Source organism: Acyrthosiphon pisum, chromosome X (genome assembly GCF_005508785.2).
Source record: "Acyrthosiphon pisum isolate AL4f chromosome X, pea_aphid_22Mar2018_4r6ur, whole genome shotgun sequence".
NCBI classification, from domain to species: Eukaryota; Metazoa; Arthropoda; class Insecta; order Hemiptera; family Aphididae; genus Acyrthosiphon; species Acyrthosiphon pisum.
The window spans coordinates 44,965,479-45,026,497 of NC_042493.1; the positions used below are offsets into that span (position 1 = coordinate 44,965,479).

The following is a 61,019-nucleotide window of genomic DNA, read 5'->3' on the forward strand; positions in this document are numbered from 1 at the left end:
TCATACCGTTCAGATTGTAGATTTAAATGAGACTGTTTTATAATATACAATAAAATATATCATCCTGAAATTCTTTTTTTGCACTGCACAAAGTAAAAATTTTCACTGCACAAAATGTGTCTCACTGCACACTAAAAAAAACCCTGCCCAACCCCCCCCCCCCCTGGATATGCCACTGCCGGTACGAACCTATCACAGGATTATAAAAAGTCGGTATTTCAATTCGATCGAGCATTTTGACGAGAGTTCGATAAAAATAATATTATATTTGATCGTTCTTGTGAAATTGGTTTTCCGTCAAAAAATCGTATTAGGTATCTTAATGACTGGTAAGTGGTAGGTTATAATACATAGATTACAGATAGTCGTATACTATAACAATCAACTCTGTCATGATCGAGTATTTTTAGTAGTTTGAAAAAATATATAATATGTAGGTATACCTCCAAATATACGCGTAGGCCTTTAAAAACATGTATGATAATATATTTTGTTATTTTATATTTATATTATTATTTTAAAATAATCTGTAGGTGCCTATATATGTACACCTCTATATTGTAATTTAATCAATAAATAAAAATCCACGTAAAATTATTTTTTGTCTGGTACTCTTGGACAGGTATTTTGCAAATGACGAGTTGGCAACCCTAACTTACGACATTCATGTTAGTATAATATAGCGTATTACTTCATCTCATCCTAATAATAATGCACCGCTGTAAATGTACCAGTCACCCAGTTACCCACCGCCATTATTTTGATAGTGGTGTCGACACACGAAAACGTCCCGATTTCAATTTTGGTTATGCTGCAATAATTCGGTTTTCAGTCGAGCGTATTACACGAGTAAACTCGTTCTATAGCACTTCAGTCCGCTGTATATTTTATAATATATAAAGGTTTCCACTTTCCCCGCCAAGAGTCTATATAATATAGTATTATAAGACAAAGAAGCCAATTCAAAAGTGAATATTCAATATCGCGTAGCGCGCATAGAATAATGGGAGCTCATTTTATCGGGTCAATTTTTTCCGCACGGTTTAGAAAGCGTCGTGTGTTCCCGCCGGGTGTCTATATACAATATAATAGGCGTTGACAAAAAAAAAAATCTGTTTTCACCCTGCACATATTGTGACCTACCCGTGTGTATGTGTAGGTGGTAATGCATGGCAAATCGAAAGATGTTTTCGATGTAAACTGTCCGACCGAGCGTACAGCGATACCCCGCCGAGTCATTATATATAATATTATAGAGGAGGCTGAAAAAAAAAACCATAATAATATTATACATATATGCGTATATATACAGCAGAGAATCGGCGGGGGTCACTCGCCGCTCCTTTGGACAGTTTAAATCGAATACGTCCTTCGACCCGCTATATACCTATGCAATAATACCCATCGCGGGGATAGGTCACTGGGTAAAAAACCAATTTTTTTTATCATATACCTTTATATAATTATATTATATGGAGAAAGACCCGGCGGGATCACTCGCTCGCTAAACCTGCGGGGAGAAATGTAGGTACTTATACTCGATAAATTAATGATGGTCACGCGTATAACAGTAGAAATGCTCCGAATAATATGCGATAAATTATATACACAACAGCATGAACTCCTCGATAGTCGGTGGACTCGATGGCATATTATTCCTTATTATTATTATTATTATTTTTATCTGTAGAGCTGCAGGGACAAATCTATACAATGCACAGTAATTTGCTATTTAAGTCACTGTATTATATAGATTGATTTATATTTATAAAAGTATAAAACTATTTATTATTATATTTTAGCTTGTCGTATCTTATGGATTATTTAATTTAAACTGTATACCTTTTAATAATGTATAAGTATAACTCGTCTGTTCTATCTACATATACAAGCTTATAATTACTCATAGGAGGTGATTATTTATTCTAATTTTTTTAAATTATTTCTAGGTTTATATGTTTATTTTTATGGAAACCCTTGTTTACGTGGTATACTTTTGGCGATAATTTTGAATGAATGTGTACAAAAGTTGAACCCTACTCAAATTCATTCGTCGTTCAATGTGGATGATCACTTTTTATGTTTCGTGTGTCCATTGTGGATTCGTCCCTAAAATGATCATCAAAAATAAACAGTGTAAACGCTGTTTTACGTAATTACAGTAAAATAAAAAAAACAAACGAATAAAAATAAAATTATTATTTTTATAAAATCGAGACTAAAATGTATTATAATATTATTGTGTAATATCATAAATCCCCTTCTAAGAATTATTATACACTATACCCATATAATATAATATGCACCTACACACGTATTATAATAATAGCACGTCGCGCACACACTCGAAACACTTTTGCCGCTGCTGCAGTCACCGCCGCCGATAACATGTCAAGTGTCTACCCCCCCACAGGCGTAGGGTATAGTGGCTGTAAATAGGGGTGCGACGATTCTGGGAATAACCGTTCGTCTCCGTACAACCCCTCGCGAGATTATATTATTCGTATCGACGGCATATATGTGTGCATAATATAATATTTGCACGCGCGCGGGCGAGCTGCTGCACAATGTATAGGTAATAATAATAATAATAATATAATAATACATTATAATATATAGCTGCGGTGGTGTTCGAGCGGGGTGCTAGGGTGTTTTCACTCGTTGCTCGTACACAATATACGACTATGTATAATATGGTTTTATCGACCGAGATGTCTCTCTGTTGGAGTGTAACACACGTACCTACGTACAAATAAATAATGTACGTCATATTATTCCGTCGTGGTGAAACGATGTCTGATTTCGACAGCAGGCCCCGATGGACGGAGTTTTCGAGTTGGCTATAGTTTGGCTACAATATAGGATGGGCAAGATACATGAAAACAAAGTATATACCTATCAATTTTTACTTCTAGATATACGCAAGATGCATTTAACATTTTCCAAGACATACCAAATTCTTTTTACTGTTTTCATATACAACATACGCTATATAATATCTAAGATACGTTTTATTAAATAATACCATCATACCCTGGATGGGCAAAAACATATTTATGTTAATAAAATAATCATTGCTATAATAAAGTCAGAAGTTTACAGGATTATATAATATAATATTTATATGAGCAATATACTTAACAAGCTACTACTATAGGCATACCATAATAACCAAAAGAGCCAAAATCAGAAATCAGAGATATCGACCTCACTCATATAATATATAATAAAACTTGAAGAACAACCCTACTGCAGCTAATGTGACGAACCCTTCACAGCAATACACATCCCGCTTGGATGTCTAATAATGTTGCGGTACTGCACATTTATACGCCTTAAATACTATTTAATATAGATTTGGGTAAGATAGAACACAAATCTACATATTCCTAGATTGCCTACAATTCGCCTCCGCAAGAACCATCCTCAAACATCCTTCAACTATGGAAGAATCACTCGAGGAACACAACAATCATTTGATCTACAACTCTTTCAAAACTATCGGTATTTATAACATTATTTAAAATAAGACAAATTTAAATAAGTAAATAACATTAAATAAAATATAATCGCTGTAATATTTAACTAAGAAATAACCGTATTAATTAATGAAAATATAAATATAATTGTACCTATAGGCTAATGAGTAATGCCTTAGCTGTTGAAGCCTTTTTACCAAGAAAAAAATATTATATTAAAAAAGTGGGGTAAGTTAAGTCTGCCGTCTGGTGTAGGTACATTGGGTTTCCATTCACTGTAATGGATGTGTTACATTTGAATTCAATAATGGTATACGAAAAACGATTCTGAACTTAGACTGGTCAGTCTATAATATTACTAGGTAAGTACATTTTATAGTATATTATTGTGGTTAAAATAATATATTTTACATTTTTACTATTAGGCATTATACTACAGTATATTAAATATTAATTTTTGCACAAAAAATTGCAAAATGTTATTATGTGTATACTGTATAATATGTATACCTATTATAATGTACTCTAAAATCTCAAGTCTCCACGAATAATATTATTTTTAAAGTACAAAAAAATCACTAAAATCATTATTTTAGGTTTTTAACTGTGTATTTTTTAGATTTTTTGGTTACTGTATGAACTATTTATGAGAATCATTTTCAATTCTTAGCTATAAAAATTGAACATTTCATAATTGTTTAACTACAAAATAATTTGAACATTTTTGAGATTTTGATAAACATTTAAACTTTAAAATTGTTTAAATACTTACTTAAAAAAAAAAAAATCATGCCCATGAATTTGACGGTAATGACAGACGCACAAAAAACACACACGCACATAGGTAATGATTGTAAATCATTAATTGCTCCGTTCGGAGTTTAAAACTTATATCGAGAATGATCGATATTTACAAGTTGTAAACTACTAAAATAGGTATATAGCATATGGAGACAAGTGACGACCATATTTTGTCAGCAACTCAGATAACGAAAACAAAAGCTATTATAGATCTATTTATGAGTACTTATATTACTATATTACTTATATATCAGCTATTATAGTGATGAGTGGCTCAAATAACATCTCATTACACATATGACAATATAATATACACCATTATCTGCTTTCAGTGAAATTTTTTTTTTTTTTTGTAATTTCTTAAATGATTTGTATTATACATGTATACATTGCATAGTATGCACTCATACTCAAAAATATAAATGAAATAGAAATTATTTTTCTGTTTTTGTTTATTTAAAAATAATAATAAATGTTTATTTGTATCTATAGTCTATACTATTTAGTATCTTCAAATACACAACAAAAAGGAGATACAATACACACAACAAAAAGAGATACAATACTCACAAAAAAAAGCTTTTAAATATAATATATATATATAAAATATATATTATTATCTTAGATACTTCCTTGCTTAGAGTTATACTTAACCCAATTCGTTTTCAGGACAATTCATTATTATTATATTTGATGTACAATGGTATGTTAAACGAGATCCATATACATAATATATTATTATTCTGTCACACATAAAGGCGTACTCTGTAGCCTTGGGGAGGGGGACAGATGCCCCTCTGGCATTTTATAGTGGGGACAACAATATCGTTTGCCCCCCCCCTACAGTTTTAAGTTCTGATTCATTGAACATAACAACACATTATTTTTCTGTGTGATGCGTTTCATATGTAGGTAATTACTATAATGTGTCAAGGAAATATGTATACTGTAATAATAGGTACACTTAAAGTTATGATCATTAATACATAGATAGTATATAGGTACAAACTTGATATATTTTCATTAATTTAACAACTGTATATAAAATCTCAAGGACTTTTATATTATAACGTTTAAGATATTTTATATATCTGTTACTGGTAATTTTTTGTGGGGGTAGATGGATATACCTTCCTGAGCTTCCTCCCCATTGTTTACTCTTAGACATAGTGTGTAAAACAAATTTATTGCAAAAAAAAAAAAACAACTCAAAGTTACTGCATCACGGGCTGTCAATAACACTCGACGACGGGATTGACGATTGAAGATTGAGGACTTGCGTGTTTGTTTTACAATGTTGGTATTTTTTATGCCAGTGATTATTTTTTCCTGTTAGAAGGGGAGTGATCCGATCGCTTACTCACACTTACTCTATTTCCGGTAGCGAATCCACGGTATGTTGCACTTTGGAGAGACAAATTAAATATAAAATATGTAATATGTATGTTTGTAATAAATGCCAACCTATTTATAGTACCTTTACTACCTGCCTAAGTAATATTTGAGTAGGATTAAAATAAAGTTTTGTTAAATAATTTACTGCAAGGCTTGAGCTAACTTTCAATTCTAAATTAAAATGCATAAGTACCTACCTAGTTTTTACTTGTATTATGCAAGTTGTTCAGAACATAATAATATTACAAGCGTCAAATTGATATTTTTATATAAATATTAAAATATATTATGCGTTAATGCGAAATACCTACGACCTACCTACGTCATAAATACACTTATGAGTTATGATTTGGTTTAAGACTTTTATTATGCGATTACAACAATGCAAATTAAATGCAGTAACCAATATTCTCATCACTTTTCAGTGTTTATTTTATATTTGTATTGCTTCTTTGGGATTTACGTTTAAAAATTGAATAACTCAACATTTTAATAATTATTAAAACGATGAAACGATAAAAAAGGTTAAATTTAATAAAAAATAGGCTTTGTAAATTGTATTTATTCTTATTTTACTAAACTATTTTAAACTTTATATTTGAATGACTAATCCGGTAAAAACTGGAAAAATCCAATATCTACGTTCAATGTATTATAATTAAATTTGCATTTGTTTAATATTCATAGTGATGACATGTACGGATACATTAACGAAACGACCAGCAATTTTTTCACTCGAGCAAAATAATCAGGATGTGCAGTCCTAAAATGTCCTTAGTTCATCCTATAGGCTCAGTTAAGTGCACAATTGTTAAAGTATCTATTTGTACACCGATAACTGATAAATTAAAATATACGAATAGGACCAAGATAAATATTACTCAGATTGTAATTATATTAATTAGGACGTTATAGCCGCTCGTGATGTCTCGGGCATAACTAACGATCCATAGCATAGCTAATTTTACGTTCATGTCAATCCATTTTACTCAGTTATTTTTAAGAGCGAATAGTTTTATATTACTCAAATTTAAAATTATGAATATTATCTAGGACCATACGTTTTTTTTATATTTTAATTTTAACGCAAATTAATGAGCGTTTTAAAATAGTAAATCGTAAATAAATATAAAATCATATTATTTAACATATTACATAGGAAATATATTATTTTCTGTTAGACTAGAACAAGTGTGGCAAATTATTTTGACGCTACCTACGTGCCAAAAATGACCTTATTATTATTATTATTATTATTTTTTTTTTTTTTAGTGTGCCATGAAATTACGAATAAAAGTTATATAAAAACTGAGGTATATATTATGAGCATACGGCTATTTTATCGGTCAATAAAGATAATTCAATTTTATCTGAAGATATATTAATATATTATACATTGTGATATTATTTATATAATGTATAAGTATTTTATTTTTTCGCGTGCCCTCGAAATGTTTTTACGTGCCACCACGGGCCATGGATTTGCTATCCCTGGACTATCATATGTTGATGGTATGAAAATATTTTTAACGTTAAAATTTCAATGCGGGGGGGCTGCACACACACACGCATACCTATATGATCTACGTCGTCCAACAGTCCAAGTATAATATAAGTGTAAAAGCCTACATTTTGAAATTGTAAATATAATATTATATATAATTTTTCCTATTAGACTAATTAGTTCTAGAATAATATAAGTGTTCATATACCTATATTATTCATGTATATAGAACATATTATATTGATATTATAAACACTTTTTTAACGTTGTAATTGCAATGCGTGGCCCTGCACACACATACACCTATATATGACATACGTCGTTAAGCTGTCCAAGTATAGACCCTATATATAAGTGTAAAAGCCTACAATTTAAAATTGTAAATATATTATATATAATGTTTTCTATTAGACTAAATCTATAATCTAGAATATTTTGATGGCATGAACACTTTTTTAACATTATTGTAATTGCAATGCGTGGCTCTGCACACACGCATACACCTACATTTCCAACTGTCCAAGTATAGGTGCTAGAGAGGCCACGGGGACATCATCGTCACAATTTACATTATTATTATGTATGGTTATTGTATTTAGATGCACAAACATGCATGCATGGATAGTGGAGATACTTCTCGCAGTATACTTACCATAGTACTATTACTGTATTCCTGTATGCACATTGCACACGCTGCACGATCGCATCAATGTACGCGCGCGTAAGTGTACTCGTTTAGGTGCGTTCACACACGCACATAACATTATGTAATAATAATAAGAATATGGGATGAAATATATTATATTTACACTGAGACCGAGTATGGTGTGCGTGTGTGGCCACCGGTGCTCGATGATCAAAATGTATTATAACACATTATTTTATAAATAGGGACCGGAATTATTATGTTATGCACCAGAAACGTACGACCATCATAATATTATAATCATGCACGATGCACTTGTTATCGTCAAAAAATATGCACTAAATATATTATGCAGATATAAAAAAATTAATATGTTCTAGTTTATTTAATTGAAACAAGTTTAAAAGTGTTTAACATAATATTGTATTGAATAATTGAAATAATTGAACTAATTGGTTCATTTCATTGCACATTGTACTTTATTGTACACTTATCAAAATGAAAATGCATGCACGTTAGAAGCAATAAAAAAAATTAGTACTTGTTTGTGTATTGTCTGGAGACTTACAGTTGACTATTAAAAACTTGGATACATTTTCAAATAAAAATGCAGTATGCACGCTGGTTTCTAGAAAATATGTTATTGTCTTCTTGAATCGAGAAAAACTTCGTTTTATGTCCGTGCAAGAGTATATAAGATATACTAATCCGCTATAGTACATAAGTTTTTCTTTAAATACATTATCCTTGTGGTATATAATACACGGACAACTTAATCTTGTTATAGCGTGCTCTATCGATAAACAATTATTAATTGACTATACCTATCAAGTATTGTCAGTATTGACACGAAAGGTCAACGACTCCTATGGGTAAGAATAAATTTAAAAACAATGTAATTATAACTTAAGTTGGGTCAGTGGCGTGTTGAACTCATTTTTGGTGAGGAGCAAAAATATATACAAAGTACCACCCACCCACGCCCCTTGAGGTTTATAACGGAATTTCCAATTCAAAAAAAAGTTTAAATTAAAAATTTACAAAATATACGTACATTTGTAAAATCGAAAATGATATTTCTACGATATACCTAGTCACCTAAGTGGCTAGGTATTTTATGGCAGGGCGACCACCCAACTACCCACCAACAATTTTGAAGAAGACATTTCTCCAAAATAATACCTTCGACACGCCACTGAGTTGGGTAATAGTATTACTATTTTTATTCCCCAATATAATAGGTACATTATATTTTTGAAAAATATTAATAAAATATACAATAATTAAAAATGTTTCAAAAATGCAAAATCTTATTCTGCACACCAACACATTAGGCTAAGATTTACCTACATTAAATAAATAAATAAAAATATGCATACAATTATAATGAATTATCTATCAATTCCAATAACTAAAACTGAGAGAGCTGAAGTTTATATATTTTTATATATGTAATACCTATACCTACTATAGTACTATCTATGTTCTTTACATATTTTAATAAATGTTTTATGTTATGGACAATGAGGTTACTGTTTCAAAAACTGGGAATGTGAAACTGTGAAGTCCCTAATACTGTGGGGGTTTTGAGGGGTCCCTTGGTTAGTTCCCTTTATTTACGTAAATATTAAAAATTAATAAATTATTTATAGAAAATATTATAAAAGTATTTAAATATATAACAAAAGTAAAACATAAAAAAGCTCTGGCAGTCTTCTGCAAAAAGACGAAATCATTTTGTTGAACCATGGTATTAAATTCGGGGGAATTTACAAATGTACAATATATAATACATAATTATAATTTTTTGTATGTGAATTCCAACGGGGTCTACATTTTTTTTTATTTGAAGATAGTAGTAACTGATATTATTTTTCCGCCGATTTCATCTGTATGTATTATACTATTTGTAATATCTTTATTTTTAAATTTTCCGTTAAAACTAAATTTTATTGTATGTAGACATATTACAGTATGCGATTTTTTGATTATTAACGTGTAGATACTTTAATAATATGATATCAATATAATCAAGTTGATGTTTCGTTCAGATAGTATTGTACTAGATTTTCCCAACCATACCCAATGTCTCATATTCTCATAGCTATTTTAGTTTTAATTAGGTAATGGTTTTTTTAAAAAATATTTTCGGTTGAGCATTGGTTAATTTTTACCGGTGGAATTTATGTGGAATTGATGCTACCCTAAATTCGAACCCCGCTCACCACTCCACAGTTCGCGTTGAAGTCTTGTCGGAACCTCCGGTATTACGCCTGTAAATCGCATAAAACCGGAACGATAAATTGAATTATAATAATATTATATTATATATAGTCGTGCACAGCATGCGACGGAAGGATAGTGAAAGGAGCGGCGAAAATAAATAAAATAATCAAGCGAGAAAACCGCCGACGCCGATCGCGACCGTGCACGCCGTTGCCGCTTTGGAGGGGAGGCGCACAAGTCAAGCGCCGCCGTGCGTGAAGGCGCGCGAGCGCAAATTTCCGCGCACCATGCGCGGTCGCGACGCGTGCGAGCGAGAAAATGATGGGCGGCGGAGCGAGGAGAGCGAGAGAGAGAGAGTGAACCGCGGGAGACACTGCCTCGCGGTGTTCCTCAAACCGCGACCGTGTTTGAATCACGCGCGCGTCTCTTTTCGGCGGTTATTACCGTTTTGCTCTTTCGTCTATTTATTTACATTTTTTGTCTCTCCCAATGAGCTGTTAACATTTCCCCCGCCGACGGACGTTCCGAATTTTTAGCGATTCCCGGACGGGCCGTGCGTGTGCGTGCGCGGCGCCCCCCTCGCGCGGCGTGTGCGTCGTAGGTAAATACGCGTGGGAAAAAATTCGGGCACCCTCCCCGCCCCGCTGCCGCAGCATTTTTTTTCCCGATCGGCCGCCGCCGCGCCTCACCAGCACCGCCACCGCATACCGTCGCGCGGCGTATGTGCGTAGTCGGCCGTCGTTCGCATCAGTACCGCAGTACACGCACACGCACACGCACTCGACCCACTCGATGACCGCCGCCTGCTGCCGCCGCAGACACCTCCACCACCAAAACCACCGCCACTGCCCGCACTTCCATCGCCACCAGATACGGCACTACCGATATCCCCTCCACCCCCCACCGGAGTCCGCCGTGCCGACAACAACAACAACGACGACGACGCGGCGGCGGTACGTCATGTCCAGGCCGCACCGGCGCCCGTCTGCCGTGAGGGTTCGCGCGCAGTTTTTACGTCGGCCCGCGGCCGCCATGTGAGCGAAATATTTTCCTCCACGCACGCACACGCACACTCACACGCACACATTGTTGTCGCCGCCGCCGCCGCGCCGTCGTCGTCGTCGTCGTCGTTTTTCGGTCGTCGCATTTCGTATCGCCGGTGCACACGACCACCGCCGCGCCGCCGATATCGTCGTTCGCTGTTCGCTGTCGACGGGGCCGCTGTAGACCCGAGGTAGGTTGTTATTACTATTATTATTAATTATTATTAATTATTGTTGTTATTTATTTTTATTGTCGTCTTAATTAGTGCACTCGAAATTATGTATTATTTATTTTTTCAATTTGTATTTTTTACATTTTTTTTAATAATATCCCAAAAATAGTAATTTTATCAAAATTATCTTTTTTTTTAAAAAATATTTTTTTTGTTTTTCTTAAATTAAATACTTTTAAATATTTTTTTTCAATATTCGAATCGGATTTTCAATTTTTTCTTGGCCAAGCGTTATGCGAATTTTTTTTTTGCGATCTGCATTAATTTATTTTCGTCGTCGAGTGCTCTCGTTTTCACGCTGGTACAGGGCGCCGCCGTGCCGTGCGCATCCAGTATGTTGAAGTGCACCCAGGTCCCAGTGCACCTTATTCGTTGCATTAATAACAATAATTTGTTGTTATTGCCATCAGCTGCTGCTGTCGGGGCGATTATCGTTGTTATTATATCGCGTAAATTAAAATATCGCATCAACTTATATTATGCTGACCAATCGCACCGCGTAGGTATCGACCGCGCGGTTCCGTCAGGTCCCGCCAAACTTCGATGGAAACCAAATCGGTCAGTCTCGTTTCGCTTCAACCCCTAGCCCTGCCGCCAGCTATTATAGTATTGTAATATTTTCGATGTTTTAAATAATATTTTACTGTTCAATATCATCGTCGTCATCGTCGTCGGAAGGTTGTCGACGAACTGACGACGGTCCGTTTGTTTACAATAATAGTATTATTATTGTCGTTTTCACTTTTTTTTTCCTTTCGGGTGGGGGCGGCGTATTACAGTAGCCACACATTTTAGGTATAACAATAATACTATATACACGTCCTTTCACCCCTTGCCCGATGGAGGTCGTTTTTCTTATCAACAATCGCTTTTCGCGGATTTACTTCGTCGGCTGATCCGAAAATATACCAATATTAATATTATCTATTATTATACACTACGAGAGTGACCGGCTGACGAACGATGATTTTTATAATAATAAATTATTATTAACAATATTTTTTGTCGCAATAAAATACCTAAACCGCAATGATATCTCGAGGGCCGTTTTCGGCGATATCCGACGCAATAGTAGCGAACTCGTTCTTTTTATCTCCAGAAAAAAATAATAAAATTGATATTTACGTAAAACGTTGTAGGAGGTATGCGGGAGGTATCTACCTAGTACCTACGAGCTACTTCTCCGCACATCGAGTTTTGAGTGGAAAAATGTTTGAAAAAAAATACTTCTTTTGAAAATAGTATAAATAAAATGAATAATATTAAGTAGGTACTTAGGTATATGTATTTTATTTCGCGATTTGGAAAAGTGTTTAACAAACACATTTTTAATTTAAATTTGTGTAGGAATGTTATAATTAAGCATGCTAATGTATTTATAATTTATAATAATAATTTATATTTACTTATTCATAATTTATAAATTTGTTAGATGATAATTTAGGTAGGTATACATTCATTGTATACATTGATTGTATTTATTTTTTTTTTTATGCGCCTATTATTAGGATTACTACTAAAATATTTTATAAACCTTTTAATTTCACATTACCTATGATTTTAATAATTTAGAAATTGTATTTTAATTACATTTTGCACAATTTACTATCTTAACGTTTTTAGTTTTTATGGATAGATTAATGTGGTTTTCAGTACTTTAACAACTAAGGCTTTAAAAAATACATGTAAAATTTAAGCTTTGTCAGTCCCTTTAATTTTCAATGATTTTGACTTTTAAATTTGTGATCTTCAAATAAAGTAATTTAGATTTTAGATATACCAATAAATTAGTTTAATTAATCATTAATAACTAATTTGTTTTATTTTATAAAATTACTATTTATTTTCAGATGAACATAAGTCAATAATGGGCGGAATGGATACAGACCAATTATATTCCGTGCGCTGGAATGAATTCCACACAAGTATTATAACATCATTCAGACATTTACTCGATCAAGAAGACTTTATAGATGTTACTATCGCTTGTGATGGTCATTCATTTACTGCACATAAAGTTGTGCTCTCTGCATGTAGTCCTTACTTCAGATCTCTGCTCAAGGTATGACTTTTAAATTATATATATATAATATTTAAAGCAATTTATCTTAATGTATTCCTTATTATTTTAGGCAAATCCATGCCAACATCCCATTGTAATCCTTCGTGATGTCAAGAAACAAGAAATGGAAGCATTATTAAGTTTCATGTATAATGGAGAAGTTCGGATTAATCAAGAACATTTACCAGAGTTTTTAAAGACTGCTCGTAGCTTGCAAGTACGAGGTCTCGTTGATTTTACTAAAGAAAACCAACCGGTAAGTAATAAAATAGCCAGGGGGCATGCATGATTTTGTTAGTTGAAAATGTTTGACTGATATAGTTTTATTTGATTTATTAGTCCTCATGGGGAAGTTCAAGCGTAGTTCCAGTTGATGTTGTTGGAAAAAATAAAGCCAGTGATAATTTACCTAGCCCACCATATAAAAGACAACGCAATAACTCTGAACAGTTGACTACTCAACCATTGACTCCTAGTAGTAGTTATAATGCTGATAGAGATAAAGATACACCATCACTGCTCGTTCAAGCATTGGAATTGAATCAATCACAGTCAAGTCAGGTAATAAATAATACTTACTCAATCATACGTTAAAAATTAGTAGGTATATTTACTAATTATTGTGTGTGTTTGAATTTAAAGAACAAAAATACAGTAGACTCGTCAGTGACTGGTCATTCGTCTGACGAAGAAGATAGCAATTCTGGAGATTCAGACGGCAGTCATACAGTTAATGACACACGTTCAAATGTAAATCAACAAAACAATGACATAGTTATTCAACCTCAAATATCTCAGGCCCAACATTCAAAACTAGAACCTGTAGATTTTTTATCAAGTAGTGGTAATAATCATGACCTACACAATACATCAATCTCGATTGAGCAACAGTCCAGGCATTCTTTTCCTACATCAATTTCATCTGGAGTTTCAATTATAAGTAGCTTACAAGGTTTGTTTATTTTATGCAAAATCTTATCATTTTTTTAGTATTAAATAAATAATAAATATATTTATTATTTTAGGATTACCAGGTCTATTACCAGGTCCATCAGGCATCCACAACAACAGCCAAGAAAACAGCTACGGTGAGTGAATATTTATATTATGCTTACTAACAAAAATTGCAATATGCTTTAAAAATGTCAGTTAGATATACCTAATATTAGTTATTCCCAACCACTTTAAATAAATAATAGTACAATATATCTATTAGTTCACAAAAAAAGTTTGATTTAAAGTATAAAGCTTAATAATTATAAAAACAGAATATAGCATTTTTGTGTATGTCATGGAAAAAATATATACATTTACTGCCTGACATTCATGTTATTCATTTTATGATCTTCAATACCTACTTAACAACTTAAATTGTTGAATGGTATAGGTACATTTTATAATTGTTTAGTTTTTAATTAAATACACATTTGATAGTATCATAATATTTTATTTTATATTATTATTATATTATAGGTCATATAATATTAATAAGCTCTGGTTACCAATATATTATGTTTCTTTGCTGAATTTAAATTTAAATTGTATTCCATGTGTTACTTGAGAACTAGCTTAATGGTATATTGACTGCAATATTATTGAATTATTTATAAATAAAAAAGAAGAATTATCTGCCAACTAGAAATTTGATTAATTAGATTTTAGTTATTATGTTACAGAGAGAGTAACAAATAACTAACATACTAATTCTATACTTAAGGTAAATTTCAAATAGAAAAAAAAAATATCCATTTCGTATTATGAATTAATATTGAAACTTACTAACTTTTTTTGATCGTGCTACATATTTTTCATATGGAAACTATAACTATTAACTGTTAGCTCTATTTTTATTAGTTTGGTTTATTTTGCAATTGTTGTTTCCTAAGCAATGAGGTGTTTGAGTTTGACAACTAATTTGGTAGGAGTATTGAATAGTTGTAATATACTTGGAAAATACAAGTGGATTGTAAAACTCTGTCTGAAAGTAAATGCCGCGGCCTAACTAAAATTGATTCTTCAGCGCATCTTTGCTTGACACCGTGGTGTCCCATGGGGATCTATACGTTCTGTCATTAGATAAGTATAGTTTTTATTCAAAGGAAAAGAGTAGGTATTTATTTTAAAAATAATATAGATTTTGGATACATAAGAAATCGGAAGAATCAATGATTCAAATAAAATTGTTTTCTACTGATTACTGTTCCTCATAAGTTGTAACAATTTGTAGAGTTTGTATTGCTATATGTTTTATTTTAGTATTTTTTTGAGAATTCGCATTAAAATGTTGTACAAAATGTGAACATCCTCACAAAGACTACAATTACTTTAATCTTCATCCATCTAAAGTTTTTTTTTATACTTTTAAAAATTTAATTTAATAGTGATTAAATGTTAGTGTCTCATTTTTATTTGTTTTAAAAATATGATATATATAATATTTAGTTATTTATTTTAATCATGTGTATACATTTATATGAAAACAAAAATTTATTTATAAATCGAGATAATAGGTGTAAAAGTAAATCCCTGTTAGATGTTAAATTAATCAATTAAAATTTTTGAAATATTAAGATTCAAGTATCTATTTAAGACATTGTTATTATAACTTTATGTAAAGAGTAGACAATATCATTGACCTAATTTAAAATTTTTATTATTATTATTTATTTTCAATTTCCAATGAAATTGTCAAACAAACAAATTAGTTTCATTTTTAAAATTATATGCATATCAAAAGTATTTGTTTGATTTCTCTTTATTTATTAAATAAAATATAAGATATATTTAACATTTTAATTATCTAAACGTTTTTTATAGTTCTATATTGTATAAACACTTCCCAATATGAAATGGATATTACAATAAACTATTTATATTTCTTTAAATATTTCATTAAAAAAATACATGTATATTTTTTATTTTATACATTCTACAAATGAACACATTTTTATTTCTCCTTATGTTCCTTTTATATTGAGGGTTGACTGTAACAATATTGATAATTTGTTTTTGAGGAACATACTTAGAATCAAATTAATAACCTACTTGGGTTCACAATTTAATATTTGTTGATTCTGGTATTATGTGCACCACTTATAAGCTATTTGAAAAAAAATTTAAATCCCTCTTTGAAGAATTACATTTATTTAAAAAGATAAAATTAACTTATAAATCTTAGAGATTTAAGAATAGTTTAAAATAGGACATAATAATAATAGTAAAAAAAAACATTAAGTTGGCTAATGATAAAGAATAAAACAACGTTTAATAATAGCTCTACTATGCACTGATGAATTATGAGTAATTTTACAATATTAAAAGAAATATAAAGTATAAATACATAAAGTGAATTGGCTCATTATTTTTAATTTATTAAAATATATTGGCTTCTCAGGATGATAATTTTTTTTATAAGACTTGTTAAGCCAAATATTTTATGTTTTTGTTTTTTATTTTAACTATATCTATTACTTATTAATTTCAGTTGTACATTGTAATTTATTTAATCAATATTGAAAATATTCAATAAAAATGTTAAACTGTGCATCGTAGAAATATTTTTAGATAATGTTTGATTTAATTAAACAATTTTGTCTGATAAATTTTTTCTAATGAATAGTAGAAAGTTATAACATTGGTCCGAAATTGGTTCATGCCCTATTGATTTAATATTTAAATGTATTCTTTAAATAGATAACATTTAGTAATACATTCTATATCAGGTTATCTACCTGTATGTTAAGCCTGGTAACTAACTTCTGATACAATGATTTTAAATCTATAGTTTCTGATTACTTACATACATATTTTACAATTAATTAAAAATAAAGCTCTTGAAACAAAAATGTGTAATACTATATTTTATTTGTATTCTACTAGGAGATTGAATAAGAGATGACAATATTTTGAGTTATAAATGATTTAGAATTTAGATTGTTTATTTTTTTTTTCGTTTTCTTTGTACATACCTATTTCAATAGTATATATTATGAACTTATATTATATATTATACTATACTTTTTGTGTAAAGTCGAACCATCAATATTTATTTCAAGACTAACGTAGAGAGTATGTACTTATTATTTTTTTCCCATCTGGAAAACGTAATGTGTATACCGAACAAATTCGAAATTAATACTTTGATATTATTGATGACTGTTAAACATAATATTATAATATATCGTGTACGTTTGAATTTTAAGTAAAACAATTTAAAACTAACAGAATACTAATATCATTAATTAGATGTTTCTGTATTTCATTGATCATCAAAGTTGTTTACGACTAAATTGTTTTCTTATAAAGCGTTTTCGCCAATAGGACTTAGATAAAAATAGTACTACATGCAGGCAACGTTTGTTGGTACACTTCAAAGAACTCAAAAATGTATAAATCTTAAAGTTCGTGGCAATTTTTGTATATTTAAAAAGTTGGTTTGAATATTTATACAAAACGTATTTTATGCAATATAAAAATAACAATAGTACCTAATGTTAAGAGCTATAATAAACGACTCAAAATATTAAACGATTAAAACAGAAATAATTACCTAATACTTCGATAAAATGTAACACTTTAAATACCTATTGAACATAAAATAATATTATGTTACATACTTACATATTATTATTAAAATAACTATTTAGATATACAACACATGTGCTTACGTCTTACACTGAAATTAATTAGTCGTTTTAATTATGATTTATGAAATATCAATAATATTCATAATATTTCATTCATTTATTTTGAAGTGATAATTGGAACTTATAAAGACATTGTTGTAAATTGTAATGTTGTATGATATTGGTGATCGTGTATTCGGGTTTTTTACTTTCGTTAATAAATTAGTATATTTCATATTATTATGGATAGATTTAAACTTAACGAGGACGCTACACGGATATATGTTATCTCCGTCTCACAAGTGCATAACATAGCAAATTACGGTCAACAGAATACGTTTAATTCTGTTAGTTTAAATATTAGAGTGAATCGACCTATTATGAAAATTAATGGTAAGAGCATTATCTGTTTTTATGATAATTCAGTTTTTAAGTGAGTTATGAGCATTTTCAATGTATACTATACTAGCTGCCCGATCTTCCTCTGGAAGAAATTATTTTTTTATAATTTAATTTAAAAACATATGACAATTTTTTGGCTATACAAATTTCTGAAAATGATATATCTTACATTTTGAATTCAACCACTGGAGTGGTAAATTTTATTATTTTTATTATACTTAGAATAGAAAAAAATGAAATAATAAATTATTTGTTCAATGAATAATATATATTTCAAATGGAAAAATGCAAGTGCAAACAAATAAATAATTAATTAATAATAATAATAATAAACAAACAAACCGGTTTCCTTCGTCTCCAAAATCAAGTTATATTCTTATATATATATATAGATTATATACGCATAACTTACTAAAAAATTTAAATGTCGTAAAAAACCCACATACAAACATAGATAATGTACTTACCATCAAGTTTCATAATAGGTCGATTCATTTTAATTTTTAAACTAACGGAGCTATTCACGTTCTCCTGGGCGTAAATTTGCTATGTTACGCACTTGTAAGACGAAGACAACAAATGGCCGTGTGGCGTCCACTTAATCTGTCCGTGTGTCCAAAATACCAAGTTAAAATAAATATGCCATTCTTCAAAAACGCAGTTCATATTACACAATAGGTACGATTAAAAAAAAATCCATTCAATTATAAATTATTATATTAAATTTGTATCTGTTAAACAACTATTTGTATGTATAGATTCGTGTGTTTGCATTATTCAAATTGTTTAATGTGTGTGTTGTATTAATTCACAGTAGCGTTTCGTTTTGTACATTTAATGCGTAAACATTGATAAAATATTCTCATTGATCAAACTATTAGGTATTTTAAAAACCATTTACCTACTGTTTTATTTTTAATAACAATAATTATTAAATTATTATCCTATACATTTCAAATATTAAATGTTAGGTACATTATAGGTATTTATTACCTAAATTAAGTATTCCGATATTTTCTCGTTTAATTATATTTATATGCCATATTTTTACGTTTATGCATTTGGAAATCCAGGTAATCGTGTATGAATGGATTATTCATAATTGAGCTACTCTTGCTTATTTAATTTTAAATAAACATTTTATTATTTTCTACAGTATTCTACAATTATTTTATTATGACTATGATGAAAATATATTTTTTTATTAAAAACAAGTTTTTATAAATTTATAGTGCCTTGTAATATAGGTACATATCTGATTTTTAAACAGTTATTTTTTAATTAAACATAGACTGAATAGGTTCTTTACCATAATTAAAGTTGAAAAATAAAGTTTGCATGTATGTATTTTTATATCATATATTGTTTAAAATGGTTCTTAAGCAATTTTTTTTTGTCAAAATATTTTATAATTCGACGAAACTAGAAAATAAACTAAAATGCCGTTGAAAATAACTCCGGGTTAAATTGTTTTCGTGCACTTATACATATTATTACATATATATATCTTAAAAATTAACAAAAATCTGGTTGTTGATGAATTCCAGTCCCTTTCCCGGTTCTGCCACATTTTTGAGTTGCGCATTTTAAGACCCGTCCTGAACACGTGTGCACAGCACATGGCGAGATCGTGCAATAAATTGTAAGGCACTGCTGTATAAATATGGTTCATAATAAAATGACCTTAGTTTTTGGACTGTCTAATTATATGTTGGCACCGAAAAAACTAAAGACTAGTAATCATTCTTCATTACGTACACAATGTAGATACGTATTTGTATTTTGTTGCAACTTGAATAATATTTATTATCATATTTACACAAAGATAATTTTACTTAAATAAATTCAAAACATACAATGTAACAAAAACTTGTATTTTCAGTTTTGACAATAAACAAATTATGTAGGTAGGCACTTATTTCACAATAAATGTAAGTACAAGTACTACCTAGTTACTTTTATTCAATGTTGAACCATTATTTTTAGTTCATAAATCATAAATAGTAAACAATGTGTTCGTCAAAATTTTTTTTTAATTGATTCTTATTATCACACTGAATATAAATGATAAATCGAACTTTGAAGGGTAGGTATCAAAAACATTTTTTAAGTTATATATTATATTTTAAAATAATAACACTTTAGGTTGTGCGTATTGTAATTAAATAAATATGTTGTAAAACTTGTTTTTAATTAGATTGTATTCTTCTAAAATAATTATTATCAGTGTCCCTACTTCTTACGAAACAAAAAATGTTTTGGCGATTTCTTTTTCCGATCACTTTATTTAACCATAAATGAATGCATTTATTTTTTACGTTGATATATTATGGTTTTAAAACTAACATTTTAAATATTATAAACCAAATACTTGAAATGTCATCAGTCATGAAATCTTAACTTAAGAGAACGGAACTGCGTATGTACAATGTGTTAAAATAATATGATTTGGCTTATCAAATTAAACGATGAAAATTCGAACCGTCATGATTTACTTAATGGTTATATAATTTTAAGGTTTAAATTAATATTTTATGTATTAAAAAGTCTATTGAATTAAATGTTACACAAATTCATAAAATTGTATTAGATACCTATAATTGAAAGAAATCATAAGTTTTTTTTTAGTTGACGATAATTTTGAATTATTATTTTTGAAGTATTATTCCGACGTTATATTATAAAATATAATATAACATTTAGGTCATTTATAGATTAACTATTGGTTTCTTAATTGAATATTTTATACAATCGGTACTTTTACTGTATAAAATATGTAACATGCTATAATTTTGTTAATATGTAAAATTAAAAAACAAATATTAATAATAATAATATAAGAAAATATTAAAGAGCAAAGGTTTTAATTAAAAGATAAATAACATATTTTACTTTTGAACGTAATTAAACTCTATAAATACTACTATATCATTCCAAGCTTGTGTAAATATTAAAGCATTTCAGAAAATGTAATGTAATATAATTATTATAAAAAAGTTTAACATAATTTTCGTAAGAACTGTAATTAATATAAAAGCTCATACAAAATATTTTATCAAATAAAGAAAAGAAATCCCAAGTAATTAAATAACGAGCAGAATTAAATTAATTTCTTCAAAAGCCAATTTTTTTCTAACAAGTAATGACTAATGATTAATTTTTATTTTAACTATACAGTATACCTACTGTAGCTACGTTTGAAATGTTTTGAATTTAATAGGAATGTAAATGGGTGATAATATGTAGTAAACGTATCAAGGTGATAGATAGTGGTTTAAATAAATTCTCGTAACAATTCATCAACAATAATGACAAATATATTCTATTTGTGTGATTGGGTCGCCAAGTAATACCTAACACCTATACTGATTAAGATTTGGTGTAGCCAAAATTTATTTACAATTTAGCTAATGAACCAGAGCTTGTTAATCTATACCGAGCAGAAAACAGTGGGAATATAGGATGTTCTATAACCTTATCTATTAGGTGATATTTGTCACTACAAAAAGCGCCTGTAAATCGAAATTACTGTGTGCGAGATACTTAGATGCTTTAGAATTGGAAAAGATTTACAGAATAAATTTGGATAAGAAGAAAATAACTTTATTGAGTTAAGTACTCAAAACGATGCTTTTTGTCAGTATATACAGTTACAAATATAATTTCTTCTAATCCATAAATCTTGTCTCTATAGCGTTATTCCCAATACGTTTAAGTCGATTTAGTTTTATAAATTGGCATGGAATTGAATATTAAAACATTTAAGTTAGAAACAGTTAAAAGTTTTTAATTTTATGAACTAATTCTTTTGAAGTTTAATACGTTTTTTATTACATTTAGTTTTAAATCTTAATAACATTCTATATTTTCACATGATTTCTATGAATTAATTGAGGTGTATCTTATTTCTGCCCATAATAATATTTTGTGGATGCTAAATTATATCATTATACGAATGTATAACATATTTAATCATTAAGTGAAAAGTTATAAATAAATAAGAATTGTTCAAGAGACCTGATTTGTAATAATAAACGTGTATAATATTATGATATTTCGTTTCTTCTCATCACTGAATAAATTATTAGATACAGTTAATTATAATATTATCTACTTAATATAATGTATAGATAATGAGAGCCACCATTTTTCCGTCTTTTTATAAATAGCCAACAAGGCGACACAAAAGCAGACATTCGTTTGCATTTTTAGGGGGTCCAAAGTAAAGTGGTACGCACTTCAATTTAGGAGGCTTACAGAAATGTCCATGTTACACATTCAAAGTGCCCAGTTAAAAAATGTCCACATACCAAAGTACCACTAGCCAAAGAAAAATATGGCCAAGAGAAAAAAAATATGTGAACAACAATTTAGTACTTATGATATGGTATTCGGAAAAAAAAAGCCCCACCTATAGGAAAAAAAAGCCCCGTATTAACTAAATACATAACGCATAAGTGTACATTTTAAAATTTAATATTTGTATATAGGTAACCTAACCTTTTTTGGACATAGGTATATTCTATAACCATATATATATATATATATATATATATGTATAGTTTATAATTTTTATATAGGTTTACATCATAATAATATTTAATAAAATAATACACCAAATATTTATTAAACTATAGATATAAATATACATTCTATGATATTATGGGTAGGTATGTCTCAGAATGATGTCGTAGTAAATAACCTTAATTTATTTTGCAAATTGTAATATGCAATAACTTACATTCAAGATAATAGACTGATTATTAATTATTATGCATAAATCTGTTTTATAAAAAAGCGAGGAGCCGAGGAGCTAAATAATATTACATAAACTCAAAACGAATGTAGGACATAAATAATAATCAACCATTTTAATACCTGATAAAAATAAAATTTTAAACTAGTGAACAAATTGACGGTAATTAATAACTTGTACTTTAAAATTTAAATAATAATAATAAATCACCTACTTACAACAATATAAATTAATATAAAATCCTTAGAAATGTAGACCGTCACTGTTCAAAATCGTTTATCACCGTAGGTTACGATGACGTATCATTGATTAATTGGTTTGAATTTAAATTTAACACTTCACTTACTCAATGATACACTCGACACTTCCAATATAGCAGAGTGACTTCCCCGACATATGTATTTAGCCATATTTTCTTTGGTCATTTTGGTACTTTGGAATTGTTGTAACTGTAGTTTTTGTAACGGGTTATTTTTTTGTGGCCATTTTTTATGTGTATATTATTTTTACTTCATTAATTATATACCTTGATTTGTAGAAACATAGGTTGATTATGTATTTATTTGTGTATAGTTAATTCTTGATACAAATGGTACATGATATCATTATCATTAAAGTAAAAAATATATGAAGAGGATGTGTTGTCTCTGTCTTACAAATATACAATATAGCAAAAACTGTTTTGCGCGGGACAACTATACTCCCTCTGAATTTATAGTAGAATTACTAAAATTCCACAACGCATAGGGAAGAACTTTATCTTTGTCGTAGCGTTTTATTAGTTTGATAACATAAATACAATTACAATTATCAGTTTGAGGAGAATATTAGGTTTTTTGTTTTTTTTTTTTCATTTCAGTTATTAAAAATTATTGGTTAGTGGCATCAAAAAAATAAAAATGCTACGACACAGATAAAGTTCTTCCTTATGCTTGTGAAATTTTACTAATTCTACTATAAAATACAGAGGTAGTATAGTTGTCCTGCGCAAAACAGTTTTTGATTTGTTGTACATTTGTAAGACTGAGACAACACATGCGGGTGTACTGTCCTGTTATTACATTTCATCTATAGTAAACAGTTTTTAATATTAATTTATTCAATTTCATTTATGATTTATCGTGAACGACATTATTTTTACATTAATTAATACCCCAATAAAACCTTTCATTATAATATTGTTTTACTTGAAAATAAATTATTCATTATGGTGTAAATTCAATTAGCAAAAGGAACTGTAAAACACTATTTTCAACGTAGGGTATGAAATATAAATATTGATGGAATAATATTATAATCATTATTTGCGTTTAACTAAATAAAACAATTAATAACAATAAACAGCAAACATAATATTATCACGGAAATTAAAACCAAGATTGGATGTACAGCAAAAAAATAGGAAATGGAAAATACATAGGCGTAACTGTAGACAATCATTCTTTAGGACAATTGTATTTATAATCATGGGGCTCCGAGGGGTACTCTGTTCCCTGGTGATAAAAAATCCAATCTTGGAAATAAAACTTTTTATGAAACTTAAAATGTTGAATAAGTCGTAGTCTAACTATGTATAATATGGTATATTCGTAGTATAATATATATTTTATTATATAGTATGATGGTATAATATATAATTTATGGTATATCACTTTGTTTGTATTGGTACCCATCTGCAGTCCTACTAAACACTTGGTAAATACTCATATCCCGCCTCTTGCCTAAACTTTAAACGTACATAACTATTTGAATACTAGAGTGATTCTACTTTAAAAATATTAACATACAAATTTATTCCATAAATCGGGTGTCTATATAGATAAAAAAATTAAATTTGTCTTGCTTCAAGTTCGGGTAAATCATAAAAATATTATAAATCATATATTGTAATTGTAAGATAAGTAATATTTGGCCAAAATCATGTATCAAAAATACTATATAATATAGAAAATAGGCATTACCATTGACACGGTGGCAAAAACGGTACACGTGTGTGAAATATATTATAGCCATGAAGAGAAACCAAAAAAATAATGTTATTTAAAAAAAAAAATGCTGTATGACACGTATATATGACACTAGACTGGTGGGGTTCCAGGGGATGGCGGTGGACCTACGATGGGATGTTACTTGAACGCCACCGAACCGAAGCCAGTGTGCACAGAATGCGGCCGGGTGTATAGCAGCGTGAGCAACTTGAAGCAGCACATAGCCAACGTCCACTCAGCCACTCCGCACTGGGAACCCTGCCCGGTGTGCGGTAAACACTTTAAGACCAGACAGTATCTGTTCAATCACCTGTTGCAAACCCACGGCATCCGGCAGCGGGGCAGCAGGATGCACATGCACTTGCCCTCGGGTGGCGGTGGTGTCGGGGGTGGAGGTGGTCACCATCACCACCATAACCATCACCACCACCATCCTTCGCACCCATCGACGATCGCGTCGTCGTCGTCACCACTGCAGGCCCACAGCCCGTCGGCCACCATTTCCTCGTGTTTTTCCAACGCCTCAGTGGTAAAACCGCTCATGTCGCACCACGCTGACATCAAGCCCCTATCGCACGCGTCCGTTGCCGCGGCCGCCGCAGCAGCAGCAGCAGCAGCAACCGCCGCAGCCGCAGCCGCCACCGCCGATCATAACGAACAGCGGCAGCAGCAGCAGCAGCAGCAACAGCAACAGCAACAGCAGCAGCAGCAACAGCATCCCCCAAACAGTTTCGTACCACCCTTACCGTCGTCTTCGTCGGCGTCCGTGTTGAACCGACTCAACAACCCCGATCTATCTTCCCAGTTCTACATGTTATCCAAGTCAGCCGTTACCAGATAATATTATAGTCCCCCGTTTCGTATATTAACTCTGTTAAGGTAATAATAATAATAATAGTTTAGTTAAGTGTAACCCGGCTACACTGTGTAGGTGTACACCTCGACGACGGGATTTAAAACCATGGTTTCCGATGGTATATAATATTACGTGTAATACATTATTACCTATTATATTATTACGTGTACACAGTATACGCAACATGTTTACTGCGCGTATGTCGGACGACGACGAGGTCATTGTTTACGATTTTTTTGTTTTTCTATTTTACTCGAGGTTTACTTTTATATTATCATTTTAATTTTTTTTTCCAAACCGTTTTTTGTATTAGGTTAGGTAGGTATATACCATGTGTCTTTTCCGGTTCGTACTCGGGTCTATAAACTGGGGTTTGTACCGCATAGTAGGTACCTACGTAATATATTATATCATAATGTTTAATATTGTTTTCCTTCTCTCGTATTTGCAGGCATAACTCGCAAACGTGGAAGGGGTGTTATTACGTCAATACTCATCCGATTTTAGCAATAATTATTATCTAAAACTTTTTTTTTCATAAACTACTAAATACGTGCCAATTTTGACAATTTTATACATTGAAAATATATTTTTAATTATGCTGACGTTTGGAAATATCATATACCTAATACTTAGTTGTAGCATATTATATTAAGCTATATACCATCATACTTTGCTCATCTTATTTTTGAACATGTTCGCTAAAAATTACGAAATTAAAAAATGCGAATCACACACGATTATAATAATAATTGGTATTCACGGTAAACCGCGATCAATAATATCATAATACCAATAAATTATAAATCTAAGCATTAAGCATTTTTTACAAAAGAAAATATGATTAATATTCTTCACGATTCACGCCGTGTTCGTCATTAGTCATTACTTTGTCGTGTATACAAATGTGCTTATTACACAAAATATTAAAATAAAAAAATCATAACTGAATTCTCTTTATTTATCCTTATAACCAAATAAACATAAAAATAATTAATACAAATAAAAAATTTTTTTTTAATCTATCAATTGTATTTTAGTATATAGTTTGTTATTAATGAAACAGTTAAACTCTGGCTACTTCTTTTTCATTCAAATAAATTGATTTTTATGTCGACTACTTCTGAACATAATAAATAATAAGTCCTTTAGATTATTAAATAACTTTTGAAAATATAACTAATAATTAGAAATACTAGATAATAGATATAACGAAACATTAAACATTAAGCGATACATAATTGAGTGATATAGTCATATATTATTCGTATAATCATAGTGATATTTGTGAAAATATTTATGACCGAAAAAATGAGTCCTACGTTTAGAAATTAATAATTACAAAAATATTTTGTTGATATTTACTATTGTTCTCTATGAAACAATCAACGTTTTTATTGACAGATGAAGAATAAAATGATTTTCGTTAAATTTTAAATTTAAACATATATATTTATATTTTTACAATTCATATATAATATAATATAGTAAGGATTATTTGTATTTTATTATTATGTAAATACGACTGCGTAAATAATATATATTTTATATTATATTGTCATTTATCCTTAATTTGGTCCTCTGATTCTAGTCTTTAGTACTGTGGAAATAATTATTAGATATTAGTCGTATAAATATTTTAATTGATTATATTATTCAAAACTGTCTTCAGACAATGAAGTGCAGCTATGTATAATGCAATTTCATGTTTTATTACATATCTTAAGTTAAAAAAAATTACTAAAAATTTACTCTAATGTTTTAATTATATTTTATTGGTTATTTTATTTTTAGTTTATAAAATAGTTGCTTATGTTTTTGTTACATGACGTAAAGTATTTTGGTAGGTAGTCGAACCACTGCAATTCTTAATTCATCAATGAATTCATTGTACAATTCATATCAACTAAACAAAATACCATTTTCATATTTAAATACATAATATATTAATATTATTAATGTATAGAAAATTTTTCAAAACAAGTATAAATAAATTGTAATAATAGTGTTTTAAATTTACATTACTTAATTAAAAAAATTGCAAATAGATTACAATACCTAACTACATACTAAACTTACTTTACATTGTCTACTGTATTTATCAATTATTTTTATTTTTGTTACGTTTTATTTATAATTTTTCAAATGTTTAATTTAAAATTTGTTTTCTTTAGTTTATTGGTAATTTTATTTTTAAAAAAAAGTAGTAATAATAACTATACCATTCATATATTATAAAGTATAACAATTGTATAATAATAAGTCAAATGCATTATTCATCCAATGTTATAATATTGTTTTCATCTATTATGTTAGTCAGGCATTTCAAAACTCTAAAATGTAATCAAAATTTTTAAAATCAAAATGTCAAAAAATCGTTGTATTTATTTGTAATTTAACAACTAAAACACAAATGAAGGAACTAAATTATAAATTTGGTATCGATAACGAGCTGTGTTCGAACTTATTTTAATGTATTGTTTATAAATTTGGTTAGCACTCGGCATATTTTGGCTGTTGAAAATATAAATGTTTTCATCATCAAAAATTTCAATTTTATATAAATACATGCTATTATGTAACATGGAATATTTTATTTATCTAATGTTTAATTTGGTTTTATTAATATGATAAACTAATTAATTGGTACCAATAGCCGGTAAAGGTCAGATTTTAAGTATATTGGTCATTTTCGGGTGCTATCTTTGTATAAAATTTAATATAAATTTTTTTTAAAACGAAGCAATACAATTTGTTTTTTTTTAATGTATGTGAAATGGTTTGTTTCTTTTGAAATTAAACTTAGTGATCGATCTCAATTATGTGATACATATTACATGTTTGTTACTAAACTCTATACAAACAAAAATTCTGATATTGTTCCTTTCGACCAACTGGAAACTTATTTGGCATATAAAATGTACCTATTATTTTCATTAAGTAATATTTTCGTTGTAAATAAAAGATTTTTCTGGGAATACCTATGTTTTTTTTTTTAGTTTTAAAATAACCAAGCCAGTTTCATTTTCCCATTTTTGGTTGTCAAAATTGTTTGAATTTGGGATGTACTAATATTAAACTTTATAGATCCCTGTATTTCAATTTTACACTTTTAATATACTAAATTATTTTTAATCATCATCTGAAAGTCGTTGTAGTAATAACATTTAAAAACTTAATTATTATGGTTGCACTCGTTTTAATTCTTTTTTTTTATTTCATTTAACACTCGAATACCATATAGCCCTTTCTTCAGTTTAAGCTAAACAGTTGAATATGTCTTTGAAATAATAATTTAAAATATGTTATTGACAATCATTAAAATATTCTGTTTATTTTGCTTTAAACTTATCTGTTTCAATGTACTCCAATGTACTTGTTCAACAGATAATAATATAATAATATAAACCTCCTCATAGGTTTACCCCTTTAAATTTGAGGTAGTTTTTTTATATCTGAAGATGACATTTTACCATTAATTTTTAATTTCCTGAATTGATTACATGAAATAATAAATTATTATAAGTCAAGTAATACAATTTTACCTATAACAATATTTACACCAAACTCTTAATAATATTATTATGCTTACACCGAATTTCCGATTTGTGTCTGTTTTTTTAATTTTGTTTTGTTTTTATTTCTATTCAATAGAAGACTGATCGATAATAACAGAATATTGTTTGTATACATTATCAATTAACAGCAAACCGTATATTGTGCGTGTCATCAAAAAATATATAAAGACGATAAAACGATGTAAACTGTTTTTATTTGGTAATCGCTAACTAATATAATTCTCCACATAGTATATATAACCCAACATTAAGAAAACAACAAAAACTGAGTTACATCATTCAATATTTTCATTGCATATCTATCAGGGTTCTTGTTTATTGTACATTTTGTACGAAACAATCTATTTACTTTATCTGTGTATAAGCGTACAAGGCGGTTAAAACCATTTTGTTTAAAGTCATAGTTTTATTTATATTTTATTTTTCATCTTGCAGCTGTGACCGTCCACTTTGTAGCTATGAAATCATATTTTAAATCTGCATAATTATTTTCGGCTTTTGTAGGAAACATCTATAAAATTAAAAACGCATTTCCTACAAGATTTGTAGAAATCAGACTTCCGAATTTTGAAAATTTTTAAAAATCGAACCATGCGAATAACAATTTTTATCTTACCTCCTTCTGGTTTAAATGCATAAAAAAACTAACCATATTTTCAACCGTCATAAAAAAAATGTGAATATCACTGTGAGCCATCAAATCTCAAATGCCCAAAACCTATTTCGTCAGCGTATATTATAAAATATTATAGAGTAACATCAAAATATTATATTTTATTACATTTGAAATATTCAAAACTCAAAATAACAATTTTATATAATGTATATTTTATTGTACATTATACCTATTTTAATTTATAACTTGTAAGTCGTAGAAATTGTATAGCAGGCGTCTATCCATTATATTATAGTTATAATGATTTATATGAGATATATACCTATTGCGCGTTATTACAATACATAGGTAGTATTTAACTATTTATGCGATTATTTGATTATATACACAATCATATAATTATGTCTTATTATTTCGTACGAGCTGTATTTTCTTCGACAATTATTGTGTACGTTGTGTATTTTATGATAATATATTATTACGTGTGTAAGTAAATATACATACGTTCATGGCGAAATTCTCTGCTGTATAATCTATACGGTTTATTATCGATTGTTTGTTAAAATATGGTATTATGTAGAATCCTATGGGTTTCTTTTTATTTTATATATTAACTATATGGATACATAAATAAAGGCGACATTTTACAAAAATGTTTTTATTTATTAAAAAAATTTGCATTTGCATCCATCGCATATTATTAATGTCACGTTCCCCAAACACGAGGTACCTATATGACTATATATATATGTCGATCTCGTGTTTGAGATAACTATACATAAGCAAGGGCGCCTTCAAGGGGAGTTGAGTATCGACAGTGTTTTCTCTTGTTCAGTGATACAGGTCAACGATCGTAATATAGACTAAAATTATAATATAATACGATTTATACGATATGGTATTACATGCGTTGTGCAATTATTCAATTTATGAATACACTTTTTTTTGCATAAAAGTTTTATGTTCATTTTAGATATGATTACTAGCGGAAAGAACTGATAGCGTTCCCCAAGTAGCGTATATATTGACATATACGTTATAGGTATATATTATCGTTAATTCATACCTAAGTGAGCCATGTGAATTTAAAATTATTTAAATAAATATTTGGTTTTTGTCTACAGGATTATTAAATATGAATATAAAATACAAAGTATATATATTATAATATTATATAGTGTTGGTAAATTTAAGATAATTTACCTGCTGATGCCCTCGATAGGTAATAATAATTATTAATAGGTTGTTAATAATCGTGTATAAATTATTATACTTATTTGTTTTGTTGGCCCGTCTCTTTAAACGTGTAAATATTTCAGCCAGGAGATCGATCGAGATGACCAGAGTGAGGGCAACCGACCCGAGACCGTGTCCCAAGTGCGGCAAGATCTACCGTTCGGCACACACGCTCCGAACACATCTGGAGGACAAGCACACCGTGTGTTCTGGATATAGATGTGTGCTGTGTGGCACGGTGGCCAAATCGAGGAATTCGTTGCACTCGCACATGTCGCGTCAACACCGTGGTATAAGTACCAAGGACCTACCCGTGCAACCGATGCCGTCCAATTTCGATCCGGAACTGGCGTCGAACCTTCTGCTGAAAGCCGGAGTCAAGGTATTATAGTTAACTATGTATAAAATATGTTTTTTTTGTAGTTTTCAAGTGTGCTTTTCTCGAAAACCTATTGGTAATTCGTAAAACCGCAGTGAGTACATCCCCGTGTTAACCGAGAATAAATAAGGTTCGAAAGATATTCAGGGCCAGAATTTAAATGCCTTAACGCATATATAGCTATATAATCTATTGCTCTAAAAAAATAGTCAGAAATGCCTTGACCGCAATAATAACATTAATAAATTACCTACCTAAACATAATATACATTATAAAAAAAAATCAATTTAGTACATATTTCAATAATTTACGATCGAAGTTAAATCATTTTAAAATGTAAAAATTGGAAATGACTCGTCAGTGATGGTTTTTGTTGATGAAAAACATTTTGGGGCTGTATTATTCATTCTAAACATGCAAACATATAAAAATAAAATTATGAGCATTACATGAATAATTAAATAATTTACGAAATGTTTTAAGATAATATTTTTAATTGCTTTATTTTAAACTAAATAGGTACTCAGAAAATGTATACCTGAATATGCTATAAAAAAACAACAAAACGAAGAAAATATAAAATAAAAAAAAAATATTAACCGAATTATATATAGTTTGTTTATTTAATAAAAATCCGTCGCCCTATGGATGACCTCTAGATCGAATTTATGCGTTATAGACGGTGTTTTATAGAAATGTCTACAGCGAAAAAATAAATAAAGAAAAAATGGCATAAACAAACATTTTATACACTGTGAAAATATTTGGTTGGTTTGATATTTACATAAATAACGTGTGGTATCAGACAAATCAACTATAATAACGTGTAATGTAAAATGGTACATTATATTAAATTATTGTCTCGAAACATTTACAAACCCATAATAAATAATTATTTGTAAATTTACCGTCTTCCGACTTTAGAAGGTTGACATTTATCAATCTTTATAAGTGGTTTGTAAATTTAAATATTTCTATCCAATCATGAAAATCAGAAAATGTAAGTACTAATTTATTCCGGGCAAAATATATTCATAATAATATCCAATTCAAATGTATGCAGCATTTCTAGTTTAAATTCACTAATTTTTTTATGGTGTATTTTATTTATTAGCATAGGTACACAGCATAGGTATTGGCCAATACGTCTTTTTTATTATTATAAGCACACGTGCTATGTATCATAGTCAATACATTTATATTCTAAGAACTTGAAATAAATAAAAATGTTTTAGGAATGTTAGGATTGATTTTTAATGATATAATTCGAATATTGTAATAAATTAGTAAATTCTACTTTGTTTTATTGGCCACGCCTTTGACGTTTTTATAGAATTGTATGGAGTCTTATAAAAATATTAACTTCAAAGCATTACACTGAAATTAACTAAATATACTGTTCATAAATAATAATATAAATGTAGATATAATAGATATATATAAAAATATATTTTATGATTTTTAATTATCTTTAATTATTCAATATTCAAACATTTTTTATAAAAGCAATGCTTAAATTATGATATCATAAATACAATTAATAAATAATATGCATACATACAGTACTTAAATATTATTTTCGATTACCTATTTGTTTGTTGTTCTTTAAATTTTATCTACAAATTATAACTAGAATATTACAAATTTGTATAATTTGAAACCTACAAAGACGATTTTGCAAAATAAATTTATGCCAGGTACCTAACCTAACCTATGTTAAAAACAAAATGTTTTTGTAGTATACGCATGTATAAACATTTAATAATATGTATATTCTTGTGAGATTTTAATAAATTTTAGATTTAATATTCAATTACAATACTCGACATTTCACCGAGTGCCGTTGAACTTTTTATAATATTGTTGTTACGAATTTGTCGTCTAGATAGGTACTAAACACAATAGCTTTCGCGTCTCGGTATTTTATCTGTTTATGTTGTAAATGCGTCAGGGACAGTAATAATAGTTATTATTTTATACATGTTCATTGTTCAGTACAGAGGCCCCCTTTGCGAAACGTTTTTGATACTCAGTGTTTCCGAAAAATTAAGGATGGGACTCTCCTTTTTATTGCTCGTCCTGTTTTAAACCGTATACAATTTCAGGGAACGGAAATGCGAGCGGTCGGTAAACTCTATCGCTGGGCCATTTACTCGTTTCCCGCGTGCGGTGTATCATTGATTTCAAAAATGTTTTTTTTTTATTTCTATGACTCCTTTAAACACCAAGGAAAAATACTGAAAATACGTGAAATTGTAACTTTAACTCATAAACGTTTATTATGTCCGTTCCGCGATCGATAATGAACTAACGGACAACAGCCAACATTTATAATATATAGGTAGGTAGGTAATTTAATTTATCTTATTGCAATATCGCATGTTTCCCAATTTTTTCAATAGCCATGTCTTATTAAAGCTAAAATTATGGCTTATAGCCCTTCTAATTTTATCAAGCTATATTTCAAATGTGATCAAATAATGACAACTGACAAGAGCCGGGCCGCGAGTATTGAAGACCCCTACTCTAAGCAATTAGTGTGTCCTGATGTCCTTAATTCATGTTGTCGGTTGCATTCGAAATCCGCACACTTTATCGGTGTATTGTAACATTTAAATACTGCACACTATTTTGTATCTATAGAGACCTGCAGATATTTTATGAACGTCAAAAACTTTAACCAAGTATACAAAAAAGTTTAAGAAAAGCACTAAATTTTGTTTTAAATTATTATGATATATACTTACCGCCCAAAATTAAAAAAATTAAAGATGAAATTGTTATTTTAACATGTAAACAAATATTGAATTTTTATAAAATTATATTGTGTCGGAGTATACCTACTTAACTTAAAGTTGAATACTTAAATAAATATAAATAATAAACAAAACATTTTACAGTTAAAAAAAAAAATACATTTCTAAGTAATTTTAAATTCGTCATATAAAGTGAGCGATGAGCTAATTATGCGGTATAGTTTTAACCTACTAAAAGTCAGTGGTTTCGTCGTGTATTTTATCTAAATTTAAATGATGGTATCGTTGTCCAGTGTCCACGTTTATATCTGACATACAAATAGACTTTAAAAATTGGCACTGATTTATAAATTTTTGAAAAACCACCAGAAGTGATTAACGAAGAATACGAAAAAGAACTTTACTTTTTTCGTGACAAAATATAATATATTTAAGAGGACGGTGTTACCGCTAAGACAACAACACGTGTGTTGTTTCCATCTTAAAAATGTACAACGCATTTCAACTTTTCGTTTAGAAGAGTCAATTTTGTGTAGTTTGTTTCATTATTATAGTTAGGTAATTGTTGTATACCTATTAATTGTAATATTTTAGTGGTCAAATTATTCTATTTTCAAATCTAAAGGTGTAAGATTATCTAGTGCAATCTCATATATAAGAATTTATTGATAGTTATGAATTACATTTTAAGTGACTCATAAAAAATGGAAAATATTACGATTTTAAAATGATCATAATACGCTTTAAAATTTAAATATCTATAAAAGTCACTTCTAGAGGTAATATTTTTACCTTTAAATTGGCTGTTCAAATTACACCGGACAAATATTGTTAGTTGGTTATCCGCGGTGTATTTTGGTCAGATAGTGATGGGTTATGGCTTGTGTAAAATTAGCCTAACTCACCAAGAATCATATTTTCAGAATTTTTTATCCGCGATTACTATAGGGTAGTTTATTTACTGACCTAAGTTTTAAACAAGCCAGGACCGTTATATAAATCAGATAAGATAATAATCGTTTGTAAAAAAGAACGAAAAACAAAGAAATAAAATGTTTAGCAATTAATGTATAGTACCTATATAAATAGTAGTTTTTATTATATTTATATTTATTTATATTATAAGTACCTACTTAAAATAGGTATGAATTAACAAGTATAATGTTATAAATTGTAAAATTGATATAAACCTGTTTTGCAATTAGACATAAGTCAGATCTATCGTGGCAGAAAACACGGCCTGTATCGCATCCCCCTAATGCGCGTCTGATGATTTCAGGTATCGCCGGCCGAACTGCGGGCGAGGGCTTCGCCTACGGACGCGGTGACGACCAGTCACCGGCGCGGCGACGGCAAGTTGGACTTGCAGTCGGCCAACAGCAGCGTGTGCGGCGGTGACGACCCCGAGGACCTGACCGTGAACTCGTCCGGTCACCATCACCACACCCTCCACAACAACAACAATAACCATCACCACCAGCAGTACGGCAACAACAACAATAACAACAACAACCAACAGCGGTTCAGCGACTCGCAGCAACAGCAACTGTTGCAACAGCAGCAGCACCTTCTCCACAACAGCGGCGGGGGTAAGTTTCCCACGGCCATGGACTTGATCGATAATTACGCGCGAGTGGGCGGCGGAGGTGGAGGCGGCAGCGGTGGAGGCGCTCTATCGCCGTTCCTGCCGTCGTTCGCGGCTTGCGGCAAGGACCTACAGCCGGGCGACAGCAAGATCTCGCCGTACAACAACAAGGCGTTCTTGGACTCGTACCTTAAGGCGCTGGTGGAGACCAACCCGCCGCTGTTCTACGCGTCCAAGATCGCCGGCGACATGATCAAGCACGAGATCGCGCCCGACGACGCGGATTACTCGTCTGCGTCCGACGAGGACGACATTGACGACGACGACATCGACGACGACGTTGATGAGGATGTCGACGACGAGGACGACGACGACCGTCGCCGTCGGCGCGGACATAGCGACGGCGGCGCGGCCGGTAGCGTCAATGACACGCCGCTGCCGCTGCAGGCCGGCAAGAACTGATCGTCCCAACAATTTAACGACATCCACACCGCCACCGTTCGCCAATGCAAGAGCGACGAAACAAATGTGTAAACAATTTTTAAAAAATCAAAAAAAAATTTAGGTCTTAGGCCTTTTAGTTTCGAGTGTAATATATTGAATAAACCCGCGATTCGTCGTCTGCAATGTGTGTGAGAGAGAGAAAAAGAAATAGAGGAGGATAGTACGTATATAAAATATTATTGTAACATTATTATTAATGTATAATATAATAGCTATAAAGTGTAGCGGACGGTTAGGTCGTGTGTATGATGTGATTCGTGGACGGAACTACATGAACCGTAAGATCTAAAGATTATTTTTTTAAAGACATTGTGAATATATATTATATTATATACGTCAACGGAAATTCTCGGAGGACAATAATTTCTAATATTATTATACTTACTAAGCGAAAACTATCATGAAACACGGTATAAACATTTTTTGATTCAATGCCACAGAAGACAATGTAGGTAGATCGATTTTCTGACCGGTGTTTTTTTTTTTTTATTATTTTTATTATTAATCTATTTTTTTTACGTTTTTATTTATTTATGACTAGTCATTAAATTGTTTAACAGTCCAACATAACAGTTCAAACATGTTTGTTCCTAAATGTTTTTATCAGACTTTAAAAAAAAAAAAACGGTTTTTTTTTCTTTTCGTTCGTGCCATAGTATATAATATACACCTATATAATAATATAATATTTACGATACCTTTTACGGGTTAAACTCTCTAATATTATATAGTAAACTATACCATTCCTCTTCAACTACCTCAATCGTAGATATTAAAATGTGTTTTTTTTTTGCTAACGCCAAGTAATAAATCGATCACAACCTCTTATCACAAGACTTGAACTTATTATATTATTACATGTATAATATTTTTTTTCGTCTTTAAATAACATGCCATATTAACTCGTTAGTTAAAAGTAAGTACCTCCTAACTATAAACCAGTATTAATAAAAACAAATTTAATGATGCAGCAAAGTTATATTATTAAGTTTTTCGAAAACTCATAGGTAGTGCCATTATTGAAAACAACTTATCCCCTATGAGTTTTATTTTTTAAATTTATTTATTTACCTATTTATTTATTTTTCATCTAATTAAACACACACACATGTCTTGTGTTGACCCGTTTGTTTCAAGTATGCATTTCAATGATAAAAATTGCTAACAGTATAGTCTGAAGACTTCCTCATTTCATATGTGTTCAACAACAATGTAATATTTATATAAGATAAATTATTTCATTATGAGACTCGAAATATATACCTATGCAAATGCATCATCTTAATTAAAATAAAAGAAAAAAACGTATAATTTTATAATCGTTCTATAGAACTTAAAATATTATGTTTTATATATACGACTAAAATAAACAATAAAATAATAATACTTTGGTATTACTATAATATAATATGTATATATTAATTTATGATATATACAAACAATTATAAGGCTCAATGTATATAATATTGTGTTTTATTGAATTATTATTTTTAATTATACTTTACACGTTTTTTTAAAAAAATAGAGTACAAATCAAAGTGCAAAATTAGCATTAGTTTTTTTCAAGCGGTTAACAAACGATAGCCGAATTTGAAATTAAATTAAAAAATCTAAACTAATTGGGTTTCTTTTTACTACGTTATAAGTACAATTTAAATAATAATATATAATCTTATCAAATATAGTCAATACAACTTAAAGTACAAACATAAATGTTATTTTTACTATTAAAATTATTTTAATGCGTGTTATTACTGTATACATAGTTTTTAAATGTTTTAAATAATTTACCTATCAAACATCTGAACAAAGATATTATTATTATTTTATTCTTTCTGTATCTCTCTCAGTCGAACCCAAGTGCAATAATTATTTGACATAATCATATCTATATAATTTTATTATTAATTAAAAAAAAAAAAACAATTTAAAAGTTCAGCATCTTGGTTATACGAATGTTATGTGTATTTCTGTTGATCATTCATTCATTTTTATTTATTATTTTTATTTTTATTATTTTTTTTTTATTATTTATTGACACTAGTCACTGATTTCTTTCATGCCACTCATCAAACAAAATAATAAAACAGCTTGTTGACCAATGAAGTAATATTATGAAATATTTACTTACAAACTTAAGTTATTAATATTATGTTTTTTTTTTTTTTTAAGGTCGTGGTCATTTTTCCTAATTAGACTGACGAAAGGAAAGACTGATGACACTTTATGTATTTTTTATTTTTATGTTTTACATTGAAAAATCTGAAGTGCCTCGCATTATTAATTATGTTAGTAGATAGGTGGTTGGGCACAAACTGAACAAATTTTTCCATGTATGCATAACAGTTTCTCATTATTATATTATATTTTTTTCATTTTAATTTACCTCAACAATATACTATAAATAAAAGACTACCATAAATTAAAGCATATATAATATATTTTAAAAATAATACGTCAAATAAGACTTATTATAAATTAAATTAAAATAATGTGTAACCATTTAAACTGAGTAGATAAACAATTTAATAATATATTTTTAAACTTGAAATCGATAAGTTTTATCTTTATTTAACACATTAAACCAAGAAGTAGAACAATAATTGATTAATATTTGAGTTATTTAATTTTTTTAATCCCCCCTCCCTGCCTTTTTTTAATATATAACACGTTTTTGTACAGATTTATAAAAACCATCAAGATTTTATTGAAATATAGGAAAATATTTATTCAGACCGATTATAATGTTAATATATAACGTAGACTGGTGCTTTAACAATGAATTGAAATGTATAATTATTATTAATAATATTATACTCAGCTCACAATGTAAAATTAAACCAAGATTTTTGTTTTAAGACTCAGTGAATTGAGTATTTTATTTTGTCATATGTATAATGTATATACATTTTTTTTTTTGTTAATTAAAGTTTAGACCAGGTAATTATTATAGTACAAACATTTTAATACTTAAGTTAGATAGTACCATGTTTAATTTTAGTTATTAAGATTTGTTATGCATAAAATAATGTCAATGATTTTTTTCTTTTGTAAACCTGAATAAGTAATTATTTTTATGTTGAACAAGTGCCATATATTTTAAAATATTTTAATCATAATTTTCTGAATATTAAAGCGTAAAATCAAATGGAACAAATGTACCCGTAATTGACGTGTCTTTAAATTATATAACTGTCGTCTACTAGAATATGAACCAACAACTTTTGATCTAAAACATTAATCAATTGAATTTCATGATTTAAAATAAAAAATATATTTGTTAGAACAAGCGATCACAATGTAAAATATCACATTAAATATTTTATTTTTTATCGAAAAAATTGTCAATTATCACGTTAAGATAAGTTAAAGATTACGTCCAATAGAGATTTAGCCGAGCTGTCAAGATTTTGTCTGTAAAGTTCTCATACTTATGATAAAATCTCTGTGAAATTAGACTTGTTGGTTCATGTTTAGTGTATGTTAGTATTTAAAACATACAAATTATTGTGAAAAATTTATAATATGTAAAGCGCTCTTCTAAAAATAATCATCTTTATTTTGTTTTTTTCATGCCACCACATAATTGATCTTTTAAAAATATTCGCTGCATTATTTGAGTTCCAATATTTTATTTTCATTTTTTAAAAACAGATCTGCTCTGCTCAATTTGTTAATACTTTTTATTTATAATAATTCATTATTATTTTTTTTTCATTTTACAGTTATAATTTTTAGTGTATGGTTTCTTATAATTAATATTATTTTTACTATTATTATTATTATTATTATTAATTTTTAAAGGCCTTGTACTTAAAAACAAATATAATACGATTAAGGAAAACAATGTACAAACAATAATAATATCAAATGATAAGCGGAGACCAGTAGTTTTAAAATGATAATCATAATGAAATTGACAATGTTATGTTTTATTGATTCTGTAAATTGCAACGTTAAAATTGGTTTACTCATCAATATCAGTACCAGTCAATGTTCCTAATTATTTTTATGTATTTTATTATTCGGTTTTTTTGAACGTACAATACGATGCCCGCTGAGTTCTCGTTGTCTTCTAAAAAGCCCGCTGGCCGCTGTTTTGTTATATTTTCTTAGTTTGAATCCCATCAGATTAAATTAACATCATTTGTTAGTGTATGAAATGTATACTACCAACCTATTGTTTTTAAGTAAAAAATATTGAGTTTTCTTAAACCGAATGAAACATTTCCAAGGTTTTTTTTCTTGTTGACATCTTTGATTTTCCTGTACACACGTGTATGCTCGCGGTGGTGACCATTTGTTCGACCCTTTTATTGCTTTTATTGGGTACCATCCCTCTGTCAAAATTGTCCATATTGTTTTACTATCAGCTGATACTATATTGGTGGTTATCAAATAGCAGTTACCAGACCTCAATGTGCTACAATATTATAGAAGATTTGGTCAACCTCCAACATTGCGTTTCCTCCCCTCCCCACCATGATCGTATTTAAAAAATCTCTTTGCCGTATATGTGTGTGTGTGTGTGTGTGTGTGTGTATGTTCAAATAGTTGTTCAAAATTATTATTTTTAATAACACCTTATGAAAACAAAAAAAAAACAAAAAAACAAAAAATAATATAATATATAGCGAGTCACGTGTTGTATAGAGTTTGAAAAACCAATAAAATAATTGTTTTGGTTAATATTATTACTTGCTTATTATTATTATTATTTAAGAACTCTTTAAGATTATACATACATGTTATTATAGTATATTACATGATATAGTAGATACCTACGACGTGTGCTGTCGTAGTTATTTGTTTAAAATTATTTTCGCAGTGTACCTGTTGGATGTCCGTCTCTTTGTACGCGCTCTGGACCCCCTCCCCTCTTATTGGTTTAGTTAGCCTCACTAGCCACTCACCATACCACAGTATTTAATGTTTAAATTTCTTTGAAGTTTTTATTGTACTATGACTAATTTTTTTTATTAAAATAATTATTATTATTGTTTAACAATAAATGTACAAACATTATTTTGTCGAGCAGCAATTTGTTTTTTAAGTTAAAATTGATTATTATATTGTTTAATTATGTCATGAAAAAAGACAAAAAAAAAAAAAATTGTTTTTCTAAGTGCCTTTAAATGTACTAATGTACCTGTGAGTGTGTGTGCGTGTGTGTGTGTGTACACTAAGTACTACTTAATATAAAAAAAAAAAAATCAGGCAGGTAGTCGTACGCACCCTTTAAACTGTTTTTTTTTCTTATTTTTATATTTTATTATTATTATATTATCATCATTATCATTATTATTATTATTATTATTATTATTATTATTTATGTTTTAGTTCAGATCATACTGATATATAATGCACAATATTATTCGCCTTTGTTCAGAAAATAATAATTCAAATATACAATAGATGTTAGTGAAAATCGAATTTAAATATTGTTTGAGAAAGAAATAAATATTGTCATACGCTATAATATTTGATGTAATAATTATTTATATATTATTGTCCTAGAGAACGTTATGTTTAAAGTAACATTGTATTGTTATAAATAACGTAAAAAAAAAAAATTAAATTCAAAGAAAATGTGTGTACTTTGTGTAAGACATGTAGATAGTTTTAAAAAAAATAGTAATGTGCAATTGATTTCAGCAGTTAATAATAAAACAAATATAATTTAAATTTAAACCGACTTTTATTTATTCATTATTTGTCATGTAGGTACAACCATATTTACCTAACCCATTTAAGTTTGTTGAGAATACTAAAAGAAAAAATTACAATATATAATTCAATATTTTGAGTAGAAAAGAAGATATTCCAAATCGGTGCTTGATTGTTTCAGCAGAGTGGAGCAAATGTATTGATTTTAAACTGTTCTGTTTTTTGTGTTTGTTTAAAGTCCAGGGCATAGGACTTTTAGCATATTTTGCATATTCGTTTTGCGTAATCATGTTACACTAAGCTAAATCTGTGGATTTTTGGTGCATACTTTTGCATATTTAGCTATTTTTGGGAAATTTTTTTCTCAGAGGAAAATCACATATCACAAAAATTATAGTGGATAATATTTTTGAGGACATGACATTGGCTTTATATTTTATTATTTTTTGACTTTGTGTTCAAATTAAAATAAATAATTTTTTTTTTTTGTAAATTTAAATTGATGTTTAAATTGTTTTGAGGCAATATTTAGACAAATTGATACGTAATACCTTCAAAAATATATTCTTTATTTTTTGTAAAGGGTGATTTTACTCTAGGATTACTCGATAAATATAGTCCTCAAGAGTATTTAAAAATCCCAAAAATAAGAATTTTAATAATATGTTATATGCATAATTTAAGCATACAGCATGCTTAAAAATATCATTCTGTAATAAAAATAAATAAATAAAATTAAAATAAGTTAGTCTATTGGAAAGTAGATAAGACAGTTTAAGAATACAAGGAAGTTGTAGTTATAATACTTATCCAATAGTTGTTAAGGTACTATAACCTGATGATCTAATTATAAATATAGAAAACTGACCTATACTCTATAGAACTAATATAAATATAATGTCCATATAATGATATAAATATAATGATAATATAATATCATATAATATAATATAATCAATATAATGATCACCAGTCTGTTAGGTGCGCTTAATAACCTATCCTACATAAGAAATAAATTTAACTTAAACAAAATCATTCATATTATGCATAATTATAGCTTGGGGTCGTAATTTCAAAAGTACCAATGAACTGTGATTTTATATTTTTTATAGCAGCTTTGATGTAATATTTTAAAATGTTTTGTTTTTTAGTCATCAGTTTATTGTTTCAATATGAACTCTTTGCACTTGCAATGTACTTTCTTTACTTTATAATGCTTCTTGCTTATTTTTTTGTTTATATAAAGAGAGAGCAGGAATAATTAATGTAGGTCAAGAATCACTAATTAATAATTTTGGAGGGCTAATTTAGTAATTCATGAAGTTTTGGAAGGCCATACAAATTTTATGAACTTGTTTATTCATTGTAAAGACCTTAAAAAATGAATAAAACCCTTTAAAAAAAATGCATAAAATGTCTTGTCTACGGGCCAAATAAAGTTTTCCAGTGTCAACAGATCGCATGTAGCTTGTTGGTCTCTGATCTAGGTGTATCCTAATAAGTGTCTGTAATGGGATCTATTTTGGGTTAGACTCATTTGAATAGATCAATTATCAATGATTATTATTAAAATACATTTTAAATAGTTAAATTAAAACAAACCTTTTTATAGGAAATTCAAAATGCTATTATTTATTATAATAATACAAAATTACTTTTGTTTGATTTAAAAAAAAAAAATAATGATAACATACAGAAGTACAAAAAATATATATAAACTTGATTTAAAATATAATTCAAGGTAGGTACATGAATATTATAAAAGAAAGTATTGTTACAAATCAACTCTTAAATAAAATAACAAACTTTTAGAAATGTCTATAAATTAAAACATAATAAAATTAATATAATTATCAAAAAATAAATACCTACTTTCATAACAATGTTTGTAATAACTAAGTAATAAAATGTTTTTTTTTGTAACAAAACTGGTATAATAATAATTCAAAGTTCATGAATCATGATAATATAGTAATATTTAAATAAAAAAAAAATCAAATCAAATACTCTTATAATATGTGAGGCATCATTATAATATGTAATACTCTGGATGTATGTTTACAATAAAATGTATTGATAAACATCTGCTAACTTTAATTAATTCAAAACGGAGCTGTATAAGTATCAAAAAATATTCTGAACTAAAATCTTGAATATGATATCTGAAATTGTAATTAAATTATAAACTATTAGATATTACTATAAAAATACCACCATATAAGGATGAAAATAGGTTTACGATCTCAGTTTTGACTTTTACTATAATCTACATATTTTCCGTTTTTCCTATATTGTTAACAATCATTACTATATTAATACTTGAATAATTATTATTACAAGTATTAACTAACCTGTCTTTGGTATTGCTGTGTAATGTCCCATTGGTGTTGGGGGACTCACCTCAATGTTTTTAATTATTATATTTATTAAATAATCAACAGAGAACATTGAAACTAGTACTAAATTACCCATATTTAATATTTTTATAGAAGAAAGGTTTTTACCATTTTTCTATATTATAAATATTTCAAATATAAATATATATATTTGCAATATAAAATTAATTTGAATAATATTATCATTTTTCTATAGGCAATAATTTAGAAGGTTTAAAAATTAAAATGTAACACTGGTACAATTAAACCAGTATTTAAATATTAGCAATGAGTATATTATTATATTCAATATTGTATAGAGAAACAATGTACTATAAAAATATCCTACGCTCTTGGGGAGGCGGACAATAGATGGCTCATGGAAAAATTTGTTGCAGAGGCGAAACTAGTGTAGTAACTCTACCTATTGTACACAATGCCAGTGTCAAATTAGTCATTATAATAATTACCTTTAATCTAATATGTACGATATAGCAGTAAAATAAATTATTATATTTTTATTATTATGTCAAACAATAAAATACGAGTAATAATACAATATTATTTAATTTCACCTATTAAAAAGCAAAATAATATTATATCTGTTATCAGCGTTAATGAACTAATATTTAGCGTAGCATAAAATATAAAACATTGTTTCTATATACAATAAAACTCAATTTTATATTATATTCAAAAAATAAGTTATTTTGTGAATATAAAAATTGAGTCTTATTTATTTCTATAAAAAGATAATAATAGTATAATTAATTAAATTTATTGCACTAATAGATTAAGAAATGTTAATAATTTTACCATTGGTTTATGTAATGAACTTCTGCGACTACTTTGATTTATTGTATCTAATAACACGACATCTAAGCCACCCAACTACAATTTTCTCATACTCATAATCTGTATTTATTTGTGGAGCGTAACATTCTTGTAAGACTCCTATAAATGTTAAATACGTACAAGAAATTGAAATAAAATAATTTGCAGGTAAATAAAAAAATCTACTTTACTTTTTAAAATGTTAATCAAATATGTATCACAAATTTTAGTCATCTTTCCCTTTCCTCTACCAGTCCATGTACACTTTGTTGCATATTCATCAGTGATAAATCTTGACAAAGCACGTCCTACATGATGTTTAAAGGAACGGCCACCAATTGTTTTAATATAAATTTCCTATGAATAATAAGACAGTTAAATTAGAAAATCCTAAATTAATATATTTTGCATAATAATAAAAATCCTCTACTAGTTTATATCCAAAATCAAATTCGTCACTTATTATACATTCTTCTATATGTTTTAATGCATCTGAACTGTTTATAGGAAACTTTTCTAAAAACTGTGCATCTAGAGTTTTGGTTGGTGGTAGCTCCATTTTAGCAAAAAGTTTTTGCAAATTTTCCAATTTTGACAATACTTGGCTTAACATGAATTTTATATTTACTCCACCATTGAAAATTCCATATAATAAATGTTTTATTTCCAAGTCTATGTACAAAATTAAAAATTATCAATCATAAACAAACAAACATAATATTAGCTATACTTCAAGACATATCTATTAAACTTCAAAATGTAGGACATGATCAGATTTTAAGAAAAAAAAAACTATGTTTACTATTTAAATGAGTGGAATCATCATTCTGAATGTCAGTTGACTTGGGTGTATTCTTCATTATCGTCTCTTGGCCAGTTGTTATCCCATCATTAGGCAGATTAATATTCTAAGTTTAATAATAGTACAAAAATATTGTAAATAAGTAAATAAAAATAAAATAAGAACTTCAAAATTAGTAAAATTTCAATGACAAATCATTATTAAGTATACAGTGAAATATATAAATACTGGACATCTCAGTCACTGAAATTCTGTTCACAGTTCAAAGGTGTCCGCTGTTATTCAGAGGGTTCAGTTTGTAGTTTGTTCTCGAAAAAATGTCCTGTTATTTGGAGGTTTCCACTAATACACCCTATCAAAAACCCCTAAATAGGTATCAGGTAGTAGATTAGTGGAATAGTATTATAATTAAGGTGGCAACCTTAAAAGTTTAATTTACAAATTTTATAGAATTTAGCAAACTTGGCACAGGGCCCCTTAAAAGGATTTGATACAAATCGTTTTTAATTTAACAAGTTCAATAATATAAGCAATTTTCTAAGTTTATGTGTACGTTAAAGTGATCAGTAGTATGTGTGGCCATAGTGTAAAAAAAATAGCATAGCGCAAACCACAAGTGCAAGCGCATCTCAATAACTCATTACACAAATATTATATTTATTTATATATAAAATTATTAACCTTTTGACAATTGTACACAGTGTAAAACAAAGGGAAAATATTGTGATTAAAGGGGAGGGCGAGGGGGCGAATTCCCCCCATTGTCCCCCTGGATCTGACACCGAATACAACATTGCATTATGTACCATTTCTTGTATTAACAAACAAAATTAACCCATATGGCTAAAACCACTTTTGAATTTTTCATAAAGTTTGCTTGAAAACGACTTCCTTTATTTTATTTAACTAATTGTTCAGTTAAATTTTATTAGCATTTGAAAAATGTTTAATATTCAAAAGTTAAAAAATACAATTTTGAAGAGTTTGAGAGTTTCCATTTTAAAAAAGTGAAAGTCATTTTCATGTTAACTTCATTACAAATTCAAATATTTTTTCAAAAGTATTATCCGATTACTACAATAGTCAGTACAATTGGCACAAAATAAGTCTGTTTTATCAGAATTCCCAGGAAGGTTAATCCAAAAGCTTGAAAATTGGAGATCTGCTGTATAGAAAGTTGGGCATTGAAAAAATCATTAATGAATGGTTTAAATTTCAATTCAATGAAAAATCAATTCTGATGTGATGTTAGTTCTAAGGATATTTTATAATAATACATTTATATAAATATCACTAATATCAGTAATAATTTATTTTATCAGTAATACTGTGACAAGTTAATTAAGTTTTGAAAATAAAATGGCATATATTATATAAAAATCATTGATATAATATCATACAACAGAATATTATTACAAATAGCTCACAGTTATAAATATTTTGAAAAATTAACCATGCGTAGAAATTGATAATATATATAAAATGTAAAATGGCAAAATGTAAAGTTTTAACAATTAGTATTTTTTGAGTAATAAAACTAATATTGAAAATTTGTTATTTTATGATTATTTACCCAATTTTGTTAAAATTTGAACTTAATTGCTCATAAAAATGAATATAGTTTTACACAATTTTTTTTATTCCAGTAAGAATAATTTATGAGGCTAGCATAGTATTAAATTGCTAAGCTCTAGGTATCTATTCAAATTAAAAATTTTATGAAATTTACTACAAAATAATTTTCAAATTTTCGTGGTTTGACTAATTCCGATATTCATTTGGGCTTACTATCTATGGCTAACTATGACTATAGGTTGCGGGTGTGAAACCGGTAGCTGCCTGCTATTCTTATTCCTATTCTTATTCCGGGTGTAGTATAGAGGATGGGGTCACTGTAATGGATGTTTGAAATTTGAATTCAATGATATAAAATCATTGTATACTAAAAACAATTCTGAATAAATTTTTGTATTAAAAAAATGTTCCTATGTATCTTTAATATTTTCAACTGTCATTACAACAACTTATGAGAGTTAAGCTTACTAAGCTAACATTAGACATTTTAATAAAAGATTCCCTTTAACAAAAAAAAAAGTTCACCATAAAGTCACATTCATTTTTTATGATTGTTTGAATTTAAAATGTTTACGATATTTGATATTCAGTGGTTTAAAATTATTAAATTTGATTATTCATATAAGTATGCTAGAATAACATACAATCTCAGCTCAGAATCGTTTTTCGTGTGTAATGATTTATTATTGAATTCAAATCTAACACATCCATTCATGCAATGGCATACTCAACAACTACTGTACAGTAGAGCAGTACCCACTTGTCCACCTTTTTATTTGTTTTGTTTTTCCTTAGGTACACTTTTGAAAACTACTGGGAATTTTTTTTCACTTTTGACCCACCAAAGAGTAACAAACTAGATTCACATTCTTCTCTGAAAAAATGCTGAAGCATTTAAACAAAGCATTTTTATTGTCTTAAAAGGTGATGGCAGACACACATAAATCATTGTAAAGCCAATACATTAATCGCTTCACTCAGAATCTAAAAGACATATTAGTTCTGGTGATATAGATTGATTCTAGTTATTTTTTTGAACAGAAGATTATTCAAATTATACCTATTTTAAATACACTCCAATTTCATCATTTTACTTGGTACCCCGCTTGGTACTGAGTTTTTCATTGTAAAAAACATGTTGGTCAATAACTAGCACTTGATTACATTTGAAAATGTATAAGATAGTTAATTGAAATGTTTGAAAAGGGCATATAATATATAGCGTTTATAATATTTCATAATTTCCAAATTGAAATTCAAGTTTTTTATGTTTTAAAAAATAATATTTTTAATTACAACCAACTAAATTAAAATAAAGTTGTAGAATTAAGTGGTATTTTTTTTTTATATATGCATGTTATTATAAAAAATGTAAGGGCATATTTTAGCACATATTTTGGTAGTTTTCTGTTCATAATATTTATACTTCAGGGCCCTAATTAACATCAACATTTTCTAAAAAATAAGCAATATATCATAAAAAATATATAAATACTAATATATACACTCAGTACCTCTAATAACTGACTTGAAGAACATGCATCAGTCAGCATATTAACATTCCTAGGTTTTGATGAGTTGTGCTTTTTAACATTTTTCGGTGTAATCAGTGGAATATCTATTAAAGGAGTTTCAGCTAATATTACTAGACGGTGCCAAGCTTGAACATAATCATCTTTAAAAAAAAAGTAAAGTCTTGTTTAGTTGTAGGTATCCTTTATGGTACCTTATGCTAGTTAAATTTCCAAAATAAATAAGCTCAAATATCTATTACACGGGTATTACTCAAAATACTATTAGCCTATAGCTAATTTAAAGACTTACCAAATGGTCTATTGATAATTATTTTTACTTGAAATGTTAACCAAGATGAATTTGGAGGGTCAGCTCTTATTGCAACTTCGCTAGTAATGTGTTTACCAGGAGGCCATAGACAGTACAATCCATTTCCATTACCTTTTTTTTCAAATAACCAGTTCATAGGTAATACGCCATATTCATCAGATTTTGGAAAGTAGGCCGCTACCCAAGACAACTAAAAAAATGTATATTCAATTTTATGATTATTTAAATACCTAATAGTATAAAGTCAACAAATTTAACTCAAGAAATGAGTTTTATTAATTTGAATTAGTGAAAGATATATTTGAGTATAGTTAAGTTTTTTATAACTCAAGGAAGTTTTATTAAGTTTAATTTGTTATACTATATTATTATTTTCATTTGTTCTTAACAATAAATATGTAGATATAATCATTTATTAGTATTATTGATCATACTTAATATCAACAAGTTAATAGTTTTCCAGTTAATAATAAATAAAATTACTGTTAACTCAGCTTAGCAAGAAGTTTATGGTTGAAGAAGTTTATATATATTTCTAACTTATAAACCCAATCAGTTATAACAGGGTATAAAACAACTTACAAACAGAGCGCTATTATATCTAGATGAAATCAACCATCAACCGAGGCATCAACAGTATTGAGGAAGCTATCTACATTTTTTGGTAATTAAATTACCTTACTGGTTTATGTACCAGGCATGTGAAAACTTTATAGTCCCGTTACTCAGGTTTGTTATATTGTTGGCATCATTTATAACAAATATATCACGTAAAGCCGTTAATAATCTGACTGCTCTCAGAAAAAATGTACCATTACCATAAGAACCTACCTTGGTACCATACCTATTTATCAAATGATACGGCTTATATAAAAACAATAATAAAATAGATATTTAATCCAACCATTTAATAATAAGATCCGTAGGTCTAAGTATGTTTTTGTTTGTCGTTATTCAATTCACAGTTATAAAATGTATATTATTTTTTATATAATAATATTATTAAAACAAATTTAAAAGATTTATGCCAAGACAAGTGCTCATTGTGAATGCCAAAACTGGGCAGGGATATAACAAACCAGTACCTAAATTACATTATAAATTACCTTTCAAATTGTAATTAAATTATTCTTAAGTTCCTTTTTTTTATTAGGTAAAGTAATATTATTTTTTAGTTAAAAAATTACTTTATTAGGTACAATATTAAAATTTATTTTTATTTTTATGTTCAAAAATATCATTATGGCTCAATAATTATATTGTTGATAAATTAACAATCAACAATCGTAATGACAATCAACAACACAAAATAAGATAAAATATTTATTTAAGAACTAATGAAAAAAAAAAATACTTGAAAACATCATTCATTATTTTTCTGAATGACAATGCATTTTTCAAATTATACTATTATAAAATAAATTTTTTTGTCAAATAACTATTTCAAAAATGTTACTGTCAGAAATTTGTACTTATTCAATATGATATATATAATATTATCAATTAATTTGGTAAAATGTATTCAAAAAATAAAGCAATAAGTAAATTAAGTAATTTTTTTATCTGCTAAAAGTTAACTTAAAATGCTTAAAATAAAATTTACTTGATTAAATTTGGTAATTTGATGGTAATTACCAGGGTTTGAGACTTGTTGCACAAAAAATTATCAAAATATGCTTAAATATATGCAGCTTAATTTTTATATTGTTTTTGAGAAATGCAAAAAACACACTGGGTACAATTTTGAAAAAAAAAAATATGTATGTACTTACATAAACATAGGTAATACAAATAATTTATTCACATGTTTACTAATTCAAATATATATTGATTAATATGGACACTAATGCATATTTTGGGCATTTTTAAACTATCATGAAATAAAACAACTTGATTTATAAAAAATACTGGCACGAGTACTAGTTTAAGAAATAACGAATGACGTCATATGCGAACACTGTGATCAATTAACACGTATTTACTGTTTTTCATTTCTTCGTACAATTTAAAATATAGATGTTGATTGGTTTTACCACGGTTATATCGAAAAGAAACTCCTAAAATCTTTGGTACATATGTATCATAAAATCCTCATATAGGGAGGGATTTAGGGGGCAAGCTACCAACAATTTTATCAGCTCTCATAAACATTTTCTAAATTATTTTTGAGCTTATGTAATATTATAATAAGGCTTCAAGCTTTAGCCTCCCCAAATCTCCCCAAAACACTATTTGCACCTATGCTACCCATCCAAGCATAATTTATTTTAAGAAATATTTTTGAATGTTATCCAAATATAATTTTTCCCAACAATTTTGAGTAGGTACCTACATAAAAATAAAAATAATATGAAATATGCGCAAATATGCTAAAATTACTCAAATATGCACTTTTCCTAAAATATGATGAAATATGCAAAAATATGCAAATTCAAACTTTACCAATATTTAATTTTGCCATTTCATAAAACAAATTTATATCTTACCTAGAATAATCTACAGCCACTAGGCCGAGCACTAGGCATTAAAAAAACATGCAAATGCAAGAAGTCTCAAACACTATTAATTACTTAAAATGTACTTTTGCTACAGTAACTTATAACATAAGATACTCCCGAACACTAAGCATTACTTAGTTAAAATGTTCACTTTCTAATAGACATTAACTTAATAACTTAGCCTTTTTCAGTTAACTTTAAAGATAAAATAAACACTTAATTTCCAAGACACTATAGTTGGTTTGCAATAACAAGGAATGGTACGATGAATATTTATAACAAAATGTTAAGTTATTTTTAAAAATTATTGAAAGTTGCACCATCACTGTATAACTGGTATCAAATTTTTAAAAAAAATGTATCAATTTCAAAATAAATACCTAGTTTGTATACCTAGTAATATATTTTTTGATTTTTCATAATATACCTAGATATCTACTGTAATGCATAATTGTTTAATAAAATGTTTGATGTACACCCAATAGGTAGTGTAAATTCATTAAAATTCGAACCCTACTTATAACTCAACGTCTTTAATGTTGATTTGACTAATTCAAGTTAATTAGTGGTTCTATGTAAGCCCGGATCAATTGGGCCCCCTTTTGACTTTAACTACAAAATAATTACATCATTACATATTAACGACTTTATATTATTGTATAATGTTTTACTATACATAAAGTATACAGGGTGTATCTCGAGGTGTATCTTATGTCATTGTACATAGGTTTTTTTTAACAATAAATTATGGATCGATGATATGGATTTTCGTTAAAACAAAATAAGACAATTTTTTTATAACATTTTTAAACACACGCAGTTGTACCAATAATAAAATCGACTTTATTTTTTTAAATGGTATATTTTTTATGGATTCTGGTAAGGCTTTTTTACTTAACATTTTGACAGTGAAATGATCAATTTTGGTACGCTAGGTTATTAACTATATGGTCTTCTAAAGTTAGTATAATAGGTATGCAATAATATTTTAACTGAAATACCAAATTTACAAGAGCTAAATAATTTTTTTCTTATAACTACCTTTTTATACACTTAAATAGTTAAATCGGTAATCTACAATGCTCAAAAAAAAAAAAACAAACAAACAAAATTGTTGGCAAACATAGTTCATTATTTAAGTGAGTATAGTAATTTTTCTTGATATAAAATCAAGAACAATTTTATTTTATAATTATTAATAATAATTTAACTACCTACTATAGGTACATATTTTTTTTTTTTTAAAACTGTTAAAAAATATACTTTGGAGATAAAGATGGGCCCCGGGACCGTGCTCCCCCCTTAATCCGGGCTTGGTTCTATGCGCGTAGAAAGTAGGTACCTAGATCGTATAGGTATAGATACTCACATTTGGATTTAAATCGCTCATTTCGATGGTTGGTGCAGCAGTCGTGGCGATCCTGTTGAAATGAAATAATTGAAAACTGGATTAGAAAAATAGAATACCGTTACAGACAAACGTCGTTTTTATCGTCACGTCGAAAGGTTCGTGCCAACACACTTAAACTTTTATCGTTCGTTACAACAGCGCTGCGAAAGTGCAATCGTCGCGACGTGCGTACAAACTCGCGGGTCCTCACTAATGTTTTGGCGCTGGGCGGTGCGGGGCGGGGCGGTGGAATCCGCGGCGGTGGTTTTTTTTTGTTGTTGTTATTCCCGAACAATTATTATTTATAGCGTTAAGTTGACTGATAAACCGAGTCCGCGATTACTAGTATTATCTTCGAAATCGTTCGTATTTTTCATATTATCTAAAGGACCGCAAACCGTTAATGACACGTTTGCTCCGCAAGTCGAATTTAAAATACATTCTTATACATGGTGCGGGTCTCACAATTTACCTATTCTAATTAATTATTGTTCCAGGAAATACAAGCGTATAATATGAATGTTTGCGATGTTTGACGTTGTTAAACGTCTTGATTAATACGATAATATTTTCAACCGCCAAAGGTAATGTTATTTTCTAGTTTTTTTCATAGTAGCCCTATGACGGCTATCGACTCTCATTATCTCGTCGAATGATTTTTTTTTGTCATCGGATTTTGACCATAATAATCACGGATATAAGAATTTATTATATCTTAGTGTCCGTGATAATACAATTTAAAACTATGAAAAAAATATAGTAATTTGGTAATCTCCGTTGAACTGGTGTATCCACAAACGATAAACCTTTACCTTATATAGTTACATACAACTGTTTCAAATATTATATTTGTTAGCGTTATAGTATGAAATGGTGTTATCTCACGAAATATCTAGGTACCTTATACACTAACTAAATAAAGACGATAAATCATATAAATATATCGTTTAACTAACTAAATGATATTTTAGAAGTCTCCGATGTAGTTATATTGTAAGAATAAATTACAATATTATAATGAAAAGTTAGGATGAAATGATACTTCGGCGGCGCGCAAGATAGTTGGTGTCGTTTTCGTTATCGATAACCAGTGGCGTATTTACGGAGGGGGGCCTCAGAACCTCTCCAAAAAAAAAGAAAAAAGAAAACTAAAATTCTTACATATTCGCAGACCTCGATTTATGTACATGACATGGTTTTTTCCCGTGAACAAAATATTTATAATATGAAATATAATTTAAAATTAGCTAACGGCGCGGTCGAACGCTCAAAAACCCGCCGAAACTCGTATCTCAAGCAGCAGCGGCGCTGAATTATCGAAGGCACGGTTAGTGTTAATTTAGGATCATGTTGCTGAACAGCAGTTTACCTAGGTACGCACTATTTATTTTCTACTTAGAGATTAACGAGTGATAAGTATGGACGATTGTTGTCATAGTGTCATATTTCTACAATTTAAAAGATTCTCTTTTACCAGTTACAACAATAAATTTCGGATGAACTTTGTAAAAAAAAGACTTCCAGTATTATAATAGAATTGTATACATTTATAAATATTATATTAAACAGCTATTACAAATATCTTATTGAAACGTGGTGGAAAATAATCAATAAAAGTGACACATTTAACACTTTTTTAAGAGACATGGCACAAATATTTTTATATTTTTACTCTAATTTAATATTATTTATATTATACCTATCTTAAAAGAACAACATATTTTAAAAGTGCACATTTGTGAGTGATAAATAACGAGACGACGACGACCGTCGCAGTGCCGTTGATAATAATAATATAATAATAACCTATTGGCTATTTATAATAACTTCGAGTATTATTTGATTTGTCATTAAAATCACTTTTACATCATCCACTTTATAAATAATGTTATTTAAATATTGCTGAAAAGTGGCAAAATGGAAGAGCGTTTATGACAAGATAGCCAGTTTACTTTACGAACTTTTAAATAATCTGCGTAATGTCCAGCTCAGTGGTGGTCAAACGGTGGGGGGGGGGGGGTGAGGGGATAGATCCTCGTGAATTTTTTTTCAATATTTATAACAATTTATAATTAAGTATAATATATTCTATAATGCATTAAATTTTGTTCTATTTTTTTTCTAAAAACAAATTATCAACTATTGTAAATTTTGACAGAATGTCAGAATATGTTTATACGTGTTTATAAGACATGACTATATTATTATTATCTAGACTCATATCCAGGAACTAGGATATTATTATTATTAATATTTAGTTGTTTACACAAAATATAATATGGAAATTATCCCACTCGATCATCGAAAACTCTCAATAACAACTAGCTCTACACCGCCGGTAGTCGTTTCCGCATCACTATTGTTATTTTTGACCTTTTTTGTAAGACAGTTGCGCATCGTTCGATTTATGGGTTATACATCGTTTGCGCATCGATCGCTTAAAAGGTCGTACATCATTTGCGCATCAATATTATTTAACAATAGAACTGAAAAAAAGGTGTATACCCAAAAGCGTTTAGCTTTTCTCAAACTATATGTATATTTGTATTATAATTATAACCATGACTGTAATATTCCTAATTGAACTGAACAAAATTTAGTTTAATTAATTTTTACTCAAACTACCTATATGTTATATTATATATATTTTGTACTATAAATATGGCCATGTGATGTACCTAATTCAATTGAATATTACATTTTTAACTAAAAAATAATTTGTAAATTGTTGAGCTTTTTATAAATTTGGTCAACATTTGAACTTTAAATGCTTATTGAACAAAAACTTGTGCCTATGTATATTTAATTATTCATTATCTATATAATATTATATGTGTGTACAATTATTTTTATACCCTCCTATTGTTTAGAATTTTGATGTGTATACGATGTACGATATTTTGGCATAGGTAAACAGATGATGCGCAAATGATATACGGCCCTCTACACTTTCCCAGAACATACGGGCGATCGGTAGGTATATTTTACAATATTATAATATTTATTACGTACCTCCAGCCCCAGGTCATTAGTTGGTTGAAAACTTGAAATATCGATTGCTTACTATTTGACATAACTCGTAATATTTAGTTATCACCGTCTTTACTCTTTCGTACTCGGGTTTTCTACTGTGGCCTGTGGGTCCGCGTAGTGTACTAAAGTGTATTACTTACTATTATATGGTCGGTGTCTTTTCTAATATTGACTATTTTGTCTATTATACATTTTCACAATTACTATGTCTATAAAAGGAAATTTACTAGCTATTTTGATGCAAATTGCTCTCCTTCTAAACGCTCGGCGGATGAAAAAACAAGTAACATCACTAATATCGTTACAGAAAATCAAGTTGTGGACTTGGCGGTAATATTTTTATTATGGATGTTCATTGTGGGGTTATAAATATAACATCCAACTATAAGTACTGGACGAATATTACAAAAAAAAAAAACAAAAAATAGATTTAGTATTATAATAAAAATATTGTTAATACTATAGTCTATAATATATTAATTATAAAGTCTGTATGTTAAATAGACATTTTACCCCCTGATTGTTTTCGGTGTAGTAGGATATTTCCCCTCCGATATATTTTTGATGTGGACATTTTCCCCCAAATTGTTTTTTTTAAATTTATTATCGACTAATAATATTTAATTTAATAATACAATATTATTCATTATTTAATATGAAATTATTTTTTTTTTAAATTTACAATTTAATATAAACATTTTTTTTTTTCATAAATATAATAGGTTATAAATCTATTTGTTCAATCCACTGAACTACTTAATAACAATTAAATAAATAAAAATAGCTAAAAATTCAGGCATAAAAATGATACATTTTGTAAAAAACATTTAATTACTAATTCTTTTGTTATTTCTAAACACATATACAGGGTGTCCCGTGAGGATTTACTCATTGCGATATCTCCTGAAATAATAGAGATATCGTAATTCTGTTTTCTTATTAAGACTTACAGAGGTAAGCACTACAAATAACTAATTTTTTATTTTTTTTTTATGTTTTGGTAAAAAAGTTAAAAAAATTATTTTTTTAATTAATTATTTAAAAAAATATTGAAGATTGCCATTTTGTAGAAATAATTTTTCTGAAAATATTGACGTTTCAACATTTTAATCTCATTAATTTCCTGATTTTTAATAATTTTTTTAATTAATAAGTAAAACGGCAAAAAACCGGTTTTTGTCCGGGCGGCGAGTACCCCTCTACGGCTAATAGGTAAATCCTCACGGGACACCCTGTATATATTTTTTTTTTTGTTAAGACTACCAGTTTGGATATTTAACAATTTAATAATTGCTTTTGAATTTTATTCAAGTAGTTCAGTTGATAAAAATATCCATTTATAATTTATTATTTTTATGAAAATATTTGAAAGTATCAGACAATAGGCAAAATATTTAATAATAAAATAATACATTTTTCATATTAAATAATAAAATATTATTATTAAATATTAAACTTTAAAAAAAAATGGGGAGAAATGTACGCATCAAAAATATATCGGGGGAAAATGTCCTGCTACACCGAAAATAGTCGTGTGGGAAATGGTCGGGGGGGGGGGAATGTCCGTGATTCAGACGGAACGTTGGCAGTGATTTTGGCATAGGATATATTATTATGTTTGAAATTGGAGTTGGCTGGTAGGTATTTTGACGATGGCGTTGTGTTGATTGGAGTGGGTTGTTTTTGTTGTTTGCGGCTTTGGGATTTTTGCGATTTTGTATGATATTCTTGTACACAGGGCAGCCTTTGTAAGAAGCTGTGTGTGGTCCTGCGCGAAAAGCGCATTTAGCGGGAACCGAAGGGGCTTTTGTGCAATTAGAGGAAGGATGGTTATCCCCACACTTTACACAACGAGGGGGCTGGTGACAGTAATTACTTGTATGAAAGTAGGCTTGACAGTCTTTGCATTGAGGAGGGGAAAATCTTTTATTTGGCCGCTCGATTTTAATTTTTGTGTGGCACAGTGAATCCAATTTAAAAATATTAATGTTATTATCTGCGAGCTTTAGATCAACCCGAAAAAGAGGCAATACGCATTTCTTGATACGGTATAAAATGTTCGTGACTTGAATTACTTCATGGCCCTTATCTGTATTGCTGGCTTGAATGTTTTCAACAGAGGTGAATGGGTGGAGGTGTCTGATAAAAACACTATACTGTCTTAATGGCTTGGGTAGAAAAGTATGGAATTTGATTTCTTTATTATCGGTTAGGTATTTAAAGATTGTGTTAAAGCAGGTACACTGCCTGCGCGGATAATCAGGTATTTAGGAGTTGTTTTAAAATAAATACTCGATGTTTCGAGTAATTTAAATAAGGAATTCTTGAGTGTATAGAAATCGTATCCGTCACTTACATAAAAGGGGGGTGTGTGAAGGTTGGTCGTTGGTGGTGGCTCCATACTAATGTGCGTAGAGATGTGTTCTACTTGAGGTGAATTTTTAACAGGCGGAAGACTGAACCCCTCCGGATGAAGATCGGCGTCTTCTGAGAGAGAAGCATATCGGTTCGGCAAGACAAATATTTTGATTTTTTTATCACTGTGTATGCTAGACGATGATGATAAATTACGTTTACTGGTATTAGAAGGCATATTAACTTCAATTGAAGTTGGGTATTCAGAACGCCATTAGTGGATAGTGATAACAGACGTACGTAATGAACGTCTAATCACGCTAAACAGTAACGAACGACTGAGATGTGATAGATATATGGTAAATAATAACTCTAGTTAATAATGATGTTCCTTAGTTCTACCAGTTGTTATTCCTTATGTTGAACAACTTTGTACAATTTTTCTATAATGGACATAATTATATAACTTGTTGTGTTTATTTTCCACCAAATACCCCAGTAATTTTTATGAATCGATTACTACTGAAATTGAAAGATTAAAATTTAAATATAGGTACGAACTATACATTTGTCATATGTGGCGACTTCAATCTTCCCGAGATTTCGTGGGGGAGGGGGGGGATGACGAATATGGGCTAATCTACTCAAATACTACTGGCTGTCGAATACACTGTGTTCCTGAAAGTTTTGTTTTACTTAACTTTTTTCAGTTCAATCAAGTGTTAAACTACTATGGTTCTATCACCATTTATTAATGGTCTAAATTAAAAATGTTATTCCCTCCTCAAAGTTTGTCATGTTCGCAGATGACCTTAAAATTTTTAGTCGTGTTGACACGTAAAGTGACTGCCGTAATTCTTTACAAAATGAGCTTAATTCCATTGTTTCCTGCTTCAATTCTATTGGATTGCAATTCAATACCGATGATTTCCACACTATGTAATTTTCTAGAAGTAGGTCTATTATCATATATCATATGTCATCAATAGCTCGATTCTTGAGCTGGTTAGTCTGACAAAAGATTTAGGTATTATACTTAGCCCTAAGCTGAGCTTTTACCCCAACATTGAAGCAATGTGTTGTAAATCTCTAAAGAACCTTGGTTTTGTACTAAGCTCGACCAAACTCAGAAGTTAAAGTTGCAGTTGCTATTTGTTGCCAACAAGATGCGAACTTAACAAAATAATTGACACACATTTGTGATTTCGAATACATTTTTCAACATTTAAACTTTAAATGCTTATAAGAAAAAATCTTGGCTATAATATATCTTTAATATTTTTACTGCTATTACAGTAACTTGTGAGGAACACTACTTTTAGATTTCAAGCATTATGACGCAGCGATAAAGATTATTTATCGATATATATTATATATAGATAAAAACCAAAAAGCTAAAAATCTATAAATAGCTCAAAAAGAATCATAATATTTTGAAAATTATATCATTAATAAAAAATGCTAAAATAATAATTAGGTGAAATCTACAGTTACCTATTCGTTTTTAGGGTTCCGTACGGTAAAACGGGACCCTTTTACTAAGGCTCTGCTGTCCGTCCGTCCGTCCGTCCGTCTGTCACCAGGCTGTATCTCATGAACCATGAAAGTTAGAAAGTTGAAATTTTCACAGATTATGTATGTCTATTGCCGCTATAACAAGAAATACTAAAAATCCTAGAATATATAATAAAAGCAGTGTTGACAACATGTTTATAGCTGATGATGGTACGGAACCCTTTGTGCGCGAGTCCGACTCACACTTGACCGGTTTTTTAATATCAACATATATAAATAATCAAATAATGAAAAGTCGTTATTTACGGGTGAATATACAAAATTGAAATAAATTAAATTTAAACATTCATGAAAAATTAATGTTATATTCTGCAGCTAAACTTTTTTTTTGTTAAATCTAGAAAAACTAATAAGGAATTTTCTATGAAATTTGTGAAAACATTTTGTCAAAATTTAAAG

The 61,019-nt window shown here is 28.8% G+C and overlaps 2 protein-coding genes across 3 annotated transcripts; one reads left to right on the forward strand and one right to left on the reverse strand.

Annotated features, from left to right (window-relative positions):
- The first annotated feature begins 10,796 nt into the window (after positions 1-10,796).
- On the forward strand, positions 10,797-37,967 carry LOC100165314 (protein abrupt). 2 transcript variants are annotated; one of them, XM_001943228.5, is made up of 8 exons: positions 10,800-11,285; positions 13,178-13,389; positions 13,460-13,645; positions 13,729-13,950; positions 14,032-14,341; positions 14,415-14,477; positions 31,530-31,828; positions 35,862-37,967. In XM_001943228.5, the coding sequence occupies exons 2-8, from the start codon at positions 13,195-13,197 to the stop codon at positions 36,627-36,629; spliced, it is 2,043 nt and encodes a 680-aa protein (XP_001943263.2). In that variant the 5' UTR covers positions 10,800-11,285; positions 13,178-13,194; the 3' UTR covers positions 36,630-37,967. The 2 variants fall into 2 exon arrangements, with proteins under 2 accessions (XP_016657811.1, XP_001943263.2); XM_016802322.2 differs by lacking the exons at positions 31,530-31,828; positions 35,862-37,967 and adding an exon at positions 25,271-27,753 and having other exon boundaries at positions 10,797-11,285.
- A 6,395-nt stretch (positions 37,968-44,362) lies between these two features.
- On the reverse strand, positions 44,363-53,882 carry LOC100169392. Its single transcript, XM_008182235.3, has 8 exons — positions 53,637-53,882; positions 49,749-49,959; positions 49,439-49,599; positions 46,350-46,455; positions 45,978-46,219; positions 45,739-45,904; positions 45,530-45,667; positions 44,363-44,500 (listed from the first exon to the last, which is right to left on the reverse strand). Exons 1-7 carry the CDS (start codon positions 53,655-53,657, stop codon positions 45,558-45,560), a joined length of 1,017 nt encoding a protein of 338 aa, XP_008180457.2. The 5' UTR covers positions 53,658-53,882; the 3' UTR covers positions 44,363-44,500; positions 45,530-45,557.
- Between the last annotated feature and the right edge of the window lie 7,137 nt (positions 53,883-61,019).

Excerpts from the sequence above, each read along its gene's own strand:
- LOC100165314 (XM_001943228.5), top strand. The coding sequence starts at position 13,195 with ATGGGCGGAATGGATACAGACCAATTATATTCCGTGCGCTGGAATGAA. Across the intron at positions 13,951-14,031 it reads ATCAATCACAGTCAAGTCAG|AACAAAAATACAGTAGACTC; the intron begins GTAATAAATAAT and ends TTGAATTTAAAG. Across the intron at positions 14,342-14,414 it reads AATTATAAGTAGCTTACAAG|GATTACCAGGTCTATTACCA; the intron begins GTTTGTTTATTT and ends TTATTATTTTAG.
- LOC100169392 (XM_008182235.3), bottom strand. The coding sequence starts at position 53,657 with ATGAGCGATTTAAATCCAAAT. Across the intron at positions 46,220-46,349 it reads TGATTCCACTCATTTAAATA|ACTTGGAAATAAAACATTTA; the intron begins GTAAACATAGTT and ends TTTTGTACATAG. Across the intron at positions 45,668-45,738 it reads TTTGATTAACATTTTAAAAA|GAGTCTTACAAGAATGTTAC; the intron begins GTAAAGTAGATT and ends TAACATTTATAG.